The 72,089-nt window shown below is 35.6% G+C and overlaps 1 pseudogene; it reads right to left on the reverse strand.

Annotated features, from left to right (window-relative positions):
* Positions 1-4,122: 4,122 nt before the first annotated feature.
* LOC118837877 lies at positions 4,123-16,255 on the reverse strand (annotated as a pseudogene).
* Between the last annotated feature and the right edge of the window lie 55,834 nt (positions 16,256-72,089).

Consider the following 72,089-nt stretch of genomic DNA (forward strand, 5'->3'; position numbering starts at 1 on the left):
AGGTTATCACTGATTATGCATTTTAAAAAGTGTTTGCCCATGTGCATTTGAAGTGAAATAGATAGAACTCACATGAAAATGAGAGTTAACGGATGATAGAAATGCCAAAAATGAGAATGAAACAAGTAAATAGTAACCCTCTTTGAAGTGATATCGGCAATTACCTCAATTTGGGAAGAAATCTGTAACATTTGGTGTTCATATCTGAGTGTTCATATCTGAACATATGCTATAACAGCTAATAAGGTGACAAATAAGAACAAAAGCATTTGGTAATTATATGCACATTTGTTCTCATGCTAGACATCACGGGCCAAAGAATCCCTTTTTTAAATGAAATAACAATTATTGGATCTGACAGGTAATAGGATAAAACTTCACAGAATTAAAAATGATGTTTTACAACATAAATTCAGAAGACCTTTTGTGTAGGGAAAAAAAAAAACTTTTTTACCTTAATTTTAAAGTTCAAATGGCTCATAGATATACTACTACATTTAGTTATCTTTGGATGTCTCTGTCTTTCCTGGAGGGCACCTGGGGGGCACAAATAATTGCACTAGGCTTGGAGTCAGGAAGACCTGAGTTCAAATCCTTTCTCAGACATTCACTAGCTATGACCCTGGGCAAGTCTCTTAACCTCTGTGTGCCTTAATTTCCTCAATGGAGATAATAATAAAACCCATCTCCCAGGGTTGTTTTGAGGATGAAATGAGATAATATTTGTAAAGCATTTAACAAAATGCCTGGCACATAGTAGGCTTTATAGAACTGCTTATTCCCTTACTTATTCCCTTATTCCCTTCCCTGTCTCATCTCCTAATTGTTCATCAGTTTTCACGATGAGGATTGGTTATAGAAGATATTAAGTTTTACACATCAGAAATCTGAATGGTAAGACTTTTAATATATCAGCATTCTTCAACGAAGAAGATACAGCAAGACAAAACAAAATTATGTTAGATTCACCTCTTCCTATGGGGTCAAGAGACCATCATCAGGGTCATTATTATAATGAATGGCATTTATATAGCACTTTAAACATTACAAAGTGCTTTGAGCAGTTATTTCATACATTAGTAGTGTTATCCCCATTTTCAGATGAGGAAATCAGGGCACAGAGAGGTTAAGAAACTTGCCCATAGGCCCATAGCTATTAAGTGAGAGAGATTGGATTTGAACCTAGGCCTTACTGACTCGAAACTTCAGCATTATCTACTTCCAGTGCTCCTACATTCTATGGAGGCTCAACATTCCTATTTATAAAATAGATGTTTCATTACTAAAATTGAAATTTCCAAAGGTATCCATTTAGAAATCAAACAATACTATGTCATCATGCTGAATTTGCCCAGATAAAGGCTATTATGATTATCAGAGAATTTTCTAAGGAAGGCAGCTTTCTTTACATAGTCTCACAAAATTGTAACATTGTCATGTTGTCTCGTGCATATTTCTATTGGTATTAATGGAACAACAGTTTGTTAGCTCTAATAGCAAAGGTTTCAATAGGAATTACAAATTTATCTCATTTCAGTCATCAAAGTTAGTTACTAAGGATGAAAAAAACAACTTGTCACAATCCATACATTCATTTTTAAACTTAGAAATCCACTCTTCTCTGTCCTATTGAATGCCAGATAAGGGAACCACCAATTTTCACCTATTCATTATTTATTTATTTAATTTTGAAACCTGAAACATTTTATTTAAAAAACTAAGCTTCAGAATTGCTCCAAATCTAATAACTTTCCCCCCAAATACCAAAAGGTGCGGTGTAAAGCACCTTCTCATTAAATACAAACTTTCTTTTCATGATGCATTGCATCAATGTTTTGCATCGATCTTCATGCAAAAAGAATTTTGTGTTGCATCTTGGAACGTAGAAATTGTATACATTGAAAGAGGATGACTAACACCAATTAGCTGCTTAAATTCCTACAGAGGAACTCCTTTCCCCTTAATAAAAATGACCATTTTCTATGTTTGTTTATATTCAAGAATTTCAACTTAGTTGTAGCAAATGTAAATTTGTATTTTTAAAAAGAAAACTTTTTAGGTTGAATAATATTATGGAAGCCTTAAGACAAGAAGCTTATTGTTGAAGTCCTGTTGCTTGTTTTATTTAATGTCAGCATTCAGTAAGGGATTTCAAAATGAAACATCACCTATATTACTTTTGTAGAATCATTTCCAAAACTGATGTAATAGGAAAATAATAATTTTACTTCCCTTTCAATCTTTTCCATAAAAGATTATAGTGGCAAACTTGTGCTCAGGTTTTGGTTATTTCTTTTTTTAAAAAATCATCAATCAAGCTGGACCGCCCTCAGTTTAAATTCCATTATTCTTGGATTGACTATAAGCTTTGTATCTTTGAAAATGATGTAAAATGGGTCCCCAGTCTCTATTATAGAAGCATAAATACCCCAGGAGCAATTTTAATTTTCTTTTGGATTCCATGGCTCACTCCTTATAATTCTTTATCAGTATAAACCGGATACAGACTTGACTTCTTTGGTATATGCACACAGATGGCATTGACAGCTCTCTATCACTAGCTTCTTAAGAGACTAAGGAAAAAAGTCCAGAAGGCAAGAGACGGGAGGGGAGTATAAACTGAGGAAATGGGATGGGGGGAGGGGGGAATTTTTCTTTTTATAGGAAAATAAAGTCAGTACTCTTAATTTGATCTGAAATCCCTATCATGAATTTTTCTAAATGATGTGGCACATCAGGAAAGTCAGATTTAGAAATGACAAGACCTGTAGGTGAAATGTTCCCTCTGTATTTTGGCATCATATTACTTATGGTATACAACTATCTAAGGATCCCTCAAGCACATTCTTGGCACAACAGAACCCTTAAAACACGAATAAAATTATCACTTCTCTCTGCAAGTATCTCAACATCAGTCCATTGACATGAAGTTGGTCATAAGTATTAAACAATGTTACAGCTCCCCACTTTTATTATCTCTTCTTTTTTTCTGTTTAACAAGTTCAAGTTTACAAAGCTGTTTTCTTTTAAAGGGGTCACTTTCAACTTTTTTTTTCCAGTGTGTTTAATGAAAGTAAAATTTAACACTCCGTATGGGAGAGCTCAGTACTTTACAGATTTTAACTTTACTGCTGAGATTTCTAACAAGGCAGATTCACCTTATACCAACTGTTTTAAAAGATGATTCGGACACCTGGTCATGGGTACGGGTCTCAGGCCTATGGCCAGTCTAGACAGTATGTATGACCTAGATGTCAAGTGTCAAGTCCAATCATCTCTCTTTGACTAGCCATTCCTTGAATTATTTCCCTTTTCACTTCCTTCATTTGCTAAAAACTTAAAATTGAGATTTTTATAGCAGATATTCTTCCCCAAGGTCACTCACTATATGTAATTATGCAAACATGTATTTACAACCTTTAAACACATTGAGACTAATGCCTGGAGTCAAATCTCTTGCTAAAATATAATCACTACAGACTTTTCTAGAAAAGTAAGAGGCATACTGGGAAACTTACCTTCTGTTATGGACCCATTGCCTAAAAATATCTTTGATTGAGGAGAAAATAACAAATTTTGGGCATACACAGGCAAACATTGAAATTCTGAATTTCCTGATGGACTTTTTTCTACCCCTGCTAATGAAATCAATTCCATGTCAAATGCCAATCTGAAAAAAAAAATAAAATGATATAGACTCATACCTCTTTAAAATGAGAGTTACGACAGACATGTCTGTGAAATCTGAATGTGTGTAAAGGAAAAAAAAGATACCAAATAGCACTATCACAAAATAATTAGATTCTGCAGGTCTATTGCATGTATATTGCATGAGGAAACAAAGAAGAATGCGACCCCTTTATTACCCAATTAAGTTCATGTAGAATTTTCTGTCAGACCGAAAAAGGACACCTTTAAGAATACATCAGAACTTCCATGATATTCTCTCAGGGGATTACTTCATATGTTAAAAAAAATACTATTCCAAAGTAAAAGCATTAAGAGTTATTTAGATTTGTCAGTATCGAAACGAAGTTCTATGGAATGTCTGGGACACACTTTTCTTCAATAAACTCAAATTTTCAAACAAGTTGTTACTTAAATGTCCCTTTGATGGAGGATCTATCCCACAGTCACAAAGTGGCTTCCTTTGTTCTGAGTGAGAGCAATTCTTTGTTCCTTCTGGATTCCAAATTGCTCATTCAAAGTCATCTCAGTCTGTTTTCCAACACTGTTTATTTCAAATTATAAGAGAACCACTTTAGGAAACTTCCCTTCAAGGTGATCGCTTTTCATCAGAAATCATGGTATAGGAGTACGAGTTCAACAGGGTCTCTGAGCTACTGAAGGATGAATTGCCCCAGGATTGTCAGTGGATGCAGTCAAAATTCCTCCATTTGTGGTAGAAGTTCACCATTCACCAGTTGTCTTTGCTATTGCTTTGTCTAACAGTTGTTCTAGGTACACTTGGATCTGAACCTTTAGGCCTCTTTTGAAAAAAAAAAGTTTCCTGGCATGTCTTTTTTGCTGTTTAATTTTGTCCCATTCCTCATGAAATTGGATGGAACATTTTTCCTTCTGTTTAATCCTGAGAACTGAGATTGTTTCCTCTGCATGTTATTTTGCCTCTGAAGGTTTATTTTCTTTTTTTAACATTGGATAATATCACTGTATGTTCTTTTTACTTAGAGGTCGTGATGGATAAGGCTGATTCCTTTACAAACCCCATTTGCTTTCTGAGCAGCCAGGCCAGTGATAATTTCATACGAACATCTTTTTCCAGGACCCATTGTTCCTCTTCAGTCCAAACCATTTTTACTAAAACCAGTCTGCTGTGGTAGTCCCCATCTGGTTACTCTCATCCTGAATTGCCGGGCACCAGTCTAAGTCTATTCAATTTTGGAAAATTCTGTTTTCTTTTCTTCCTTTTTATTCAATTTGATGAGCTCATCCAGAGACATATCAATCTTATCAAGATTTTCATAGCTGCTGGTCTTCAGTGACAGCAGAGTCACTACTGAGTCTGCCATCCTGACAGCAAACCCATTCTCCAAGTTCTTCACAGATACTTGCCACTGGGGAAGGCCTGTATCTCAACCTGGCCAACTATCATAGATTGATTCCTACTCACTATTTTTTAAAAAATAAATTTATACCTTCAATGAAATAATCAATAACTAGCCTGTTCTGTATTTTATAAAATGGCAGACCCACCAGGAAAAGAAGAGATGGGTCATCTCCATGAACACATCGTTTGTTCTGTCACTGAAACAAAACATGGCTACTTTATTCTGGAAGTAAATTATTATATTTATATTATATTATATTATTTTTCTTATTAATTTTTAAAATTCTGATGGTCTTTTTACTATATATCTACCTAATGCTATGAAATGTGCATTATTCTTATTATAATGAATATTTCATCCCCCCTTATTCTACTTTTTAAGGGTAGCATGTGTAGCAACAAATTCAATACAGTATTTCTTCCTCTGTCACCCTTTGCCCTTTACTCCACTCAGGAAGGGGGAGAATGTTAAAGTAACATTCTTCTATAATAGCCATGTCCAGTGGACATGCATGCAACTCTGCTTTTCTGTCAATGTGGGTACCAGTTATATTCAAAAACATGCATCTAAGTCTTTGAATTGACATTCAAATCTTTGACTTTCGTGACCTTTGGAAGGACAAATAAAGATTCTTGTGTATAGCATATTTCTGATTGTGGTCAAATAGTCTTTCTACCTTCTCACTCACTCACGTTCAGTGTGGTTCCCAGAAAAGGGAAATGAAAACATAGGCTTCTAAATTGTTCCTCTGGTTTATGCAGGAGAGGAATAACACTTCCCTACTTGGCCTTTCCACATATCATAAATGAATTTAAATTTATAGGCCTAATATTCAAGATCCATGAAAGGAACAGTAATGCCTAATAGTGTTCTGAGTCCACTTTTCCAAATATAGATAAGAAAATAGAAGTCAATATTGACAAAAGTCATACTATTAAACATATTGTGGCCTAAATATTCAAACGATTAAAACAAAAGAAGTTTTTTACCTAACTTATCTAGATTCTGGTTGGATTTGTTGAATTAACTTTAGATATCAATGAACTATAGCAGAGTTATACAGGAATGATCCAATGTCCTCCATCACTTTGATCATGGGCATACTGAGTGATTGAAAATGGTCTAACTAATACTTCTACTTTCTTCAAAACTAGCATTGCTGTGCTAATTATGCAGATTAGCTCTAAAAAGTATTTTCATCACAGCAAATTAGGATTCCTATGGAAGCACCTTTGCATGGCTTCATGGGCTATCTATATGTATTGAGGACTGTGTATTAAGGATATAGTAGAAAAATCACTTGAGATACAGATTGAACTACATTACTTCTGAAGTCCTTTTTGAGACTGATATTAGGGTTTTAATGCCTTTTCTGCAGACCTGGTTTTTGTCAAAACATGAGTTTTTGGAGCCAGCCAATGATCTATGATGTCTATACAGTGCAGATAGGGACTAGCTTAAGTAGGGGAGTGACATTCTGAGACCTGTGCTTTAAGAAAATCACTTTGGTAGCCCCAGGAAGGAAAGATTGAAGAGGGGATAAATGTTTTACAAGGAGAACATTTAGGATGCTGTTTCAGGACAGTCAAGACAAGAGATGATGAAGACATGAAGTTGGGTAATTAACACTGAAGTAGAGAGAATGAACAGATGCCAGAGATATAATGGAAGGGGGGAACAAAAACAAGATGTGGCAATTGACGAATCATGTGAGGTGAGAGAGTGAAGAGTCAAGGAAAACAACAAGGTTGCAAACCTAGGTGACTAGAATAATGGTGGTACCCACAACAGAAATAGCCTAATTAATAATCAAGGTCGGTGGGTGGGGTAGATAATGGGCTCAAGTTGGGATGTGCTGCAGTTGAGATGCCAATGGGTCATCCAGTTTGAAATATTCAAAAGACAATTAGAGACAAATGACTCAAGAAACTGAGGTATATGCACACTACATATATATGTACATACAGATACATATACATACGTGTACATGTGCATATATGTGTATATGTGCATATATACATATACACACATATAAAATTATTGTCACAAAAACCTAGAGAGGAGAGAGAGTGTACAGAAGTGATGATGTTAAATGGTGTTAAAGCCTACAGAAAAGTGAGAATGGTGAGGATTTTTTATAGTCCATCAGGTTTTGCAGTTTGAGACCATTTGTAACTGACAAAACTAGAAGGCCAAAATGAACCAAATTAGTAACCCTGAAAACAAAATTGTACATAGCATCACAATTTGTAAATTAGGTAACTACTGATCTAGATTAAAATATATGCCATTTATTTGTCAGGCATACAGTTATTTTGCTAAAGTCCTTTTTATTTTTATTTTTAAAAATATGAGGGCTAGAAAAAAGGAAGGTTATCTGTTATTTTGTGACAGGAATAACCAGACAATGTACATGTTAAACTCCATTGTATCCACAGTGGTATAAGAGATGTATTTTACTTAGAGACAAAAAAAAAGATATCAATGTGATATATATATATATATATATTCTATACACATAGGTATAATTCAGATAGAATCTGCATAGATCTTTGTAGTATATGTGTGTCTTCATACATAAGTGTATGGCGAGATCTGGAGAAAAGCATAGCTATAAGGTAAAAGCTCATCTTTGAGTCAAGTCTTGCCTCTCACAAATATACTGCCTATATGACCAGACATGAATCACATAACTATATAGTATCCACATGCCACTGTCTAAGAGTACAGTGTACAAACAAGTACTGATCTGAATTGATGGAGGAAGTTCCTCACTTGGTATTCCCTATGCCGATGAAATCAGAGGTTTCATTCAAATAAGTGTATACTAACATGCATATGTGTAAATGTGTGTATGTATTTACTATTTGTATATATGCATATATAATCAGTTAATAAACATACTAAGTTCTAGGGATGATGTATATATGTACTATATACGCAAACATGTATTATGTTATATATTATATATTTAAATGCAGTTGTGTATATGTGTGTCAGAATTTATATAATTTTTATTGCCACATAAATTTAGAATGGTGAATAACCACACTTTTCTGAAATGAACTGATTTGTGGCAACAAGAATTTTAAGCTTATTCAGTAAGACAGATTAAAGAAATCCTACAGAGAATACATTGGATTACCTCTCAAAATTAATAAGTATATGGATATATTCTTAGGCATAATTCTTAAAATTAATGATATGCAAATATATTCAACACTTCTACTAAAAACTTTTTAAATGAATAGCACTGCATTTGAGATTACACATATATACATGTTTATATATATACGTATATATATATATATATATGTATGTGTATCATAAATAATCACTGATTTGCCTGATCTGCATTGAGATTATTGTTTCAAATTAGAAATAAAGCATAGGATGTTTATGGGCTATATGTAACTATTTTAATGACAGAGATATCATACCATGGTTTATTGCTATAAGCATTCCAGAAGTTCAGATGCTGAAGGCCAATACTAATTTATCCCTAGAATACCTGAAAAGCAAAGCAGATCACCAATACAAAATGATAGGAAAGTTTTCATCTCTCACATGTAAGAGCTTTACTGAGTGAAATGGGTATCTGATTGACTGGTAGAGAAACGGTCTGCATTAGATATGATGTACTTGTCTTGTCTCATGAATCACTGCTTCCTATTTCAGATATTTACTTTTAGGATATAGGAAAGAAATCATAATTTAGCAATATAGTTTTCTCAGTGTTGTACTTCTTTTTAAAGACTGTCATTTCAGTAATGTGCTTTTACCTGTTTTTCCCCCAGTTCTCATCGTCTTTCTTCACTAAACACACTTTGGAAACTGTAGTGAGATGAGCCCCAAAGTATCCACCGAGACTAGCAGGAAGTAATAGCTTGAATCCATTTCAAACCCATTTTTATGTTATGATCATTTCTTTTTCTCTTATGTCATCTTTGAATTATCTATCATTTTCTCATCCCTCATTGCCCCACCTCTCTGCTATACCCGCAAATAATTTGAAAACAGAAAATATGCTGTGGGGGAAAACGGTATTCACTGAATTTTACTTATAAATTGAATTTTCCTTTAGATGAATTTTTCCTGACTCCCTATATCAAATTGTTTTTAGTTTATTAATCATGTGGATCTGATCAACTGTAATAGTCAAAAGAATTGACAGTATATACTATTGAAAAGTAAAATCAGAATTTTAAATTATAGAAACCCTTATACTCTATTTGCAAGGCAATGTTCTAGGTACTGTTAGAGAGACAGAGATAAATAATTTATTCTCCTTGACATCAGATGTCATAGTTTAGGAAACTTTATCAACATTAAGAGATTAAGGTAGTAAGATCATAAATGTAAATGTTTATAATATAAAAACAAAATACTTCCATAACACCTTGGAAATTATTGACTCCAGTGGCATTATACCAATGAGGAAACTGAGGCCCAAGGAGTTTAGATGATCATACTACACTAGTATTTGAAGTGAGTTTTGCATGCTAGGTTTCTTGATTCTGTGTCCAGTACTCTGTTCTTTATAGGTGTTCTTTCATCTTGCTTGTTGAGGAAACCTAAAGTTCCCATCACTACTTGTCTCCTGATTGCAGGGAAGTGTGAGGAAAGCATATTTTCCTGATAGCCAAAAGAAAATTTTTAGAAGACAAACTTTTTTGGATGTATCTATATAATTTACTACTTCAAAGTTGTCAAATGATTCCAATTATTTTTCAGGACCAATTGAAGAGAGACTTTATACTAGGGTTCTTATCCTGCTTATGTAGACCCCTAAGGGATTTGGGGATATATTTCAGTGTCAATAAACTTGGTTGAGGAAAAACACAATTTTATTCTCACTAATCTGTAGCTGAAATTTAGCATTTTCAATTATGAAGGGAAACAGGAGAAAAACCATCAACATTTTGGTAAGATGGAAAACATGGGCTTTATGAGATTACTAGATTGGAATGGATCTGTAACCAAAAAAAATGTTGAGACTCACTATAGAGAAGAGATGACCAAAATTCCAAGTGTAGAATCATAATGAATAAACTACGGACTAGCTGACACTAGAAAAGCTTCTGTGTTTTGCTAAAAGCAGTGCTAATGAATTCTAACCCTAATAACAGAAGGGGGAGAAGGAGATATTTGAGAAAATTCTGCTGATCCTTTAAGAAGCTGAGTTACTTGAAAGGCCGTGGAAGAGGCTGTGAAATGGGATTCAGTAGATGTATTCACTTCTGCTATAAGTAAGCCTATGAATCCTAAGCCCTTAAGAACATAGGAGACTTGGAAGCCAGGAAATAGTTATTGTTGAATCTCTGAGTTAGGAGGGACTCAGTGTTCTGACCCAGTGTACTATTGTTGTCTCATGGTGAAAAAGTTCATGTCTCTATAAATATTACAATCTGGTTTCCTGTACAATTGGGACTAATTAGCTTGCTTTATCTGAGTGTGGTGCTAATGAGGCCAAGGTCATGACTCAAAGTCTGTTGCCAGAGACTTCATCCCAGACAACTATCTCAATAAAACAATATGATCTTCAAATGAGAGTGTGTGTGTGTGTGTGTGTGTGTGTGTGTGTGTGTGTGCACGTGCGTTTTTGAGAGGGGGGTATAGGGAGGAAAGGGAAAGGTAGAGGGATTGGATTAGAGATAGAAAGCGAGAGTGAGAGAGATACTGAATAAATACATACCTATCAATTCTGGGGGAAAATGAAGCGAAAGAAATCAGCAACAGAAACAACTCAAGGTTCCTGTTGTTTGGAGGATGAACCAATGATATGAGCTCTGTTTGTATGTGACAAGCTATTTTGGTACCTGGCAATAATATCTGAACTGAATTTTGATTAACTACGTATGTGGATATTATATTGAGAATGAAAATAAGATATTCAAATTTTAAAGCCCTTTGTGATGAAAACATAAACTTTTCGATATGAAACCTGCTTAACACATTCCCTGTGAACTTATTTATTTTTTTAGACTAATCTTGCTCAGGCTTTAAGTTTAGGGACCAGTGTTGATCGCACTTTCAGGGAATCATGACCTGCTTTGTTTCCGAGCAAGGACAGTTCATTCCTTAGACAGCACGGTATGCCCACCTCCCTCCCCCCAAGTCCCATCCCTGCCCCTTCCTGGAGCTCACCAATCGGAACTCCCAAGCCCCAGAGAACTTCCAGTCCTGGGCTCCCTAGGAGCATGTGCTGTAGACTTTCACCATCATACGGCCAGTTCCCTGTGAATTTTAACAAAGATCTAATATTACTCAGTGAAAAGTACTCACTGTAGTGAATGGATTTACTTTACATTATAAGATGTGTATGGAATTTGAATATTTAGTAACATTAGAAGTTTAAGCTCTAAATTCCAAACGAAGTTCTTTCTTCTGGTGGCAGCGTGGTGTAAGTAGATGGACTGCTGGACCTGAAGTCAGACTTTGAATTAATTTCTGTTAGGCACTGTTAGCTTCATGATCATCATTGAACTACTTACCTCATCAGAGCTTCAGTTTCCTCATTTTTAAAGTGATGACAATAGTAACAGCATTAATTACTTCAAAGCACAATACTTTGTAAATTTTTAAGTACTATGTAAGTAGGAATTCTTAATTAAAATGAATGTTAATGAGGCAAACACACAAATTAGTATATATATTTATCTACCTATTTACAGACAGAGGGGATATAGACTAGGTGGGATCCTTCTCTGGTGTAGTGAATATTTATATAGTTCAATTCACATCAATAAAACACAAACACATGAATATGTTACTGTCAAAGCAAATGAAATAGTCATTGCATAGGATTTTTTGAGACTTGCAAGACCATTAGGAAATCAACTTTGAACATTTCATATTTTCCACTTTGTTGTTTCACCAGTTCCTGATCTCGGTGCTAGTATACTAACAGGAGTCCCCTAGGATCCCTTTCTACCCAGGTGTTCAGTCCTCTTACCGTCTCTGGGTATTGGCTGCTGGCACCTCTGTTGTGCCATAACTGTCACTGCCACAGCCCACTGCTGCTGTGCTGTACTCCTGGACAACCCCTTCTCAAGTGCCCACAGAACTTTCTGTCTCTCTTCCAAAGCTACGGGGGATGAAAAAGTGACCTTGTGGAGGAAGTTGTGGAAGAGCTAAGGCAAAAATGCTTCCTTTCCCTCTATCTTGCCCCGCCTTCCCCATGCCACAGTCTCACTTTGAAGAGCGATTTGGGAGAATCCTCATAGCCCAGTAGCTACGGTTCATAAATAGGAAAGGTGAAGGCTTAGCTCTATTTCACTTACTGACTTCTTTAGCCAAATCATTTATCTGAGGTCTGGAGGATGGATTAGATTAGCATTTTTCGTTTTCTTTAAATTTTCTGATTTAGTTCCTAAATCTGTGTGACCTATTATATGTGGGTAAACTATCCCACTATATTAATTCACCTGCTATAATATAAAATGAAGCTGCACAATAATATTGGAATAATCCTCCTTCTATTAATAATTTTTCTGAAAGTAATACTCCAAATTGTTTGCTCCCTTTAGGCAGGTGCAATTCAAATGTGAATTATCACAGCTTCAAACTCTTACCTGAATAGAATCAAATGATAGGTATGGGGATGAGGAGCAAGCAGACTTCACTCTGAGTGACTTTTCTCCATGAAAGTGGAATAATTTCATGAATCCAAAATCCTCTTCATTTTCCCTTTTGGCTTTCAGGCTAGATATAAAAGAGGTAAGTATTAGGTACCTCTAATAACAATTATAAGAAAAGAAGTAGAGAACACATCATCAGTGTTCTGGTCCATCTCTTCTACTATTGCTATCGCTTAGGTAAATTAACATTTTATAATTGAATAATAACATGTGTGCCCATATTTATAATTGACTCCAGCACCACTAAGTTGACTCTCTTCAGACTATCAATTATTGTATCTGTTATGATGCATGATTGCTAACTTGTTTAGAAATTATAATGAATGGTTATGAGTCATTAATGAGACTCAGATTTCTGTTCTATCTGGTTAACTTTCAAATGGTCAATCTGTGTGAATCGGGGGTTCCTAAATAACTTGTCAACTTTATTGTAATCCATAAATGCTTCTTTTAAATGTAAATAGCTACAGTTTTCATAGAATGAAAGATGTTAAGTATATATTGAAGAAGAGATTCAAGACATTGTAAAGATTTTTCTAATTGTAAAAATTGCTCGTTAGCAACAAAAATCACTTTTAAAAACATGGGAAATAGCAGTCTTTCTCAGAACACTTAGATAAATTAGTGCGTGTAAGAATTATTCTGGTATGACAAATTTAGTGATAGTTTCATTAATGTAGGACACATAAGAAGCTCCTGATGGGAACAGAAGAGAAAGGATATTATAATGTGAAAATCATTGCTAACACTTTCACACAGGTTTCAATCTTGCTAAAAGCCTAGTTATTAAAATCGTTGAACTGTTAATTAATTGAGTATATTACATATAAGCCTGTTTTCCACTACAGCCTTTTATATTCCTGATTAATAAAAAGTATCACTCTGGGTATATTAATATAAATATATTCTCTAACTGGTGTACCTACAGAGAAACTTTTATTAATTTGTGTCTGAATTCTTCATGTGATGAAACCGTATCAAAATAAGCAATAGCTGTAAATTCAACATAATGTAGTTTTAATGACTACTAATGGGATTGGTTACCTTTCTTTTGAGTATTTCTACATTGAAAAAATGTCCATTTAAATCAAACAACATCTGCTGGCTGGTTGTGTATAGACTTGTAGTTGATCAGGCTCGGAGATTAAGTGTAACATTTGCTGGTTAGCTGTGCAGTAGATACAGTAGAAAATAAGCTATTTCATCCTAATACTTTTCAAATGTTGGTTATGTCATGTTTTCTACACAATGTCCCTTGATTTCCCCCCACAATAAGGACATCCAGCATTTTGGTGTAAACTTAGAAAATACATAAAAAAATTATCCTATGAAATGTCTCATAGTTATCAGTGTGTGCTTGAATAGGTGACAGCAAATTTAAAAATAGAGACTAAACAAAAATTAATTGTATATGTTTAGGAGCCAGGGGTGTTTTGAGGGCAAATGTAACTTCTTGCCAACTCTACTAAATGGCACAAGCAAAATCCAAGTTGATTCTCATCGATTTGACAAATGGCACAGAACGTAAAAATTAAAAACCATGCTATCATTGGCCAGTTTTGGTCCATTGGCTAGATAATACAAGGAAAATCAAGAACTTTAAATTCCAACTCCTCTCCTGCCCTGTGAAAGGCAGTAAAGCTTCCTGTAACTAACACTATCTATAAAAAGATAATGTCTCTTAGAAGATATTGAAGGAAGTAACCTAAATTAATCCGCTGAAACTCAATAATAGTTTTTGAAAAACCTGAGAACATAAGTCAACTGGGAAAGAATTTCCTTTTTGATGAGAATGTTAGGGAAAATTTAAAGCAGTTTGGCAGAAATTAGATTTAGACCAATGTGATACACCCATCCCAAGATAAACGTATATGTAACTTGAATGTTAGAAATTTATCTATAAACAATTGAGGGGAAGGGTGGATCCTTAACTAAATATGGAGGGTAGGGAGTTAAGAAAATATTCTTTTTAATCACATGAAATAGAAAATTTTTGCATGAACAAAATTAATGCATTAAAGATAAAAATGCATGATGGGCAAAAAAAGCAAAACAAAAATTGTATCAAGGATCTCTGTTAAGAGTTTGATATCCAATATACATAGACTTCCTCTAGGATGGCAATAACCTACTGTAACTCATTCATCAATGATCAACAAACTCCTACTTAGCCATATACTCTCTATCCCGTGTTTCTGAAACTTGTCATTATTCAAACCACCACTGCACTCTTCCCCATTCCTACCTCCCCAAACTCCACCTCTGTCCTCATCCTCCTCTAAAACTATTGACCCCTTCCACTCTGCTCTCCAGACTGATTTCTTCATAAGTAACAAACTTGATTTCATGCTAAATCTTTTCCTTTCTTACTTGTTTCATCTTCTGGCTCTCATTGAGACCTGGCTGCCTCCTGATGACCCAGCTTCCTTGGCAACCTTTTCCAGCAATTGTTGTATAATCATTCATTCCCCTTGACTCACTAGTCAAAGTGGAGGAGTTTGAATTCTCCTTCTTCTCCATTGTCACATGCAAGCTCACCTTCCATCACTATCAGTAACCTCTCTTAGGTCACTCAATCCGTATCTACAACCTAATCAAAATGTTGGTAGCTGTTGTCTACTGACCTCCTGGACGTTCCCCTTCTTTCATCAATAGTTTCATTGCCTGGCTCTATATCTTTCTCTCTTTCTCAACTCCAGGCCTAATACTAGGGGACTTCAACATACATATTGATACTCCCTCAAACACCCTTGCCTCCTACTTCTTCAGATTACTCATTTTCTGTAATGTACTTCCCCACGCTTTAACCCTTGATAACTCCCACGATCTGCTTCCTTTCCTCTTATTCACTGACTATTGAACAAAACTGAAGTAAATTATTAAACTGTGATAACTGACTGGATTCCCTAAAAATTTCTTACATACTCTCAAATTGGCCCTTAGTGAAGCAAGTCTTTTTTTTTTTTACCCCTGATTAACTGACACATTAACCCACAAATCCTAGAGGCTTTTCCAAACCTTTTTTATCTCTTGTCAGACCTCCCATAGCACTCCATTCCCTCTCTTAGCTGAGAACCTTACCTCATATTATAGTGAAAAAATAGCACAGGCAAACAGAGTCAAATTACTTGCCCAGGGTCACACAGCTAGTAAGTGTCAGAGGCCAGTTTTGAACTCAAGAAGATGAATTTTCCTGATCCCAGGCCTGACATTCTATCCATTGTACCACCTAGCTACTCTTGCTACCTCATGGATTTAATTGTCTTCTCTGTGCTGATGATTCTCAAATCTCCTTATTTAGCACCAACCTCTCTACTGACCTCCAGTCTCATATTTCCAGCTGCTCATTAGACATCTTGACCTGAATGTTCTATAGACAGCTTAAACTCAACATGTCCTAAAGTGACCTTTTATTTCCCCTAGACTCTCTCTTCTTCCTCACTTCCCTATTCCTATTGCAGGTATTGCTGTAATCATTTAATTGTTCTCCTTGCCACAGGTTTCTCCCCACTTACAGCCCACATTCCACTCAGATGTCAAAGCCATCTTCAGAAAGTTCACACCTGACCATATCACTTTCCTACTCATTAAACACCAGTGACTCCCTATTACCTTCAAGACCCAATATAAAGTTTTCTATTTGGTGTTCAATGTCCTTTGTAACCTGTCTCACCTATGTTTACGATCTTCTGACACCTTATTCATCCACAGATACTCTGCTAAAATCCTACCTTCTATAAGAAGTCTTTATTATTTCTAATTTATCCTCTTTTTAACTCATTTGTACATAGTTGTTTAAGCATGTTGCCTATTAGTTGGACTGTGACTTCCTTGAAAACAGGCACTTCCTTTTGGCTTTCTTTGTATTCTCAGCACTTAGCACAGTGCCTGGCATATAGTAGGCCCTTATTAACTCTTCATTGCCTGACTGACAAGTCACAGAAATAAAAAATCAAAAGCTATTAATCAATACATAATTGGTAAAATATAGGAATAAACATTTCTCAAAAGACATAAACAGTTACTCTACATATGCAAATATATATGGCCAAATTGCTACTAATAATAAATCTAAACCAAAAGAACCATTAGGTTTCACCTCACATGCAAAAAATTAGCAAAAATGACAAATTATAAAAATTGCCAATGTTGGAGAAATTGTGCAAAGACAGACACAGTAATCAGTAATTGGTGGAACTGTGAATTGGTACAATCATTATGGAAAACAATTTTGGATTAATTGAAGTGAAAATAATATCCTTAGCTTTTTGCCCAGAAATTCCCTATTGGGATTATATCTCAAGTAAATCAGTGACAAAAAGAAAATATCCATAGACATGAAATATTTATAGAAACCCTTTTTGTAGTGTTAAAGAACTGGAAATAAAGTAGTTGTGAGGTTAGACTTTTCTAAATTATGTATTTGATCCCAATTCTCCTACTGTATGTAAAACACATGAACAAGTGGGTGTCTCAATTTACCTAATTCTATTGGAAAAATGGCTTAAAAAAGGCAGTATATGAACATAATATAATATCACTATGATATAAGAAATAACAAATGTGACATATAAGAAAGCATCGAAAGTAAGATAAACTCATGAAAAGTAAGTGAGGTAAGCAGAGACAGAAAGACAATATAGAAAAAGATTACAAAATTTATTTGGATATTACTGGAAGCACAAAGCAATCAAAACTGAATATTGTGAAATTACAATGACCGAGTTTGGACCCAAAGAGGTTATGTGAAATAAAACCTCTTCTTGCTTTGAAGAAGGTGGGGAGTCCAAAGGTATGAGACTTTGCATGCAACTCTCCATGTCTTATCCCTGTGCATTTTCATTAACTGTCCCTCATTCCTAGGACTTCCTTCCCCTACATCCCTATCACCTGGCTTTCTTTAGATACCAGCTGAAACCTCATCTTCTATATGTCTTTCCCAGTCTTCTTTAATGCTAGTATATTCGCTTTGTTCATTACCTCCAATTTATCCATCTCCTACTTATATCATATCTTTGCAACTTTGGACAAGTATTGTTTTATCTGACAGTAAGCTATATCAGAACAAAAAATTTTTTTGCCTTCTGTTTTGTTTCCTCAGGACTTATCATAGTACCTGGCACATAGCTACTTAATAAATGTTTGTTGATTTAACTTAATGAGATGCATTTCACATATGACCCCTGAATCTGAGAATTAGGTAAATTGAGTCAGATTCAACCACCTTGTCTACATTAAGCACAAGTAGGCACCTGGGAAAATGATAGAATGGGGTAGTGATTTGTGTGAGGTCATAGAATCTTTGCCCTATATAACTTCACCGACTTGTTCATGTGTTTTACATACAGTAGGAGAATTGGGATCAAATACATAATTTAGAAAAGTCTAACCTCACAAAAATACAACTTGAAAGATATTTATCAAATTTTCTTTAAAATTAATATTCAAAGAGCCTCAATGAATTATTAAGATAGAGGATGATTCAAACATAAAGAAAATATTGTAGTGAAATTCTTCAGGAGTTGGGGTAAAGAAGTAGAAAACATTGAGGAGCTAATGAAGATTGTCGTTTTAATATATGTAATCCCTGCTCGTGGGACTTGGTTTTTTGTTTTTGTTTTTTAGGTGTTTTTTTCCCTTTGTTACTGGAGGAATGGCTTTTGAAATTGAGTGTTTGGTGAGTTTTGTAAGGTTACTTTAGACCTCAATACTTCCTTTTTAAAAAAATCAAACACAGCCCTGGTCTTCAACTAAGTTTTTGAAAACATTATCTAAAACAAAATAAATGTGTCTTATTGTCATTCACATGGCTTGCTAGAATTAGTATGTTAAGGTTTTGAGACTCCTCTTTTATCTTCAAATTTTGCTTTTTTTTTCCCTCAGTGCCCTCCCTTTAGTTGGAATTTCATTTTAGTTTTATTTTGTTTTGTTTTGTTTTGATGTGGCCATCATTTTCTGTGTTTGGAGGCATTTTATTTCATCAAAATACCCATTAATATCTCATGTCTTCCATCATCTCTGTTTTATACACAAATAACCCCAACGTGGATGCATCAAAGACACCTATGTCCAATACTTCAACTATAATGTAACAAAAGGAATAAATTTGTCTGGTGGGGATAGTAGAATTCATGTTCATCATACCTGCATTTCAGCTTTGGATTCTCTTTTGTGTCTAATCTCTACTTTGTGGATAAGCTTTTCAGTGCTACATTAATTTTATTTTGTGTCATGTTGTTAAAACAACATTTTCCCATCAAAGCCATCAAAATGTTAAGTGATTTCCATTTGAAATTTTTCCCATCTGTCTTATTAGTTATATCAAATGTATGTCTTGCTTAGACACACATAAATCCTTATTTAGTTAAGATGTAATATTCCTTAATTTACCACACTGGAAATATTTGAACAGTGAAAAAACATGCTCTGGAACTCCCTTCCCCCAAGCACACACAACCTCAACCTCACCCCCACCCCCACCCACCTATGTATGTTTCCAGAGCATGTGTGTATAAATGTATGCAATATACACTTACATATATGTAGATAGTGTATAACATGCAATATATATGTATATATATGAAAAGAATACAATTTCTTAATTTACCACAATAAACAAATTTGAACAATGAAAACATTTTATCCAAAACCGCCCATATATTTCTGTGTACACAGCTACCCACACAGGGAAGCTTCTGACATATTCATTCCCAAGGCTGTTAAATCACTGAGTGAATCATTCAGAAGAAAGGAAACTAATTAGAAAATAAAATGGTTGATTCTATTTTCAGAGAAATCAAGGTTCAGAAAAGAGTGGGTAGTTATTGACATCTATTATTTAGAGTAGATACATACTTTTTAACTTCAGTAATGAAGAACTGTGGAACACTAATAACAGTTTATGGGTTGTTTCTTAGTTTAACAGTCTATAAAATGGGAACAGTAACACTTAACTGTGTGTAAATAGAATTGGTTTTTGAAACTGGTTTGAAAATTTGAATGTCTGAATATTGCTAAAAAAAAATCCCAACCTCAAATAATCATTAAATAATGCATTTCTTTATAAAGAATTGCATAGTAATTATGCTCGCAGTTCAGTGTTTTCATACACAACAACTATTTCTAAGTCCTGAAAATCGGTTATTAACCAGCAGAACCAAATGGGAGGTTAGGGTTAGAAGGATTATGCCTTCAGGCTTTCGAAGCTATAGAGAAATGACATATCTGAAATGAAGATATCAGAAGATACTGCAGCAATTTCTCTAAGACTAATGGTAAAATCCCAATGGCTTAATGTGTCATTCTACTCAAGAATGTTTCAAGTATGAAAGTCACTGTCTGTAGTTTTGAATAAAACTGTGTTTATGAAACTGCTACTGAGTGCAGCCATATTACTGAATAAAAATATAGTTCAGTTGTTTCTGTTGTTTGTACATATTCTGTAACAGCCTTAATGTAGAAATACATGAACTAATATGTTAGTCTTTAAAGAAAAATAATGTGATATTTATGATTATTTCTAGTGAATGATACAAAAGCATTTGTATCAACCCAGCTTATGCATCAGTTGTTGTTTCAGATACCCTACAGAGATATTGATGCAAATAAATTACACAGGACGTTTACACCTACATTTCAATTTTCTATTTTCACTTCATACCAAAGAAAACAAATTTAAGAGTCTATTTTTAAGTGGCCATCATATCACCGACTGTATTAAAGTTAGGCCACGTGCCTTAATGGCATGTGACTGAACACTGTGATTCTTTTCTGTTAGTAGGTCTAAAGACCACACTAAATGAACGTTCACACCTTTCCAACTGACACTCTTTAGCACTGCTCATTAGTGGAAGGAGAAGGTGACCTTATTAGTTTTCTTTTTTTGGTTGTTGTTGGGGGATTTAGGCAGGTGATAATTGGCATAACTCCTAACTGTCTCCAAAGACCAATTAGCAAAAGGGAGTCATGTACTGCACCAGCCTGTGTTTCAATTAAATGTCTATTTCTGGTAGAGTTAAATGGAGAAATATCTCCCACGTAAGATTTATGTTAGTGCTATATTTGGGTTTTGCTGTGGATGACCGTAGCACTGAGTCTATAAATGCTTTCTTTTCTTTACCCGACAAACTACATCTCTAGAAATCATGATATTTCACAAGTTCTAAATATTTTTGGCCTTCGATTATCTTAGTCATATTTATCAGGATACACTTTAGTAATTAGAATTACAAAGTACTACATTCATCTGTAAGACTTTGAAATTATCCTTCATTTCATGAAAGAATCTGGACTTAAAACTATGAATAACATTTATGTTTAAGCAAACCAATTGTGCTTTTTAAGACCACTTAACATAACTTTAAAGCAGAGTTTCTTAACCTGGGTTCTATGAACTTTTAAATATTTTGACAAATGTATTTCAATATAATTGGTTCCAATAAAATAAAGTTGTTACCATATGTATTTTATTTTATACATTTAAAAACATTATTCTAAGATAGGTGCCACAGGGTCAACCAGACTACCAAAAAGTCCATAAAAATGATTAAGAAACCCTGGCTTTAATGAAGTCAGTGAAAGATTATAGACTAATTCAAAGATACACTCAAATAATACTGGAAGCTTATAATAACATGCAGTCCCCCTAGTTTTCTTGCTCTGCTTTGTTTTCAGAACAAATCTTACATAATTTGTCATTTTCCTATTTGAGGTAAAAATCATTACGATAGAAATGAAAAAATAGGACATGCTGCAAATTATTTCAAATAATATATTTTTAAAAATAACCTTTTTGTCTCTGTGATAGGACATTATAGCACACAGTTCTAATCAATTATCTTCCTCAATGTTGTGTCTGCAAAGACCAGTTACATATATGCAATGTCATTTAGCCAGTCTGAATTTTGAAAACCCAGGTGACTGTTAACTAGGGACTGTTTTATTGTTTCTGGTACCACATCTTTACTCTGCAGATAGTTATCCTCTAAATCTATCTTTGACTATGTTATAAAATTATACTTAAATATATAAGCCTGTATTATGGAAGGAAAGAAAGAAATAAGAAAGAAAGGAAGGAAGAAATAAATATTTATCAACACTTAATATGTGCCAAGCCCTAAAGATGTAAATCATGTGACTAAGAAAGCCGCTTATCTCAAGAGCTTATAGTCTAATGTGGGAAGAATATACTTAAAAGGGAGATGAAAGGCATAGTTGTTCACTCCCTGTAGCATATGGTAGAGATGGCTCCATAGTAACTTCCTGATTCTGGGCAAGATGAAGCTAAAACTGACCTAGTAAGAGTCCAGCACCCCAGGAATGAAATACAAAATTAGAGTTGGAGAGGATGAAAAAGATGATTGTAGTGCAGGTAGCATAGTAGGAGCAAAGGTAGTAGGTTTTAATATCCTTATAACTTCTTCAGTAAATCACAAAAGAATATCATGTATGAATATTAATTGCCTCATTTGGATAACCCATAATTGTACTGATCATTTGTTTCACCTATTCATATGTATACATTAGCTGAAACATAGGCACAGGTGCTCAGTTTCAGGGAAAGCAACAATAACAGCATATCGTTTGTCTTATGCAAATTATTGACAATTCATTTATACTGTAATAGGTGACTTTCATGACTTCTTGTAGCTTTAAAAATAATCAGTAGTCTCCGGTCCACTGCTGAGAATCTCTAGTTTAGGTAATCTTGTTCTTCGAAAATAGATACACATATGGTCCACTGATGTAACCAAACCCAGAGTCTTTCCAACTTGGAAGGATATAAGCAAGCTTTCATTTCACTGGATCAGGTTTGGAGAATCCACGGTCGCTTCAGCACCACAATGAGGCACTGACCAGAGTAGGACTTTAGGGAAGGATTGTAACCAATATGACCTCTTTCATGTTGAAAGTACATGAATTATGAAGGTCTGCATTGTCTCATTGATGTATGACTGGGCAAATCATTCAACTTTTTAGTGCCCTAGGTACTGAAAAGTCTGCAGATCAGATTGTAGCTTTCATTTGTGGAGGAAGTCTCATAATGGGCTCCTTCTCCTCTATCATCATCAACATTATCTTTAAATGATTTTTAAAATATCTTTAATCAATTATCTTTAAACAAAACATATGTAAATGTGACAAAGTATTTCCTTCGGGTCACTCTTTCACAAAATTTGATGTTTGGGTCATTATTCATATAACTTAGTTGACCCGAAGTTGTTTTTGTCTAAAATTCTTGAAATAACTTTGTATGATATTTGTGCTTGCCAAATCACAAGCAGTTTTGTTTGTGATGCATTTTGCCAAATAGTGGTGAGAAGACAGCCACTTAAGCAAATGTGTATTTCAGAAGGGGAAAAACTTAATTTCCTCCCAATAGAACTTAACCTTACTAAGATTTACTCAAGCAAATAGGACAGTACAGTGAATGACTAATAAATAATTGAATTGAATTTGGCAGTAAAGGAGTGGAATTATCTGATACACCATTATTAGACTGTGACAAAGCTCACAGGATACTTTAAAAGTTTTCTAAAGGTTAGCTTCTTCCCTTTCTTAAGGAAAGAATATAAGGAGGGTGTAGAGGGTTGGAGGAAGTTTTTGAAGCTTAGAGAAAACCTCAAGGACAAAGACATGATGACTTTTGATATTAGATTATAAGCTCCTTTATATCCCCAGCACACAGCACAATGCCTGGCACATATAGGTACTTAATAAATGATTATTGATTGATTCCATAAAGACTTCAGCTCTCCTTTAGCTCCAGAAAAATCAAGGTCAGGCTTAAATCTACAGGTGTAGGGATCTCTATAGTTTTTTTTTTCCCTAAGGTTATCTTATTTCTGACAGGCATCTCCAGTTCATATTCTCAGTAGAGAGAGACTATAAATATTTTGAGTAATATAGGCACTGGGAATTCAATTGTTATTTCCTGTTTTTGATGTTATATCTTGCTCCATAAATGGTATTAATACACACTACAGTGATTTCTTTATGCTGCAATGTATATGAAAATACATTTTTCTGACTACTTCTGAGATACAGCCTCTCAAAGCAGCTGTGTATTATAGACAGGACTACCTGACCCTAGCAACTGGAAAGACAAGGGCTTGTTGAAGCATGAACTTTCACAGTACAACTAAATTGGGTTTCATTCAAAATCAAGGAGACCCATTGAGGCTATGTCTATTAAAAAACAAAACCCTGCTTCACTTGCAAAAGGAACCTGTATTAGATTCCAGAATGTACAAAAGTCTGTGTGCTACTTCTATGACACTTTGAAATTTGGCCCAAATATGTCAGTTCAGTAGGGATAAGGATAAGCATGGAGACTAGGATGGGAATAAGGATAGGATAGGGGAAAGGGAAGGGATTGGAGACAGTGATGGGCATGGGGATGAGGATGTAGATAGGGATAGCCATAGAGAAAAGGTGTGGAGCTGCAATTGCATTGCTATGAGGAAATCCCAGGTGAAGAAATTTCCTTCTAACAATTAGGTAAGCACTTTCTCTGTAACATATAGTCTTAGAGTATTGTCTAGGACACTGAGATATTAAGTGACTTGCCCAGAGTCACACAGCCTGTGGGGGGGGGGCAGAAATTGAACCCAAATCGGTCTGATTTTGAAGTTGGCTATCTTTCTACCTCATATGGCCAGATCCATAGATATGTCTAATCATTTATCTGGATTGGCCAATTAACTAAAATTATTTATGTTGAGCGTTGAAACTGTTCATTAAAGACATGGACTTTAAATAGTATATCTTGGCCAAGATAACTGGAAATAAAGGAAATTACTCTAGCCTTTTTGCTGAAAATATCCTACTTTTCTTCCTTTGGGTTTTTACATAATTTTCTACATGCATCTTGTAATCCTTTCTAAATCTGGTCTGGGGATCGTGACTTGCCACTAAAAAAATTACATATATATGTATATATATTATATATGTATATACGTGTATACACACACGTGTGTGTGTGTATATGTATGTGTGTATACACATATACATATACATACACACACACATATCATGCCCAGAACATTTTGGATACCTTATAAATATTAAACAATGATATCAAACAATAGTCATCATAAAAAGAGTGAGAATTCTAAGAAATAACCTCTCAAACCACTTACCCTTAGACATAATTGTGCTGTTCTTATGTATTATGAATATGTAAGTGATGATGGAATGTTCAGCATAAATAAATGATCATTTTTTCTGTAAAACTATAGCTTCCTTATCATGTAAACTTGGAGGTTAATACTGAACAAATTAGTGGAAGAATTCAAGCATTGAAAATCATCTATTTGAAAAGTTGAATAGGAGCCATGTTCTATAAAAGAAATGACTTGGATTTGATGAGGAAAGGAAAGATACCCTAAATGTAATATTAATTTCAAACTGCGTAAAACTACTTTACACTTTGCCACAGTTTAAGTGAGCATGTAGCAAGAAGCCATCAGAGGGGGAAATAAAGGAGGGAGGGGAGGTGATAGAGATGTTTTTGTTCTTGTTTTTGTTTTTGTCTTTTTGTTGTTGTGTTGTCAGAACTTTATTTGGAACCATCACTATGAGCCTTGGCCCAGTGCCACAGCACCACTGGAAATACATGTTCAACATGTTTCCAAATCAATCATACATTTCTTACATATACCAGTGCACCACAACAAGCTTGAATTTCCAAGATTGAATTTTCAGTCTTGAATTTCAAATGATCACATCCAAGGAATTCTAAGCACTTGACATTTAACTCTATAGTACATTAATTCACCTATATATAAGATTAATATATAGCATGGGAAATTGAAAATTCTTGCTCTGTAAATGTTAGGAACATGTAAATATTTATAAACAAACATCCAGTGAAGAGAAAAATGACCATTCTAATTTGTCTTTGTGCACAGAGTACTCACAGCAAATGGGAAGGGAGATTGCATAGCCACCTGGCTAACCCTAGGGGTCCTCAATGCAGGGGCTGTCCAATTCAGGGGGTAGTGACACAAAGAGAAAAGTCACTGAGACATTGTGCATTTATAAGATCTACTACAGACTGAAGAAGTGAACCAAGTGTCAGGCCATTTACTCTGGAGTAAATTGGGAAGGATGGGCAGTTCAAGACAGCTCTTTACATCATACTTGTGAGTGTGGGGATGAGAGTTGAGGGGGCGTCCCTGAGAAGAAGGGAGAAGAAAGGGGTCTGATGTATAGAGAGAAATAGAGGCTTAATCAAGCCATACAGTCCAAGCATCACAGCAAAGATTAGCATCAGGATCATCTGCACAAATAGGGCTGCCGTACTATTCCCTGAACTGCTGCATCACCCCAATGTCAATAGCAAAGCCAGCCACCTGCCCACTCAGGCTTGTGTTGAGGCCTGACCCCAGCTGAAGGAAGCTCTGTCAGGGCAATTCCTGGTGTTGGAGAGTTGATGATGAGAACAGCCACCGCTAGGCCAGAGATAGTGATGATGTCAGCCACAGGGACAGGAATGAACGACTTCATGAATAGTTCAGGTCATACGACTGATATGGCTGCAGTGGTAGCACCACTTGTTGCTGTGCTATGGCACAAGATTGCTAAAGACCATAAGAGCCAAGGCACCTGTGATGATGAAGAAAGATATGTGCGGAACTCTCATGTATGTCCATAAAAGGTGAGAGGTGGAGAGGAGAGAAAGGTAAAGGCAAAGGGCTGGGTAAGCTGGTAGGATGGCATGGACTCTGGATATTCTTCCTCAAAGTAATGAAAACTCAATTACGTTTGTTTCTGTCTTTTTGTGATTTGGTCATTGCCCTCCTAAAACAAGTAGAAGAAGACTGAACAGAGTATTTGCTACCATGGGATGTATGAGGCTTCAAATTGAACTTGATGGAGCTATTGTCTTATCAGTATGAACACTGCAAGTAGTTCAGATTACAGCCAATCCAAACCACTTTGTGTGCTATTGTTCCTGTCTTATAAATGCTCCACAAAGAGTCATCCCCATACTGAAAAGCTTTCTTAAGATTCCTCAATGTTGCATGTATGCTAATTGAGTAGGTAGGCCATCCATAAATTATCCCTAAACTCCATTACACGACCTGTGATTTTCTTTTTTTAAATGTTTTTATTTATTAGTTTTTTATTCACTCATTTTTTTAGTTCATGTCTTCCTTTTTTAAAAAGTCATTTATTTATTTTAAACATTCCTTTCTTTTTAAATTTTTCCAAATTCTCTCTCTCTCCAACCCCTCCTCCACTCGCTGAGAAGGCAAGCAAAATGATATCAATTAATTATGCATGTGAAATCATGCAAAACATTTCCTATTAACCATATCACAAAAAAAAGGAAAAAATAAGGCAAGAAAATAATCCTGCAATTTGCACTCAGAGTTCATTAATTCTTTCTGGAGGTGGATAACGTTTTTTCATCATGAGTCATTTGGAATTATGTCATATCATGCTATTGATCAGAGTAGCCAAGTCTTTCACAGATGATCATCATTACCACATTACTGTTACTGTGCACAACGATCCCCTGGTTCTTCTCATTTCACTCTACAACAGTTCATATAGTTGTCATTTTTTTAAACCACCCCATTCATAATTTCTTATAGCACAATATTATTCCATTACAACAATATGCCACAGATTTGTTAAGCCATTCCCCAATTGATGAACATCTCCTTACTTTCTGATTTTTTGCCACCACAAAAAGAGCTGTATTTTTGTATATATAGTCCTATTCCATTTTTTAAAATCTCTTCAGGGTGCAGACCCAGTAGCACTATTGCTGGGACAAGGGGGTATATAAAATTGTTTTCCAGAGTGGTTGGACTAGTTCACGACTCCACCGATAGTTTTTTAGAGTAACTATTTTTTCCTCATCCCCTCCAGCACTTGTCATATCTGATAGTTGTAAGGTGGTATCTCAGAGTTGTTTTCATTTGCATTTCTCTAATCAATAGTTATTTAGAGCATTTTTGATATGACAATAGGTAGTTTTGATATTTTTTCTGAAAACTGTTCATATCCTTGGATCATTTATCAATTTGGTGATGAGTCTCATTTCCATACATTTCACACCGACACACACATATATGAGAAATGAGGCTTTTGTCAGAGATACTTACTGTAAATTATTTTTGATATTACTCCATTGTCTCTGGTACCTTTTAGCAAAATGCATGTTCCCTGATTATCTCTTTTATAGGTCTACTTTTGCTTTTTCCAGAATCATGATAGTTATCCTTTCCTTTTTTTTTTTTACTTCAGCTGAAGCATAATAGATTCTGCTCCCACCATTTGTTTTAATTATGTGTTTGTTTCTGTTTCAAGTCAGTCTCTTGTAAACAACATATTGTTGGATTCTAATCTGTTCTGCTATCCACTTGTTTTAGGGTGAGCTTATCCCATTCACATTCACAGTAATGATTACTAACTGTATTTCCCTCCATCCTATTTTTTCCTATTTATTCTTCTCTTTCTCTTTTTATTCTGTCCCTCCTCAAAAATCTGTTTTGCTTTTGAACACTGCCTCTCCTTGTATGAACTCACTTTTATCATCCACCATAACTCCATCATCACCATGACTCTTCTCCTCTTATTTCCCTATTATTTAAAGCAAATTTCTATACCCAACTGAGTGTGTGTGTGCATGTATATGTGTGTGCATGTATATATGTATGTTTGTATATACATATATGTATGTGTATATGTGTGTGTATATATACATACATATATATACATATGTATATATATACATATGTGTATATGTGTGTGCGTGTGTGTGTGTGTGTATATTCTTCCCTCTTTGAGCCAATTCCAATGAGGTGAGGTTCAAGCATTGACTACCCCCTCCCATTTTCCCCTTTAACATAAAGCTCTTCTTGCAAGTGCCTTTTATGTGAGAAAAAAATTTCAACTATACCTCTCCCTCTCCCCTTATTCCAGTGTATCCCTCTTTCTCATCCCTTCCTTTTTTTTTTTTTTTTTGGAGATCACCTGAACATTACTGACTCACACTCATGCCCTTTGTTTATGTAGATTCCTTCTAACTGCCCCTAATAATGACAAAGGTCTTAGGGTTTATGTGTAATCTTCCCATGTAGGAATGTAAACAATTTAACTTTGAGTGTCTCATGATTATACTTTCATATTTACTTTTTTATGCAAAATATTCTGTTCAGTTCTGGTCTTATCATCAGGAATGCTTAAAAGTCCTCTATTTCATTAAACATCCATTTTTTTCCCTGAAGAATTAGAGTCAGTTGTGCTGGGTAAATTATTCTTGCTTGTAATCCTAGCTCCTTTTCATTCTGGAATATCCTAATCTAAGCCCCATGTGCCTCTAACGCGAAAGCTGCTAAGTCTTGTGTGATCCGAATTGTAACACCCATGATATTTAAATTGTTTCTGGATGCTTGCAATTTCATTTTGGGATCTCTTTCCGGAGGTGATCAGCGTATTTTTTTTTTATCAATTTCTGTTTTACTCTATGGATCTAGGATGAAGGGGCAGTTTTCCTTGATAATGTCTTGAAATATGAAATCTGGGCTTTTTTTCATGGCTTTCAAGTAGTCCAATAATTTTAATCTCTTCTCAGTCTGTTTTCCAAATTAGCTGTTTTCCTGATGAGGTATTTCAATTTTCTATTTTTTTTCAGTTTTCCATTTTGTTTTGTTGTTTCTTGATATGTTATGAAGGCATTAGCTTCCATTTGTCCAATTCTAATTTTTAAAGCAATATTTTCTTCAATGAGTTTTTGTACCTCTTTTTCCATTAGGGTAATCTTGTTTCTTTAGGATGTTATTTTTTTGTTCCTTTTTTTTTTTTTACCAAGCTGTTAATTCTGTTTTCAGAAATTTCTTGCATCACTCTCATTTCTTTTTTCAATTTTTCCTCTATCACTCTTACTGCTTTCTTTATGTCTTCCAGGAATTCTTTTTGGGCTTGGATCCATTCAGCATTTTTTGTTTCTGGCTTTGTTTTTGCTGTTTTTACATTGTTGTCTTCTTCTGAGTTTGTGTCTTGGTCATCCCTGTCACTATAGTGTCTTTTTGTGGTCATGTTCTTTTTTGTTCTTGATGTTTCCTCATTTATCCAGCCTATTTCTTAACTTTGCACTTTAGATTAAAGTTGGGCTCTGTTCAATTGGTGGTGGGAAGGCACAGACCTAAACTTCAGGCTTTTAATGTTGCTGCTTTCTAGTTAGTTGTGGAGGTCTGCAAGTTTTCTGTGCTTCCAAGGTGGTGTGATCCTATCTGAGGTGTGGTCACTGCTCCCCTGGTCTGCTCTCTGATCTTTACCTGGGAAAGGTCCCTGTCCCCCTGCTGCTCCAAGTGCTAGTTTTCTTGGTCCTGGAACTGTGTCCAGTACCCATACTCCCTTGTGACCTACCATAAGTAGTCCCCGCCTATGTGGAACTGTGACCTAGAACTGAACTGCTTATATTCAACAGAGTTGCCAAACAGTGCAAGTTATAGCCGTGCTGGCAAAGGATCCCCTGTAATCTCCTTATGACCAATTATCTAACCCTCTTACCATCTCTGGACTGAGAGGACCTGAACTGCTGCTGCTGTGCCTGCTATCACACTGGCTCCAAGGTCCACTGCTGGAGCTCCTTCCAGGCTTTCTTCGCACCTCATTGTCAAAGATCTCTCTTTCCAACCTCCTAGGTTGTCTTAGGTTGGAAAACGTGGCTTACTCTGAGCTTTTATTGGCTCTACCGCTCCAAAATTTAAGGAGTGACTTAAAGGTGTTTAGAGGGGAGTGTTGGACGAGTTTAGCTAGGATGCTGCCTGCATTCTACAATCTTTCCCTGTGATACTGAACTCCATGTACCTGGAGTTCCACATACGTGTTTATTTTGCTTGTAATAAATCCAGTTGCAATGCATATCTCATGGACTTGTGATTTTTTTTTTGTTAACACTACCATGGAATATGCTATGGTGGCTCCCTATTACCTTTAGGGTCAAATACATTTGAGCCTCTGATCTTTAAAGACCTTCACAACGTGATCCCTTCCTGCTATTTCATTCTCCTTACACATTGCTTCCTTTTCCCCTTTCTGTTGTCCAGATGTACTAGCCTACTAGTTATTAGAGTTTCTCTATCTCCTACATCATCCATGAAATTACAGCAGCTGTTCCAGAGGCCTAGAATTCTCTCCCTTCTTCATTTCTGCCTCTTAGAATCCCTACTTTTCTTTGAGACTCAAATCAAACAACCCTGCTATATGAGGCCTTTTTTTGGTCTTCCTAGACACTAGTACCTTTCCCTTTAACATTAAGATGGATATGGTTTTTACCCAATTAGAATGTAAACTTCTTGAAGTCATGGACTGTATTACTTGTTTCTTATATGTACAGTGCTTAGTACAGAGCATGGCACATAGTAGGTTGTTGATTGGTCCTTTACATTGCTTCTTCTGCACACTATATTAGTGGTAATATATCATAGTGGTAATATATCTTGTCTGTCATTTCTCTCTCTGTACCTCTTTGGGTGATGTGCAATTTTAATTATATAGTATTTCTTGACTGGCTTATAACCATGCAGCATCACTTAGAAACATGCTGATACTGAAAAGATGAATCTTTGTTTTTCAATGGAAGCCTACATAATTTCCCCAAACCAACAGATCCCATTCTTTTCTTCCTTTTCAATTCTGGGTCATGCTCGTTTCCCATCCATCATGCCACTCAAAGAAAAATGGGCCTTCTAACTGTATACTATTGTTTAGACAATCGACTTCCTTCATCACTTGTTTTTTCTGTGCGTATACTCAGGGTGACCTTTTTTGAGTGATTGTAGATCTCATATAGGGGCCTCTAATATATTTTTACCTGTATGATGGCTAAAATCCTAGCCTATTCTGTGTTGATGAGTGGAAAATATTAAATTATGCAGCCTTCTCAAATTGTAATTTATTCTCTAGGAAAAAAATTTGATATTAAAAGAAAACTTTCATAAAATAAATAAACCAAATGTTGCATAGTAGCTAAGAAGGAATACTAAATATATTGAGAAATGATGTCTAATAAAAACCAATAGTAACAGGAGTATATAGTACCTCTGCAAAATATTCCTGTTTTGGGGGGATTAGTTCCCTCAGTTCCATATACACCAACCCATCTTCCACTCAGCTATTAAAATGATCTTCTTACAATTCAGGTATTACAAGTTCCCTTATTCAATAAACTCAAGTGGCTTTTATTGTGTTCAGGATTAAATATAAAATCTTTTGGTCCTTAAAAGTTCCTCATAACCTGGCCCCTTTCCATCTTATAACTTACTCTGCTCCATGTACTCAATGATCCTGTCACTCAGGCTTCCTTATTGTTTCTCCTATAAGACATTCCTCCTTTCATCTATCAGTGTAGTTCCTTAGGTTTTCCCCAGGGCCTGGAATTCTCTGCCTCCTCACCTCTGCTTCCTAGACTTTCTGGCTTTCTTCAAGTCTCAACTAAAATCTCACCTTCTGCAAGAAACCTTTCTTATTCTTCCTTAATTTTAATGCCTTACCTGTGTATATCTGTTTTTTCTACACAGCTGTTTTCATGTTCTCTGTGACAGAATATGAGATTCTTGACAGTAGAGAATGTTTTTGCATTTCTTTGCCTTGCATCCCTAGTGCTTAGCAAAGAGCTTAGCACATAGTGGCACTTAATAATTCTTGTTGACTTGGCCTGTTCCATGAAGCTTTTTCTAATCTGTAGTCAGAAGTAATTTTTTTCATCTACATTGCCATATTTTTTCCTCTTCTTTGAAATGACATTCTAGTTTAGAATATATGTGTGTATGTGTATAAATGTCTCTTATGTTAGTTGGTAAATCCTTTGAGACCAAAGAGTATTTCATTTATTTTGCTATTGCCCTCAAATACCCCTCAAAGTCTAGCACAGATCTTGCAGGTAGAGAACACTCAAGTGTTAAATTGTCAGTTTGGTTTTCTTTTGCTGTCCAGAGTTGTGTGTCCATTGCTATGTGCTTTCTTTCACTCTAACAGATTAAAACTCAATTAATTATAATATAAATGCTAAAGTTGAATATAATTTTATCAAGATGTAGAAATACATGTCTTTAATTTTAAATATTTGTATTTGAACATAGTCAATAGGCAAGCATTTATTAAGAGCTTACTAGGTACCAGGCATTATGCTAAGTGCTAGAGATACAAAGAAAAGTAAAAACAGTCTTTGTCCTCAGTATCTTACATTTGAATGGAGGAGAAAACATGTCAGCAATCGTGTTCAAACAAGATACACACACACACACACACAGACACACATATACACACAGGCCAAATTGTAATTAATCAACAGAAGGAAAGTTCTTCATTAAGAGGGATCAGGAGATGCTTCCTATAGAAGGTGAGAGTTTATCTAAGATATGAAGGAAGCCAGAGAAGGCAGCTGGCAGATGTGAGGAAAGAAAGAATTTCAGGGATGGCGGACAGCCTGTGAAAAATGTCCAAAACTGGGAGACAGAACGCATGTGTGAGGAACAACAAATAATAACTGTTGTTCAAAAGTATATGGAGGGGAATGAAGTGTAAGAACACTGGACAGATAGAAAGGGACAGATTTGTGAAGGGCATTAAATGCCAAAAGGAACATTACATAGTTAATCCTTGAGGTAACTGGGAGCCACTGGGCTGAGTAAAGAAAATGAGATAATGGAAGAAATGCTTGCAGGGTGGAATGAGGAGGTAAGATGAGAAAATCCTTTGAAAATAGCGTCACATTTTTTTCCAGTTAATATGGGGCAAGGGCATCAGTTGTTAGAGAGGGAGGTTGCCATGGGAAGCTTGAAGAGGGATGGCAAGGTTTTGAATAGTCACTGTAGTGATAGAAAAAGTGAATTGAACGGGGATATGTTAAAAGGATTATGATCGGATAAAAGAAATTCCAGAGTTTGTGAACAGGGAAGTGGAAAATTGATGGCGATGACAAAATCCTAAAGTTATGACTATCACTTTATGATATCACTTTCCCACTGTGGGGAAACTGAGTAGATTGAAGAACCAGGAAATTATGTAGATTTTTTTCTACTCTGAAGATGTGTGTGTGTGTGTGTGTGTGTGTGTGTGTGCGCGTGCGCGTATATGTGTAAAGTCTGTGAGTCAGGCACTGAATTTATTGAGGAAGGAAGCAGAACATCTTGGAAATTGAAAGATAATGCTCACCAGTATCTACATGGGGTTGAAAAACACCATTTTTAATCCCCAGATTAACTTCTCATCACAACTACCACCAAATGGTGTATAAATTTTGTAACACATTTTCTCTTTATATTAAAAGAAATATTAATGGACTAACATGTTATTGAAATGGGAAGGGAAGTGGGGATGGGAAGAGAATAAACATTTATATAGCTACTATGTGTCAGGCACTGTACTAAAGCATTGTACTAATATTGTCTCATTTGATTGTGAGATCAAATGCCCTATCATTCTACTCTGTATTAACCGATTAATGTTTTGAAATGATCAATTCAATTTTTTTAAAGATAGCATCAAAAAATGAGGTTAAATAAAAACTCATATAGCTTTTTCAAATGGCTCATGGATAACCTGCAGTATTATAGAGAGAAATCATGGGAAGTTTTGTCCTCATTCTTACCTTTACAAGTGTCAGATGCTGCTGTTGTTTGTCCTTTGCTCTCTTAGAGGACCATGATATCAGGAAGGTGATGCCATGATTTGAAAGTGAATTGGATTTAAGTGAGGGAGAGCGGTGCAAAGTCACTAGCCTCATTTTCTTCTCTGGAGCCATCTGGGCGCAGTGGCAAGATATAAATCAGGACGACTGGAGATGACCCCAGATGCAGTGGGAGACCTTGGCTTTTTTAAGCTAAGGCCTTTCCCAGGTCTCACTTTGACCAAGGCAGTGCTCATTCAGTAATTAAGGCTAGGAAAGGGGGGAAAATGATGCTAGTAACCAAAGAAGCACCTTATTCTATCTAATTTACTAAGGAATGCAAATATGAATAATATTCTTCTTTTCCTAAAAGGAGTTTAAGTTCTAGGCAGGGAGGCTATATTGCACAAATAACTATACTACAAAATAGATCAAGCAATTGACATTTATTAAACACTACTAGGCAGCTAAATGGCACAGTGGATAGAGCACCAGCTCTGAAGTCGGGAAGACTCATCTTTCTGGGTTCAGAGCTGGCCAGAGACACTTACTGGCTGTGTGATTCTGGGCAAGTCACTTAACTCTGTTTGACTCAGTTTCCTCATCTGTAAAATGAGCTGAAGAAGGAGATGGCAAAGCACTCCAGTATCTTTGCCAAGAAGATCCCAAATGAGGTTATGAAGAACCAGATAAGACTGAAAAGACTGGACAGCAATAAACACCTACTGGCCCAAGCACTTTGTTAGGCACTGTGAAAGACAGTCGCTGTCCTCAAGAATATCATAAATGTGCAGGGGAGATACAGGTCACCAGAAGAGGTAGATTTGGCAAATCCATTCAGAAACTGGGATTGGGCTGCAATGGAACAAGCCCAATTATGGCTGATTAGATGGGATGAGGTACAATGTCATTGGAATAAGTGGCAGTTACAGGCATTGAGAAATAGATTATGATGCAGTAGGTGGTATTTGAAGAAAGGGCTCTGGTTTTAATTCTCTTATCCGCTAATAACTACCTGTGTGACCTCAAGGAAGTCATTTAACCTCTCTATACTTTAGAGAAGTCCTCCTCTATAAAACGAAGGGTTGAACTAGGAGACTTTTGTGGATTTAAATGGGGGAAGTGAGTTCCTAGTAAAAGGGTACTTAGAAGTTTCAAGCTGAGGTCTTCAGACTCTGACTACAAGCCTTTTATAACCCCCCTTTCTGCGTTGTTTCCCCAACATAACTGCAAGATCCAAAATATTTTTACTGATTTCAGTAATATCTTTGTTGTGATTTGATAGATCCATGATCTCAGTGTTCAGATAATTCAGATCATAGTTCTCCAATGCATTTTTACTGAGTTTTTATCCATATTCACTATTATTTATCCATATTCCATTATCCATTCCTCCCCTCCTCTCCACTTCCTAGTTAGCATGTTCTTTTTGTCTTATTGTAATATATTTTTACCTGTTTTATTAAATATTTTCAGATTACACCTATAATATTTTTAGCATTTTAAAAAAATGTTGAGTTCCAAATTCTCTCCCCCTCTTCCTTCCCCCTCCCCCCATTGAGAAAGCAAGCAGTTTGATACAGGTTATACATGTGCAGGCATACAAAGCATATTTCCCTGTCAGCCATGTTGCAAAAGAATACACTGACCAAAAAATAAGGAAAGCAAAGCAGGTAAAACAAAACTATGCTTCAGTCTACATTCAGAGTTCATCAGTTGTCTATCTGGAGGATAGAACATTTTTCTGGACTATTTTTCATCTTGGGTCTTTTGAAGTGATCTTAGGTTATTCTCTTGATCTGAGTAGCCAAGTCTTTCACAGTTGAACATCCTTACTATATTGCTGTTCCTGTGCGCAGTGTTCTTCTGGTTCTGCTTCCTTCAATTTGCATTAGTCACATACGTCTTATGAGATTTTTTTTTTCTCATCTTATTCCTTTAGCTAGCGTTTCTCATATAAAATTGAATAATAGAGGTCATCATTGACATCCTTACTTCCCCACTGATTTATTGGGATGGCTTCAAGTTTATCTCTGTTATAGTTAATGCTTGCTCTTAGTTTCAGATAGCTACTACTTTTCATTTTAAGAAAGGATCCATATATATTCCTATGCTTTCTGGAGTTTTTAATAGGCGTGATTGTTTTATTTTGTCCAAGGCCTTTTCTGCACCTATTGATATAATCACATGAATTTTGTTATTTTTGTTATTGATATATTTATGTTCATATTTTTTAGTATTGAAAGAGGCCTACATTCCTAGTATAAATCCCACCTGGTCATAGCATATGATCTTTGTGATATAATGCTACAATTTCCTTGCTAGTATTTTAGGAAAAAAATCTAACTTAACACTAATAATTCAGAGAAAGGAAACATAACATCATAGACAAAGAATAACCCAAGATTTGGAGTCCAGAGACCTGAGTTTATGGTCATTGGCATCATTGTTTTGTTGTTGTCATTTACATGGTAATCATTATCATCAACATCATCATGACACATTTATCAATTAAGCACTAGGGATACAAAGAAAGGGAAAAACTATGCTCCCTGCACTCACAGAGCTCACATTCTAATGAGGGAGAAAATATTTCAACAACTTTGTGCACATACCATAAATGGGAGTTAATCTTAGAGGGAATGCACTGTGGGAGGTGTTGGTGTTAGTAAGTTAAGCCGAGGAAAGGTAGCACATGAACTCATTCTTGAAGGCATCCAGGGAAGCCAAGAGGCAAAGGTGAGAAGGGACAACATTCTAGGCATTGGGTACAGCCAGTGAGAAGACATAGAGTCAGGATATATGGGAGGAAGAGCAAAAGGACAACTATCAATGGATCATTAAGTTTAAGAACTGGGAGTGTAGGAAAGTGCCATGTGATAAAGGACTTTAAAACCAAACAGAATGTTTTATATTTGATCCTGGAGGAAATAGAGAGCTCCTTGAGTGTGTTTTGAATAAGGTGTAATATTCTAGATATAGAGCACAGGCAAGCCATATTTTGACCTGCATTTTCTAATCTGCAAAAAGGGATGATGATATTTGTATGTCTTTCACAAGGTTGTTATGAGGAAAATACTTTGTAAATTTTGAAATGCTACATAAATGTGAATTGTGATTATCATGAAATACCCACAGAATAACACACATCAGAATGTCTTAAATATTTAATTACTCTGGCTAACACTGTTTCTACTTTCTTTGCCATTAAAATAAAAAAAAATTGATTCTCACTAAGTTGAACTAGATTGGAGAGCGCTGAGCCAAGGTTAGGTGGAAAGAGCTGACTCTGTGAATTCCCATATAATTAAATCTCTTTCAAAATCCTTTCTTCAGCTGTTTCTGAAGGAAATCACAAAATAGGCTAGAGTTTGTTCATGTACTTTAAAAAAAATCTATGTTTCTGAACTATATATTACAGAAAACGACAAGCAAGGAGGGGTAAATGGTTGTGCTGCCTGACATGTTCAACTCTAATTTCAGTCATAAATGGCTGTCTGTGGTTAAAGCCTTATGATGATATCCAAGGCCTGGATTTCAGTCCCTTTCACTGCAAGTTAGCTTTCATGACTACATGTTATCCCCTCAACCCAGTCTAGCATCCTTTAAAATTTGAGCCCTTAGTCACAAAATGAATGAGAGTGTATGGTTGGATCAGTAGAAATAAATCATCATTATCGGGAAAACATATGAAGTGAATGTCTTGCTGACAGTTGTTGAATTAAAACAAAATTTTCAATTGAGCAGCAAGGAAAAAATGGAACTTCTGTTTAAGAAGGATTACAACCTGACTTCTGAAGTGTTTACTTTTACTGACATGCAGCTTAAATAACCCTATTTATTGTACTTCAAGAATACTTAATATTTCCAGAAATTGGTCATTCTAATTTATGAAATCCAATCAAAAGGAGAATAGATATCTTTCAATTATTATTGGAATTTTTACCATAAAAAGGTTGCAGTGATCACAAAAGGTAAAGTAATTAACTTGTAATTATTGTAAGCTTCCTAAGGGCAAAGACTAATGTTTCTTTTTCTTATTTATATTCTCAGATCTTAACATAGTGCCTGGAAAATAGTAAGAACTTAATAAATGTTTATTGAATTAAATAGTGCACTTTTACTTTTGAAATTTTTTTAAAAGGAAGGAAATAAATTTCCTCTTGTAGCACCTCTAAACAGCATTTGTGAGAAAATATGGAGGAACAAATCACAGAGGATGAAAAGACATGGAGAGGTTGTGAGCTGCAGTGGTGAAGGAAATACATACACATGTCACTTTGCCTATACATATGTGTATTTGGGGAAGAAAAGAACATCACTGAATTTGATAGCTAGAACGAACCTCAGCCAATTGTATTTTAAATGACCTTATAGCCTATACAATGTATGGTATATCCATTTAAAACTTAATGTTAATTTAACCATAGTAATTAGACATCAAGTGGATATTTTTCACATTTGTGAAATATGTTTCACAAATAACACTGACTATGCCAATTGTTAAACAGGTAAACACATGAGAGGGCTGCTAGCAGGTGTTCTAGGACTAGCACAGGTTCGCTCTTGATCTGGGTAGGCAGGAAGACAGGAACAGTCTTAATAAGGGGTCAAGTAAGCTAACTTCCTAATAATGGGAGCACCAACCTCTACAGCATTCCCTAATCACCCTTTCCACAGGGGCTGGTGAGAAGGTGGGGCAGCTACCCCTACATCTCGATGGGATCAGTCTAGACAGGCATAGCATTCCAGCTTGTGCATTCCCCTAAATCCCTTAGATTCTCCCCAAGCCTTGATGGGGGCTGATCAGGGCAGGTAAATGCCTGCTGCATGCATTACCCCAATCCCAAATTGCAAATGGGTTCCCCCCTTCCTGACCAGTGCCCACTGTTTATAGGGCAACAGACAAAGAAAGCATCTTGTGAGCAATAGTCTCACAACTTAACTTCAGCAATATCGTCAGTATAGTATCACATTATGTCATCCCGTATCTCACTGCACAGTTGCAGTAGGAATTGTTTTGGCCACTATAATTCTGGGAATTATTATCTAGCACCTGGGAACTAGAGATTGTTATAGCCATGGAGCCCGGGAACTAAACCCTAAAAAGGATAACAAAATCCTCCTTACTTATAATATGAAATACATTTAAATTGGTATAGCAATGTAGAACATTTTAAAACTATTTTTTCTTTATATTTAACAAAATAATTGGCACTAGGGATTGACAGACCTGTTTTTCTCAGTTGTACACACACACACACACACACACACACACACACAATCATGTATAGAATTGATCAAACTGTGGATGAGAGAAACATGAGTAAAAGAGTAGAACAACTTTTTGGGTCAACCCCAAAGATTGGTCACATGAACCAAGAATGTGAGTAAGCTGCTGTACGAAAATGTGTATCATGAGGTATCTTGTATTTTTGTAACTCACTGCTTTCATATTACATGGTGAAAGCAGCGTATGGCAATAGGTCTATCGAAGTGGAACACAATTTAAATGATTCATGACTATTTAAAATGTAGTTTAAAAAAAGGAAATTTAATCACATTTGCTTAGATTAGTCATTAACCTTAAATGAGATAAATCAATGATTTAGGTCACATCAACCTGAATGCGGTACATTCACCTAATTCGTGTTGATTTTTAGGGGTGCTCATATTCTGTGTACCTTTTATGTGATTACTTATCCTGTATAGGATAGGAGCCTAACTGTTGTATCAATGTACCTGAGAAGATATTTGCAGAACTGTTGGCCTTCTACATTAATGATACAACTATACAGCTATAAAAGAGAGGTAACATAGTATATTAGAGAACCAATCTTGGACTCAATTTTGGCCATAAACTTCAGCCTCTGACATATACTGGTTCTGGGCATCTCATTTAAACTCTCTGTTTCTCAGGCAAATTTTGGCAGTTGTGAATTGTAGATGAGTTGCCAATGAATTTAATATTTTCTTTGTAATAGCTATAAAGAAGTGAGATGGTTCAGCCAAAATCAAAGAGTTAGTCCTTCAGATCAAGTCAACAAGCATTCATTAAGAACGTAGTTCATTTTGGACACTGTGCTAAACACTGAGGATACCAGAGCTTACATTCTAGTGGGGGAAGACATCACATAAAAAGGGAGCAGAAAAGAGTACTCATGGGGTCAGGGCACGGTCCTGAGGAGAGTAAGGAGTGCAGCACAAAAAGAAAGGAAGATATGGTTGTCTCAGCCCTCTCCTTACAACAGAACTTCTGGAAGGAACCAGCCAGTCAGAGGCAAAGATTGCAGAGTTAGGGAAAATTTCTAATGTGAGTGGTACAGGAGTGGAATGAGTTTCTAAGGTGTAGAAGTTTCTAATGTTACAGAAGATGAAGTCCTGTAGTGAGTCTGGAGTGTGGTGCGGAATACTTAATTTATGGAATGCTTAATTAATACTTAATGCTTAAACAAGGCTTCATTCTAATATGGCCAGTTTAAATCTGCTTTTAAAAATCCCTTGATCCATCTTATTTAAACTAAAGGCAAAGGTCTGTAATCTTATCTATATTTATTTTTTAAAATTATCTAACTTTTATTTTTTCTCCCTCCTATCTTTCCCCACCCACTAAATAGACAAATATCAAAAGAACTGGACAATTACAGAGCTGAATAAGACTTGGGCCTCTATATTGGGGGTAATATGGTAACTAAGCTGTATGTATACGTATGTATATACACACACACACTTATATATGTATGTATATGTATATATATGTGTGTGTGTATACACACACACACACACACACACACACATATATAACCATTTTAAGGGGGAAGTCTTATGGCAATTGCTGTAATATAGATATATCTTTCAATGACTGTCTTTAATATGAGGTGGGGTGTATGGGGTAAGAAATACTAATCTACTTCACCAAAATTGAAGTGAAGGTTTTTAAAGGCAAAGAATCACACAGAATATAATGGCTCAGTTGTGTAATATAGAGTCCTATTAAAAAAACCTCTAAAACAACTGTGGTCAAGGTTTCTAGGTTGATAGAGACCTCTCAAGTGGGCTTGGATATATTCCTTCACTTTCCATTAGTTTATTCTTTAGAGGAAGATAATTTCATCAGGAATATGTAACACCTATGATCTTATAATACCAAAGCAATTATTATCTATACGATACTAATATGTGTGTATGTAGAAAAATTGAGCTTTCAGTAATCTTTTATACAAATCATTGGGTATTTTTAAAAAAATTAATCCAGATTTAGCTTTGAGTTGGTAGCAAGTGGATTTTTTGCTTTAGAGAAATCTGTGTACATGTTTTCTAGAAATTGTTTACAAATACGTGTGTATATAGAGTTTTATCTATATTCAGTATATATTAAATATTTGTTTCTGTGGAAAGTTTTCTTCTACCCATTATTTTCCATTTCTAATATCACATGTTATTAAGGTAGAAATTTTAGAGGCTATTGTAGTTTTGATACTGTGGACATGCATGTCCTGTGAGTTTTGGAATTGCATTAATTTTTATAAGTTTAATCAGTCAACAAAATAAAGTTCATGACTATGTAATTCCATGTTCCATATTTTTTTTACATTTTGAATGAGATAAAGTCTTATTACATTGTGAGATAATTAGTGTAGAGGTTTAAAATAAACTTCTGTCAATGATGGAAGCCATAAAGTTTTATTTTCTGGAAAAGTTTTGGAAAAAAGTGTGGTCTCATTCACTATGCTGATGAGTTACTGGTCTTCTTGCATTTTCATTATTTCTATCTGGATCTTAACTTCCATTTCAATGTCTCTCTATCTATAACTAATATTAATTCTATTAGCCTCATACCTCTTGGAACTCAAACTGTCTCCTTCTCCCTTATCCATTAGTGAACATTATCATTATTTTATCATGTTTATAACAACAATGTATTGTTTGCAGATTTTATAAACTGTACCTAAAGCACATTAACATAGGTTGGTCATTGATCTCCTAACATGATGTTTACTTGTGGGTGTTGAATCCATGAACCAGACTATTTGTGAGTTTTTCACTTTCTTAGGAATGTAGCATGATATAAAGTCCATCTCTGCTATTTGCTATCTTGGGCAAATGACTTAAGCTCTCTGTTATAAAAACTCTCTGCTGTAATATATTCTCATCTATAATCTCGGAGGATTGGACTAAACAAGCTTTAAGGTCTTTTCATGCTCTAAATTTATGATCCTATGACAGTTGTACCAAAATGTACTAAGCCATGAAGAGCGCCTTGCATCCATACTTGTGCTCAAACCATTCTTAAAACTTGGAATTGCTTCCTAAGTCTATTGCCTAGAGAAATCTCAATCATTAAGCAAATTTTGTTTCCAGCTTTGTGTTCACACAAATAATGCTGCATTGGCATATGCTTATGCATACCCATTTTTTCTTTGTCAACAAATTCTTTGGGATATATAACCCAAGTAGTACAGTCAGTGGGACAAATGGGTTGTACAGCAATTTAGTAACCTACTTTGGGGGAGGAAAGTATTATCCATAATAATCTCCAGAATAATTACACCACAAAATTCCACAATTGAATAAAATTACATAAGAATTGAATTCCAAAAGAATCATCTTTCTCCCCATAATCACTTAAGCAGTATGTAATTTAGCATCTTTGATAGCTTCATGGGTGTTAAGTAATAATGCATGGGTTTTTATTTTGAAAGTTTCTGTTTATTCAAGTCATCAAGCAACAATTCGATTCAAAAAGCATTTATTGAGTACCTACCAATCTTCAAAGCATTTGGGTGGGCGTCGAAAGTATAAAGACAGAATGAAACTATGATATCCCCTGAAGAGTTCATATTCTTCTGAGGTAGGGAACAAGTATTTATGCAAAGAGAAGAAAATGAAAAATGTGCATGCAATAATATCTTTGAAGGAGAAAAATAACAATCAGGGGTCATAAAAGCCCCCTTGTAGGAACAGATTTTGAACTTTTTTCCTGGTTATTGAAAATTTGTATGTCTTCTTTTGAAAACTTCCTGTCAATAATTTATCAATCATTTTAGGGAATGACACAATCTCGTATATTTGTATGAATTCCCTGTAGATTTTTGTGTGCCATATATTTGTCAAAAATACTTTGTTTAAAGATTTTTTAATCATTTTTTCTTGACTATATCTACATTGATTTTATGTGTGTATGTGCAAAACTTTTTTATTTCTTCTCTGTATGATCAAGATTGTTTTATCTTTTATAACTTCTATTCCGTGTTTGGTTACAAAATTTTTCCCCATATATAATTGTCAAATATGTAACCTATCTTCTCTAGTTTTTATAATGGGATTAAAATAAATTAGCTTATCCATTTGGAATTTACTGTGGTATAAGACGTAACATGGGGGTCTGAAATCTGTGTTTCACTTTGTACTTTTTAGTTTTCCTACCTCGTATTTTCAAATAAAGAGACCCTTCCCAAGTAACTTGTGTTCTTGTGTTAATTGAATAATTGAATGCACTTTTTTGTGGGCCTTGAACATATATTTTACTGATACACTTTTCTACTTCTAAATCCAATACCAGTTAGATTTGATAGTTATTATTTCTGGGGAAGGATAAAATCAGAGAACATCAATTTCCCCTGCTTCATTTCATTCAATAACTGATACGTCTTAACCTCTTAACAATCATGATCTTTTATTCCTACAAAACATTTTATTTTTTGCTTCTTCTAACTCTTTTGAGCAATGTTTTGATTATTTGATTAGTATAACAAAAAAGTAATTTAGATAATGTAATTTTAACTATCTCACCTGTGAATATTAAATGTCTCGTTATTTAGGGGCTCTTCCTTTTTCTGTGATACTTGTTTTATAGTTTTATTGAAATTCTAAGTTAATCTGGATGGGAGAATTCCCACATATTTAATTCATTTTTGCTCTTATCATAAATCTAATTTGTTATCTTATTCCTTAGTTCTCTTTGTGATATCAGAAAGACTGATAATGTTGGTAGATTCAATTTGTATTTTGATTCTTTGCCAGAATCTTGACTGTTTTTAATTAATTCTCTAAAGAATCAGATCACCTGAAAACAGAAGATTCTTTTCCTCTATTTTTTGATACTTATGATGTTAATTTGTATCTATCTTTATTTCTGTATTTTATACTTTTAGCTTGATATTTAATAATAGTGAAGATAGTAAGTAGGTTTTCTTACTCAATACTATTAGGAAATCGTTCAATTTTTTTAATTTTTAAAAAATTTTATTTTTGACTCAAACACCAGAATCCAAATAGACTAGAGAAAAGAAACAAAAACATATCATAAGCTTAAATATTGAAACTTAAATAGAAAATAAGAAAGGAAAAAAGGCATGTCATGTGCATAGCAAAACATGAGAGGATTCAAAATAAGTAACAATAAATTTTCATTTCAAGAAAGCCTGTATGATAAATAATACAAATGGTGTTGTGTTGAGAACTGTTCATCTTTGCTTCCTTGTAAGTTTTCTTTCGTTCTCTGCTGTGTACTTTTTTACTTTGTTCTTTTTTTCCCTCCCACCTCCCCCAGGCTACAATTAAATGTGGATATATTTTTCTATAGCCATAAATATATACACACATATACATATATACATATGTAGACATACTTTCCCAAACAAATTCTACTCCTGATCTTTATGCATTGCTCTTGTTTCCTTTCCCTCCTACCTCCTCTACTTTACTTCCACCTATTACCTAGTCCTCTTACTTGCCTACCCCCGCCTCCAAGGTTTCCTCCCCTATCCTCCCAGTCCCATAAATCTAGATGCCCTTCTATAGCTCCTTATAACCTATCGCCTCATCCTCCTCTCTAGAGATCCCTCCCTTATCCTCCCATTCCTATTGATCTAAACACCCTTCTATACCCTTCTTTTTTTACCTATTCCCTCCCCCTCCCATCTAAAGATCTCTCTTATCCTCTCTCTCTGTCCTATCCCTTACCATTTTATTTCTTCTGAATTTAGAAGACTTCTATACTCTTATAAATATGTATGTATTGTTCACTCATAAACCTATTCCCAACAGAAGTAGGTTGCCAGAAGCCCTCCCCCCATCTAATTCCTCTGTATAGATTCTTCCTCTTAGACCTCATTTGTATAGAATAATTAATCTTTTTAGCTGTTCCTAAATGGTTTTACTTTTTAAATTCCTATCGTACTCAGGTTTACCGTAATCTTTCTTATGCGCTACCTAATTATTTATAAGAATCTTAGACATAAGTTTTGCATTTTACATATAAGAAAGTAAGTTGTCTGTCCTTATTGAATCCCTTGTAATCAGTCTTTGGTATGTACTCTTGGCTCTTGTATGTCATATCTTATATTAAGTTCAGGTTTTTTTTTTAAATAGAGTCTTGAAGATCTCAAAGTTGATCAAATATCCATTTTTTTTTCATTCAGGATTATGCTTAACTTTGCTGGATATGATATTATTGTCCAGAGCCCCAGTTGTTTTGTTCTTTGATACATAGTGTTCCAAGACCTGTGGTCCTTTATTGTCTCCGCTGTTAGGTCTTGTGTGATTCTAATTGTGGTACCATCATATTTAAATTGTTTTATTCTTGTAGCTTTTAGTATTTTATCCTTGAGCTGGTGGTTTATGAATTGGAGTATAATATTCCTGTAAGTTGTCCTCAGAGGATCTCTTTTAAGTGGTTATTGATAGTTTTTTCTATTTCTACTTTACCCCCGTCTTCTAATGCTTCAGGACAATTTTCTTTAATTATTTCTTTTATTATTTTATCAAGTTTCTCTTTTTTATCATGGCTTTCAGTTAGTCCAGTTATTTTTATGTTTTCTCTTTTTGATCTATTCTCCAGGTCTATTGCTTTTCTTATAAAATGTTTAACTTTCTCTTCTATTTTTTTCATTATTCATATTTTGTTTAATTATTTCTTGATCCCTTATAACTTTGCTGGCTTTTCCTTGCCCAATTCTCATTTTCAAGGTGTCATTTTCTTCCTTAAGATTCTAGATCTCCTTTTCTAACTTGTTGGCTTTCCTTTCATAATCTTCTTTTTTTTCTTGGATTATTCTTATTTTTTTAAAGTTTCTTCTCCATTTCCATCATTTGATTTTTAAAGTCTTTTTTAAAGATCTTCTATGAATTCATTTTGAGCAGGTGACCATTCGACATTACACTTTGGGATGGGAGGGGGTTTCTTTACTTCAATTTCCTCCTCTGAAGTTGAATCCTATCTTCTCTATTCCCATAGTATATTTCTATGGTTGAATTCTTTCTCCTGTGCTCTGTGCATTTTTTTTTTGGTAATAGCTTAATTTTTTTAATCACCTCTAGCCCTGGGGTATAGGGGATGCCCCAGATCTCAGTTCTCCCCTCCAGCCTGGAACCAAAGCCAAACCTCCAAAGTCCTGTAAGTGCCCACAGCCAGGGCTTTCTGCCCCACCTCTGCTACCTGGTGTGTGCTCTTCACAGCACAGCTGGGTCTGGTGTTCTTGTCAGCAGAGGTTCCCTTGATATTTTGATCTTCAGGCTCACATGGCCAACTCTCTTCACTATCCCAGGGGTAAAAGTCCTTATGGCTGGGGCCAAGGCAGAGTCTCAGATCAACTAACCCCAGGGCTTGCTACTTGTCTTTAAAGTGGACCCTAGCCCTGGAGGTGTTTACTCTTCCCTGAGACAAAGGCTGATCGTGGGATTTTTCTTCTGATCTTTTCAAATTATCCCAGGAAGACCCCTGTTGTGCCCCTATTCTTATTTCTCTTTACCCTCACTGTGTTCTCCCTAAGGTTCTATTTTATCTCTTTTGTGGAGGAAAATCTTGAGGTCATGGAATTTTCTGACTTATTCCACCATGTCCTCAGAATCCTCTCTCAATGTTTCTCAATTACAAATATGAGTTCTTGCGTTGTGTGCTCTTAATTTAAATAAATGTTATATTTTGTGTAAGGTTTTTGCCTTATTTATTTTCTATTGGTAGAATAATGACATTGTACTCATTTATTTCTAATGCTCTTTGGTTGAAAATAAATCTCTCTAAAGTGGTGAAAACACATAAAAATGAGATGAAAGTTTTGGGAAAGAATAAGGAAGGAGGGGGCAGCAGGGTAGAAAAAAGGAGAGCGCACCTTTGATATTATATGATTTATTATGGTTGTAGTTTTTGCTAATTTTGAATTATCCTTGTTTTCCTGGCATAAATGTATCCTTGCTGTAGTGAATATTTTAACAGATACGTACATGGCTGTAACTTCTATACAAATATTATGCTTAATATTTTAATTTATATTCAACAGAGAATGCTCCATAATTTTCATCTGTTGCTTTTTCTCACCAAAGTAATTAGCAGAATGTTAATACAACATTTAATAGGGCAGCATCATTATAAAATTTGAGTACCCTAATGCTGATGAACCTTTTTGTTTGGGTGTAGGAATTCTTTGATGTAAGCTGTCATATTTTTCTTTGGTTTGTCTGCTGTAACTAAACTATCATCATACTTATATTTAAAACTTAATATAGGATTTGACATGTTTGTCTTGAGAGATGGAACCTATATTCATGTGGTTTCTGTAAAGTACTGAGCATAATAAATATTAAATTAGCTCCCGAGTTAATATATGTTAATTAAAAGGATACTTATCATGCCAAAGAGTAAAGAAAAAAAGTCATAAATTCCTTCTCAAAGTAATCTGAGGAGGCTATATTTTGAATCCAAATGCTCAAGTGACTTTCAATAGGAACAATTTGGTCAATTCCAATTTTTGTGGAAGTTCAGCAAAAGAGATGAGTCCCCTGATATAATCTGTAAAAAGAAAATTGATCATAAGTCTCTTTTCTTTCTCCTTTAACAAAAAAGGGCAGTGGACTCCACAAGGGCAATGAGGAAGCCTAGACCCTGTTGCTATTAAAGATGGGGGAAGTAATAACTTTTCCAAGTCCTATTTTCTATATCCTCAAAATGAGGATAATAATACCTGCTTTTTCTTGCAGATATGTTTGATGAGGGTGCATTTCTTTCCTCATTTCTTTTTTTGCACAGTTATCTTAAGATTAGAATCAAAGATACTGATAAAAAGCATGTACCTAATATACACTTATAATATTCTTAGTAAGAATATCAATTTTAGAGGAATAATGCCTCTTTTAATTGGATAGCTACTGTAGAAATTAGGGAATAACAACATAACTTTCCTAATATAGGCAGAAAGCTCCCAGTTGCATTAACACACTATTGGAATAGTAATTCCAGTTTTATAATGACTCCATGTAGGTCAACTCAAGAGGCAACCCATAGGGAATTGATAAATATATGGACTGGTGGCAAACAACAACAACAAGAAACATGGAATAAATTTTTTTTTACTTTAAATGCATGCATGTACACATTATTTAGTGTTTTGATGTCCAGTGATTACTTCTTCCCAAGTTATATTTTTTTAAGAGTTTAGCACAATGACCCGAATGTCTTAGGCACTTAATGAATGATGCTACCGCCCTCTTTCCTTTCATTCCTCCCTCTCAACACAAAGACAGTTGGACTTGAGGGGAATGTTAAATTCTGTTTTGGACATGCTTTGTTCGGGATGCTTGTATTTGGAGCTGTCCAGATGATGATGTGGTACCGGAGCTCAGAAAGTTATCTACATAAAGGTGGAAATTGGACCTATGGAAGCTGGTGATGTTAGCAAAAGAAAGAAAGTAGAGAGACCAGAACAGTTTTTAAGATCAAGGACTGGGATATAGTATATTCATTATAAAATCCTATTTTTATGGGATCTGGGGCACATTTTATCAATTTTACAATATATTTGAAGTTCATCACATTTTCTAATTTGCTTTTGTGTCCCTGAACAGATCCATATTGTTTTTAATGGGCATTCTTTGGTCAGGAACATAACCCCAATAAATATAATGTTATTATGTATGACAATATAATAAATGTATAAATATGATGCATTTTATAACAATCTACTTTAATCATGAGGCTTAGAAACATTATATTGTAGCAAGTGGGATCCATCTTCTATGACACCAAAAAACTTCATCATGTTAAGGAACAACATATTTATTACTGCAACTCCCTCTACCTATATGGCATAATAGCAAAAAAAATACAAAATATTATTATAAGCCAAAAAATTATTTTTAATAAAATAGAACATTACACCTTGATAAGAATTTTAAGCTTGAGAGTAATGAATAAAAGATAAGTGTTTCTTTGAATGATACTGTCACCACTTAAAAAAACAATTCTTCACATTCCATGTGGGAATTGTCTGGCAATCAACTTTGAGTAATCCAAGAAATTCAGTTATTACTGTAGAATTTTTGGCCAAAAGACATATTACCCAGCTTTTATGAACACCTTCTCCAGATACAGCTCTAAATGATTTCAAATTATGAAAATGACTTATACGTTCTGTAGGCCTTTTCAAAGGAAGAGATCCAAAATCCTCTTTTTATAGATGGAAAAAAATATTCTGATTCTCAAATGACAATTTTGAAGGAACAAAATTTGCTTGGATATTGAGTAGTGATGAATTTAGAAGAAATTATTCAACTTATTTTTAGAGCCAGTCAGATCTCTTGTTTCTTAATTTACCAGCATTTGGTTTTAGCTTGAAACTTCCTAAAGAGTTTTGAAGGTAGAAGCATCGACTGTCCAATCTCTTCCTTCATATTCCTCTGTAATTAGCAGAACTTGCTGAAAAGGACACAAGCATTTATTAGGGGCCTACTATGTCCCTGACCCTGGGCTAGCCACCTTACAAATATTATTTCGTTTTATTCTCACAACAGCCCTGCAAAGTAAGTTCTTTGCTGATCCTCCATTTCAGGGTTGAGCACACTGAGGCAAAGAGAGGTTAACTGACTTGTCCACGGTCACATAGCGAGGGTCTAAGGTAAGATTTTAATTTGGGTCTTCCTGAGTACAGGCCCCTCATTCAGTCCACTGAGTCAAAAGAAGTGGACAAGAAATGTACCCCTTTGTTTTTTATTTTTCCTCAGGTTGGTGTCCCAGATTCAGTAATAATATGCTAAAACAAAGTAGTGGCTAGCAGCACAGCTCTATTTACTTACATGTTTTTTCCCTCACAATGTTCATAATGTCACATTTGATTTCTTTTTGCCATTGTACTCCTATTCACTGAAACTACAATAGCTAAACCCTAGAATTTTCAACCTTAAGATGGGCAAAATATTTTATTTAAAAGCTACATCTGTTCGAAGCTTACAGATAGCCTTTTGTGTTATCTTTGAATTCTTTATAATTAGGTTTGACATTGCCTTTCTTTGAGAGGTGGAGTAAGTGCTACAGAAACATTATATTTGAACTTGAATTCAAGCATGTTCACCAGGACTTACCTTAATAGCTATAATCATATTCTCTGCAAAGATGCTGCTAGAGCAAAGATTAAATTTTCTGATGGGGTCCCATACTGTTATTGCAAAAAATGTATAAGAATGGACTATTATGGACTAGTTGGCAGTATCTAACAAGGGACTAAATGTCCTGTGATTTGTGCTAAGCCATGAACTTTAAAGATAATTGTTTTTGTTTTCAGAATTGCCCAGTCATTGGTTAGGACTCAGGGTAAAGAATTCTAGCATTACCAATAATACTTGACCCTCAGATAAGTCATTAATCTCCACGTTGATCCATCCTAAGGGATGACCCATGGCTGAGGTAGGGAGTGATTTACACTTTTATAAATGTAGGAAACATTGATTAATTTGAGAGGGGAAAGGTAAGTAAGCCCTTTAATACTTTGAAATGCAACTTTAGATATTTTTCTTGACATTACTGTTTTGTATTATTGATTTAGTTTTAAATCTCTATTAAACTCCAGATCTGAGCACTATTCCACCTCAGCACAGGCTTTAGTTTAAAAACTGAGTTGGGAAAATATTAAATCAAGGTTTTTTTTTTCTTAATATGTGGGAAAAGGAATAAGAAGAGGAAGGAAATAAACATTTATATCACACCTACTTTGTGCCAGGAATGGTGTATAGTTATTTTTTATTAAATGCATATTATTTCATTTGATCCTGACAACTCTTTAAGAAGGTACTATTATCATTTTAATTTTACAAGAGAGGAATATGAGGCAACTGGAGGTTAAGCGATTTGCCCAGGGTCATGGCGCTAGTCAAGGAGTGAGACCAACTTTGAAGTCTGGTGTTCTGATTCTAGGCCCTGTGCTCTATCAGCTATGGCACCAGCTGCTTCTTAAAGTCAATTATTTACTACAAGTGCGATAAAAAAAAAATCTCATTACTATATTCCAAACAAGTTTATTTTAGAAACAGTCTTGGAGTGTCACCCAAGATTGACCATATTAACTGAACCAAAGTGAAGAAAGGTTAGACAGTGCAAATAGCCTCTAAAATTAAACTCCAGAAGACCTGGATGTTCTTCCTTAAATTTCAGTTATGGCAGACGCTGAGCCTTTCTGCTGGACCCATCATTCTTTTTGATCTTGAATTCACTGTCTAGAGCTCTTTTAGTGGAATCCTTCGATGGAGGTCATAGGGTCAGGTTTCTATTAATATGCTAACTCTACATGTGTGTTCTTAGCAAAGAAAAATAATATTTTAAATTCCTTACATGCAAATTGAGGAAGGAAATACCTGCCATTCATTGCCTCTTTAGGAATAATCCGATTATTAACTCAGTAGTAACTACAAAATGCTTTGAGCACACCGAAGAAAAGAGCCTATAGCTTGTTGAAATAATTTATTCTACTGACAGCTAATACAAGAACAGTTTGCAGGACTCTGAACAGAATGCCAAATATATTATAGCCAAAGCAGAAAATAAATTACCAATTTCCTTTCTTCTAAAATTCAATAATATTGTATTGAAACTAATCTGGTGACTTTCTCTTCAACTTAAGTACTTTCTCTGTTGCAAAACCCTTCTGGAAGTTTAGGGTGATTGTGAAATGCATTGTGAAACAAGAAGTGTGGGCAGAATCCTATGGGTCTCCTTTGAGGCCGTGATGGTTGCCTTAAGTAACTGGAAAGAAGAGTTTCAGACACTTTTTCAATTTTGAAATGATTTTATATAGGAAACATGACATATACTCTCTTATCAAAACACTTGGTAGCACTCCATAATTGATTGGAACTAAGATCAGGTGCTGAATTTTACACCACATGATTTCAAAACGAAAAGGAAAGTCTCCAATTAACTTTATTTCTGTGCTAAAATGAAGAGTGAGAGGCATAGCAATAGTGAAAAAGAGCTGCCCCTGAGGGAAGAACTTGGAATTGTGTGAAATATTGTCTCTGAAATATACTGGCCTTGTGATTATGACCCTGAGCAAGTCATTTTACTTTTTGGTGTCCCAGGCGACCCCCTCTAAGTTCCAGAGCAGGAGCCAATCTGCCTGGGTGGAGAGGATGTCCATACTGGAAGATACCTATAGAGTTAAATCTGAAACCACAAATCTGGTTCCCTGACCAATAAAGAGTTCCAAGATCTTAATGGCCTTGAATTCCAAGAGATAAATGAAAATATTATACTTGTTATCACAAAGAGTTGAGCTTATTATGAAATGAAATTACTTTTTTAAGTATTAGTGATATAGGAACCATTGCCATAAGAGAAGGAAGGAAAGGGAAAAGTTGACTAATTCTGATCTTAATCTTCCAGTGTTCATAAGTACCTCTTTATGGCTTATCAAAGCCTTAAGGTAATTTTCATGGCCTAGACCCAAACTGCCAGGGCATCTAGGTGGTACAATGGATAGACCTTCAAGCCTGGAGTCTGGAAGACTGGAGTTCAAATCCAGCCTCAGACACTTCCTAGCAAGGCTACCCTGGGCAAGTCACTTAACCTTGTTTGCTTCAGGTTCCTCATTCGTAAAATGAGTTGGAGAAGGAAATGACAAACCCAAATGGGTTTGCGAAGAGTCAGACATAACTGAAATGACTGAACAACAGACTCAAGCTGCCATGGAACTGATAGGACTTGAAAGGATTTTGCCTACTCAAATTCTCTTACAAGTTTCCTAAGAGTGAAGTAGGGTGAATGTAAAAAAAACCCAAAACTTTGAATGGCCTGCCTGCCTTCCATTCAGGCAGGCACAATGAACAAACAAGCTGAAAATGTGTAGATTTGCCCCTAGACATGCTTGTTGAAGACAATCTTGCAAAAAAGTACATAGGAGATACTCTCTGTGAGACAGAAACAGCCAAAAATGCAGATGGGTGTAACAGCTTGGCAGAGAATAAGTAGACGTTAGCTTTTGCAAGCATGGAGAAGTAGCAACCAAAGACTGAGAATGAATCAGCAGTGAGAAACAGCCAGTTGTCAGATGAGGAAGCTTTGAGAGGTTTTCCAACCACATTCCAACTCTCCATAACTAGAAGCATAACATATCTAGGGGGTGTTCTCATTGAGAACATGAGAATCTGGGGAGATTGTACTCCTTCATGAATGAGGGAAGAAGGGTATGCAACCTTTTGCTCCTCGATTGTCTCTGGCTATCGACTTTGCTATTCTACCCTGATTACATGGTTGCAAGATCAACTATGGATCTTGCCTGGTCTGTGGTAAAGAACTAGATGGATACTTGAGCTGTATTTATATAATTAAGATTAACTTAACTACTCAAATTGTATCTGAAATAGCAGAGGATTCCATAGTTGAGTGAGCTTGAAAAAAATATTTTATCTTTCTGGGCCTCACTTTCCTAAACTAGAAAATGAAGTGGTTGTACTTGGTGGCCTCCAGGGATTCCTTCTTCTAACACTCTGACCTTGGGACCATTTAACAGAAGGAATTATACCTTTGGAACTTAATGATTTTTTTGATGTGAAATATCAAAAAATATTTTTTGGTTGAATCTAATATTTATGTTTATTACATAAATATATATACACATATTTTTCACATAGGAAACTATCATATATCATTATGTATGATATACATATATTTATATTTATGTATATGCATATATCATATATGCATATACGCATATGCATATATTTATGCATATATGTATATGCACACACATGGAGTATATGTTCTTTGCAAACATAAAGTACTGTAAAGTGTTAGCTATTCTTACCATTAATAATAATATTCTTATTTTGTGCTTATATATATACATATATATATAAATATATATTTGGATATTTGGAAAAATACATTATGATAGCCTTGGGCTTTATATAAGTGTATTTATATTGCATATAAATATAATGTAAATAATAAAGATTAATATTACAGAAATATATTTATTTTCTATTAAAACACAGGCCCACTATAATCATAGTAATAATAGTTAAAATTTCTATAGCACTTTAATGTTTGCAAAACTCAAACCAAGTGAACACTCAATAAATATGATGTCTATCTTAAAGGAACGTATCAATGAAAGGAAAGTCAAATATTAAAACTACATCAACTCTTAATTGGGAGCAAGACTCTGTAACTTTAACCAAGCATGAATTAATCTTTGGGACAAAAAGCTTGGGTTTCAACCAGGTTTATGAAATTTGAAGAAAATTATGTATTCTTGACATTCTCTTGGTGCAAAATGTATAATCTTGTGCAGAATAAATCACAGCTCCAGTTTAATACTTTATGATAGGTCCTAGTGATTATATAACTGAGGAAAAGACAAAAATCTCTTCATTTTTCCTTAGGTAAGTATAGCCTACAGCCTTTAATCAGTCAATCAGGCTATAATCAGATACTATCAGAGGTTCCCACACTTATTTTGCCTACCACCCCCTTTTCAAAAATAATGGAATGAATGAGAGAGGAGTTGAGGATAACACCAATTTTTTCACTCTTATAAACTGAGAGAATGGTGGTACCCTTAGAAATGACAGGGGAGTTTAGAAAAAAAAGAGATTTGTAGGATTAAAGTGGGATAATATTGACTTTAGACATGTCAGATTTGACGTACACACATGGTATCCTGCTCAAAATGTCTGATAAGAAGTTGGTGATGACAAAATATATCTCTGTAAGAAATGGGAGGAGGAGTTTTGTTTCCACAGAACTAAAGGTGTACTTCCCTCCCCTCCCCCACCCCAGGTTTAGCAGAAACCAGGCCTCAAGGTCGGTCAGGTGAGAGGTCAGAGGCTTGTACACATGTGCATGCTTTTTGAGAAGGTAGTCTGGGGAATTAGAGAGGCCAAACCCACTTGAACCAGTTCAAGCTTATCTAGGGTCTGGTCTTGGTCAAGAATCCAGACCTACTGATTTGTATAATTTGCATATGTTAAAGAGGGAAAGTAGGGGAAGTAAAAGAATGTAGTTTAATCCTAAACTAAGACAAGGAAAATCTAATTAACTTTACTTTTGCTTCTGTATCCTTATTGTCTTATCTGTATAAACTGTATAACCTAAGAAAACTATGTAAAAAATAAGGATTGTAAACTAACCATAACTCTAGCAGGAGTGGAGGGAATGGTTACCCCTGCTCCTGCAGCTGTATCAGTGTGTGAGTGTTCCCTTCAGCACTACACCCGCTCTCTTGAGGAGCATAATAAAATGGCTTTCTTTGACTACTCTGGTCTTGAGTTTTTTGAGTGAGAATGGGCAAATCACATGGAGCTTCCTAAGGTCAAGTGAAAGGAAGCAATAAGCAGTGGAAGCTCATCCGGGGCTTACTTCTGAATTTTGCCCAAAACACCACATTTCTCGCATCTCAAAAGAGGGATTACAGCTAGACAATAATTGAGGTAATGCAGTCACCAAGTGAGAAAGTAAAGAAAGAAAAGAGAAGCAATCCTTAGAGTCTTGGGGTGAAAGCAACATTTATTGGGCTTGCTATGAATGAAGATCCAACAAGAGACTAAGAAGAACTAGTCAGATATGTAGGAGGAGCACCAAGAGAGAACACCACAAACATGCCCACGTGAGAGAGTATCCAGGAGAACTAGGACAACACTGCCATAGGCTACAAATAGGTCAAAAAAGATGACTATAAAGAAGCCATTAGATTTGGTAATTAAGAGATCACTGTTAACTTGGGAAATAGCTCCTTGATGAGAAGCCATAAGAAACTTTGCATCAGACAAAAAAAAAATCTTTATCTACATGGTAGTCATGGGAATTTTTAAATTCAAATCTGTAAATTGGTTATGATTTAAAGGACTGTATAAAGTGATAAAAAGATATTGCCATCCTAATATAAGAACAAAATGTGAATTTATTTTAATTACATCTCATAATAGTAATATGCATGCTTAACAACAGAAACCTCTGGGAAAACAAACAATCTTTCTTGGAATTCCTATTCTAGTATACATTTATAGAGATTTTTCTCTGATCATGTCATACAGTATTTCCCTAAGTACAAGTCTTAGATTTTTGTTTTCTCTCTATTCTAATAGGAAAAAACATTCATTTTCCAGTCTAGTTATTCATTCTTTATACTTATTGTGATGGTGCAGAAAATGAATTCAATATATTATTGCAAAGAACTAGCTTGTTATCAAATTCCCAAAATGATTTAAACATTATTCTTTATGATGTTATTGCATACTACAACTTAATTTCATCCCATTCTGCAGATGTGAAAAATGAGGTTTGGAGATGATGAGATTTGTTAATAACTTCAGACACAAAACAGCTAATGAGAACACTCTAACAACTAGAGCTCAGTCAATACAATGGCAGTTCATTTAGTTGCAAAATGAAAATGAGACTGAGTTCAAAACCCTGAATGCTAGCTAGCTATCTGGATGGATACGGGCGAGCTTGCATGAGCGGGGACGCTCACACACACACACACACACACAGATGTATTTGGGCGGGGGGAGGAGCCATGAACTGTGTATCATGAAGCAGAGAAATTAAGGGAATGGTGACATTATTATAGTGATCTCTACCAGTAGGAATTTGTATAAACTCTAAACATCTTGTGTCAAAAATAACATAATGAAAGCTTTCCACTAAACAAGCCTCGAGTGCTTTTTATTTAATTTACAAATTTAACAGATTCTACCTGGGGCAAATACCCGCCTCTTTGTCGGTTTCTTTTAGAATACTATTTCAGGAAAAGCTTCAGCTCTGCTTCATTTCATTCCTGCCTCTTAGGGCCCTTCCTCCATACACACCAAACTACCTTGCCCCTGTATACAACTACCTTCTCCAACTCACCCCTACCCTTCTTATTCTGTAATAATGAACTATAGTCAAATCAATACTACCATTGTTCCTGAGTGGGTTGTGTCAATCTGCTCTCCTGAAGACCCCATTAATCTTCATTACTTGACTGAAATCTACCTCACTAGAAATATTTTCCTTGGCATAGTATGGACTGTATAAATGCTAGCGGTGATGAAGATGATGATGATGATGATGACGCTTTGTCTCCTTCATTAGCATGTAAGGTACAAGAGAGCAGGAACTGTATTTCTTATTTGTGTCCTGAACATTTAGCACCCTTACTGGATCATAGAAAGCCCTTCAAAATACTTTTAAAAAATTTATTCACGGTCATGGAGTGGCAGTGGGGTGGGGAGGGAGGATGAAGCAAATGCTTCAGAGGAGATGATAGTCACACAGCTAGTGTGGCAGCCCTGGGAGGACTGAATACAGCTGTGTTATGAAGCGTATCCTGCAGTCAGTATTTGGGGGAAAGTTGTAGCCTATGCCTTCCCAAGACAAGACATAGGAATGATGGTCTTATTAGGGAAGGAAATACAGCTTTCCCTCATGCCAACACCTGGGGGTGGAGCCAAGCTCTGCCATTCGGCATTCAAGGCCAATTTAGCCCAAGCTGTTTAAGTTTCTGATCTAGTAGGAAGAAAAATTAACTATTAAGGATGGAAATTATAAAGCTATTTAGATGATACTGCTTATATATTTTCGGAAATTTATAATCTGAAATGGATAATATTTCTCGCAGAATAACCTTCTTTTAACCGTAATCCTTTGGAAAAGTACAGGAATTTTTTGTTTTAAAGCTCCAATCTGCCTTTTGTTCCTGGTAATTGAAGCCCTAGAATTTGTCAAGTATTTTTATTTCAAGTAATTTTATAAGGGATTAAAGTCCTAATATCCAAGAGCCCTAACTTAATTTGGGGGAAAAGAAATTGCTGTCTTACTGTTTTTTTCTGAAAGACCTAATTACTAGTTAGCATTAGAATAACCACAAAGGTGTGGTTATTCCTGAGTGAGATGAATGAAAGTCTCCCATTTAAAGAAAGAGGATACTTAATATTTTAGCTTCCATAACTCCTGAACTGTATCTTCAAGTTTAAGAATTAAACCCCCCCTTCCCCCCCAAACCCCCCCCCCCCCCCCCCCGCTTAAACTTGCACATACACTACATATATCCACATCCTGCATATTCATAGGGTGAGCAATACCTGTAGCTGCTGTCTGTTAGTTTGAGGTTAAGGTGTTTAAGAATCTTTCCTTGTTTCAAGAATGTGAGGCCAACAACCCCCATGGATGGGGATGGAGGTCCAGGGGGTGGTTTTGGGGGCTTCTTAGAATTGTTTATGTAAGGGGGGTTTGGGGGGCTTCTTAGAATTTTTTATGTAAGGGGGGGACCTTTAAGGGGTATATAAACTGTCTTCTGCCTGTCTTCTGAAACTTGCCTCCATACCCCAGGCTACTCTGGAGGGGGCGATGCCCAATTCTCAAGTGAGAATTGCAAATAAAGCCTCTGTCTTTACCTTGAGAAACCTTTGATTGTTATTTCATTTTGGGGGATTATTGTCCCAAACATTCCTGTTCCCTTTAGGGAAGGATAGGTAATTCACAAATTGGTGCAATGTTTACAATCCATTGTGAAAGATCGTATTTTTAAAGCTATAATAAGACCTTACAGTATACTTCAAATGGAAGCCTGAAGTCTGGAGGCTTGCTGTGAAATGCAAAACTCTGAAATTAAGACCCACTTGTGAATTAGGAACATATTATAATTTACTAATAAGGTCCCTGACCAAGCTCCACTTAATGAGTGCATTTTGGCCCCTCTAGGCTTAGAGTGAATATCAATGGTAACTTTCTCTTTGGAACAGCAACCTTGAGGGTCTTCCCCTCCCAGTTTGATTTTTTTTTCTATTTTTCTAATTAAAGGGGACATCCCTTGACTCACTTCTTAAAGAAGCCTATTCACTGAATGGGCATTACCTCACTCTAAGGGGGTACATGAAAAGGCCTTAGCCTAAAAGGGCCAAGGTCGCCCACTGCATCCTGGGTCATCTCCAGTCATCCTGATAAATATCAGGCCACTGGATCCAGATGGCTCTGGAGGAGAAAGTGAGGCTGGTGACCTTGTAGTGTCCTCCCTCACTCAAATCAAAGTCAACTGCAAGTCATGTAATCACTTCCCTGATGCCATGGTCCTCTTCGAAAATGAAGGACAAATGTAACAACCATGGGCCTCATACTGAAGCTTATATTTATTCCCATCCTTGAAACAAGTACACAGCTCTTTAAATAGTGATTAAAAAAAATCCAAGGAGGCAGTGAGGTGGCTCAGTAGATAAAACAGTTGTCTGGCCTAGAGTCATGAAGCCCTGAATTTGAATGTGGACTCTAATACTTATTAGCTAAATGGCCCTGGGCCATTCACTTAACTTCTGTTTGCCTTAATCCACTGGAGAAGAAAATGGCAAACCATTCCAGTATCTGCCAAGGAAGCACCCTATGGAATCACAAAGATTTTGACATGACTAAATAAGTGAACCACTACAGGAAGGGAAGAGAAAAGGCTCTTTCATATGTCACTCTCTAACATCAAATATTTTATCTTAATATATATAAATATATTACATATAAAATATAACACATGTACATATATTTAAAATTTAAACCGCATAAAGTTATATCCAAGTGATGAAGGAGGATAAACACATGACCTGTAATTTTATTGATATATGGAACTCCCAGATGAGGAAACTCCTTCCATTAAAGCAGGTCAACACCAACTTTGCTACTTTGAGAACTGGAAAGTTGTGTAGAGCACTAGGAGACTGTGACTTGTCCAGAGTAGCACAGACAATGTGTGTCATGGTTACAACTTAAACCCAAGCCTTTCTGGCTCTGAGGCCAGCTCTCTTATCCATGTCATGCTGTCAAAATTAGCCTATTGGGAAATAAAAAGGAATGAGGTTTCTTGGAATAAGAAGTTTCATAGAATAAGCTGACTTTAAGTTGCCTCAGTGGTTTATCACTGAAGCTGGAGATCGAATGTAAAAACAGGTTTTTAAGGTAAAGAGAAGGAACAAGTGGAGGAACTTGAATGATGAGAGGGGAGCAAACAAAATGGATAGATGAAATATTGAAATGGGGACTAGGGATAATCTAGACAAAGGAAGGATCAATATCACAGTTGTACTCGGAAAGGGAAGAGAAGCAGAGGGTGTAAGGGATTAGAGTCCAGAGAAGTACCCATAGGAGCATCTATTTCTTCCTTGACTTCCTAGACTCACACCTAGAAAGCCACTTGAATCAGCCGTTAGACAAGGTGAAAGAAATAAAGTGAAACGGAGTTCTTTTGGTCAGAGGACCACCTATCTTGGAAGGCTATTCTATAGTAGCTCTTCTTGGATGAGGGAAACATGAAAACATGAGTAAGAGGCTGCCTACACTATGAATATTAATGTCATTGTAATTTTGAAAAAAAAAATCTTCATTTGAATTATAAAAACTTCTTAAATTTGGGTAAATTATTTCATTCTGGGCCTCAGTTTCCTCATTTTGCAAAAGAGGAGATTTTGACTGGATTATTTCTTAGGTCCCTTCCAACTCTAAGAAAGCTGCTAGACCCCTTTTTTTCATTCAACTCATTGAATTTGAGTGACTAAAAAAAAAATGAGAGTTGGTGGTTCTTCACCAAAAAAAAAAAGACTTTTTTTTATTTGGCTCAATGAAAATTGGACAAGGAACAATACCCACAATTATATCTGTTAATAAATTTGATAAACTGTGAAAAGAAAACAGAATTGCAAATGCTTTTGCTTAGAATTGGAGGACAGTTTGGGTAAAGTATATCCTGGCTTTTTGTCAGAAAGATATTTGAAAATATGTTGTTGAAGTCAGATTTTCATATCTCTGAATTAAAACTGTAATATCTATGTTAATATTTCCACTAAAAACTGTTACATTTATCCTAATCAAATGAGTAAACTAACAAGATTACCATCAGAGAATTATGATGGTTATCAGATGATATGCTATGTTAGAGTATTTTAGGTTCAACTTAGAATAGCGTCCGCCACTACTTGTAGAAATCTGTTTTTCTCTAGGAGAAGGTTAGATGCAGAGGGTCACTGCCCAAATAAAGCTCATTCAGGGACTTCATATTCAAGGTAAAAAACACATGTGCCTTCAAGATTACAAGTATGGTAGATTGTCTCTGTCTTAGTCAACACCTCCTCAAAACTCAGTCCCTCCATGTGTAGGAATTCAACTTTTGCATGACATACCTCATATTCTTGAATTTGATTTATCAATGAAAACCACTTAATACTTCATTTAGATTAGATTAATCTTTGTATCTAAAACAGCAAAACCTAATAAGAAATTTCATCAACTTAATTATTTGTTTTCTATGGTTACCACCTAGTTCAATTTATATGGGGGAGGGGGAGACAAGGGGGGAGTGGTAATTGACAGTTGACTAATTGTGATGGAGGGAAATTGTCAACTAATCTTTAAATTAGACTTAAATGGATAACAAATGCATAGCATGGAACAAGCATTCACAACCACCTGTACTCAGTTGCCTAATGAAAGTTCAATATTCCTACCCTCAGAGACAATCATTATTATGAACATAATGACTTTTTCATAGGCATTTAATAAATGTTGAATTGAATGAGATTTCATAAATCACTCTGACATTGATCTTTAAGTATGTGTTCAGTAAACATGTTTCTTTTTTTAATTTCCCCTTCATATTGTTGCAGGGTAAATTTTGTGTGAACACTGAGATATGACACATTGAATGTTTGTGTGTGTGTGTGTGTGTGTGTATGAATGTGCTCATTGTGCACACATGCACCCATACTGTTTTTCTATAAAATATCATTTTACAGTCTTAGGTTTCCAAGATACAAAGAGTTGATAGACTCAGAGCACAAATATTTTCTACACACAACTTTTTCTGTGGTTAGTGTCTTCATATTTTCTCCTTTATATTTACTACTCTTTTTTTTCTCAGCCATGGAATTTGTGTATCACATGCTAGCCTATGTGAGCTATGAGTCCTAGGGGAGGAGTCACATTAATGGGCCAAAGCCCTCTTGGATATATACTATTTTCCCCACTGCCATATTCCAGGAGCTTTTAGGAGTGATGTTTTTTCTTTCTCATAAAAACACTTTTGTGGTTTTATTCTCTTTTTTTACTTTGGTTTGATTTGTATGTTATTTTAGTTCTTTTCTTTTTTTAACACACTTATCAAACACAGTATAAAAATAATAGCTCACATTTTTATGACTCCTTACGTTTTAGGAATTGTTTCTTTTTTTGTACTTGTACTTCTATAACCTATTACAGTTCCTGGAACAGAGAAGGTAATTAATAACTGCTCATTGTTTGATTGACAGATTGTACTTCAAGATTTACAAAATGATTATGTACATGAAAAAAATGACATTTAAATAGTGCTTTAAAATTTACAAAGCACTTCCATCACAAGCCTGTGAGTTATAGGTAGCCCATGTTATGGAGAAAACTGTAGTTTCAAGAAGCTTTAACCCGCCCTCTGTCAGACAGCTAGTGATAGGCCATGGACCTGAACCTAGGTTCTCTGAGCTTCCAAATCTAGTGGTCTCCCTGCTACAGTAGATAACAAATTACAAAGTAATGCCTTGAGATGACTATCTAAGAAAATAAACTATTGTTCTGTTTCTCCAGAAGTTTACAATCTAGTTGACTTTAAAACACATGTATGAACGTGAAATAGTCAAATGCCAGCCTCTGCCATTTTAAGATGCTTTGATTTAGGATGATATCCCCTGTCTTCCTGCATCATCTGTGAATAGTCTCTCTATTCAGTGAGATATTTGGACCCACTTGCATCTAATTTAAAAATAACATTATTTTATTGTGTAGGTCAGAGGCAACCATTATAATCCTCAGGGACTAAAAATGGTGTTATGTTCGAGCAGCAACTCTGCAAAACCAGCTCATTTGTCCCAGCCCAACTAGACTATTTTGAATGTCAGTCTGCAGCTCCAGTGTCAGCCTGTCATTACATTCATATCTACCTGCTGACAGTGACTTCTGCATTGGAAATGAATGCTTTAAACTTGAACTGCACTCCAGTGGCAGGACATTTGAAACTGCAATAAATAAAAATACTATAAAATGGCTTTGAAAATTCGACACTATAAGCAGAGGAATGCATGACTTACCTTGAATAACTCCTAAAAACATCTTTTTTTAACCCTCCCCAGTCAAAAGTACAGACATTTTAGAGAAACATCTAAGCATGAAGAATGGTATACTTATTCTAAAAATTGCACAGAATCATACTCTTAACCTGAGGTGACTGTTCTCCCCATTTTATATTTTTAAGTGGATTTAGAGCCCTAAAGCACAAACTACTGGCTCTGTGCAGGAAGGACATGCGAATGAGATTCTGTCCTCCCTATTCCCCTTAGGTAAAACTTCTAGTTGCTTTCTGCTCCAGGATCTCCAGGACCTCCTAAGTGATCTCCCTGACTCAGTTCTCTCTCATCTATACTGCATCTTCCACACAGTTGCCTAAGTGATATATATACCAAAAGCACAAGTCTAACACTGTCACTCCTCTGCTCAAATAGTTTCTGTAGCTCCTACTTAGCTCTAGAATAATATATGAACTTATCCATTTAGCATTTAGGGTACTTCACAATCTGCTTATGGTCTGCCTTTCAAGGAATGTTGTATTCTATGTTTCAACCAAGCTGTCCTCCTTGATAATGCTTGTGTACAACGTTAAATCTTCTGTGTCTATGCCAGTTCAAAGGCTATTGCCCATCCTACAATGCATTCCGTTCCTCTAGAGCAGGGCTTCTTAAACTTTGTCCACTCACAACCCCTTTTTGCCTCAGAAATTTTTACAGGGCAGCTAGGTGGTGCAGTGAGTAGAACATTGGCCCTGGAGTCAGGAGGACCTGAGTTCAAATCCAGTCTCAGACACTTGACAAACTTACTAGCTGTGACCTTGGGCAAGTCACTTAACCTCAATTGCCCTGCCTTCCCCCCTTAAAAAAAAGGAAATTTTTATGGGACCCTGGATGAATAGATATGTAAAATAGGTTACAAATCAAATATTTGCTGATAGTAAATCATAAAGAAATTCATTTTAAAACAATTCTTTGGTATACATATAATTTTACCGTTTATTAAAGATGAAAGCAAATTTGCATACTAATGAGTTGGGTATGGTTGTTCATTTTTACATAAGGAATTAAATCTTGGTAGAATATTTGATACTGCAGGATGTAGAGCATCCTCAAAATTTTTCAGAGTTGATAGATATTTTTATTTTATAATCATCAATGCTGAGAATGCTGCTTCACATAAATACATAGTAACAGAATGGTAAAAGTATGTTTAGGACCATTTCAGAAATTGTTGGAAATTCTGTCCTAATCCCAAGCCAAAATTCATTTAACAATTTTGTATGTACAGTAAAAACACTGCAGTTCATAACATAAAATAGTGTTGAATCTGAGCTGAGGTGTTTCTGGCAGCGTTCGTTGGCGTGACGGTATACACAGTGCAAAGTGTGCACGTTGTGTGCTCTGAACCAAGACTGCAGTGAAGTTGTGTGATGCAACACGGGCAAGTGATTCCAGAAACACCTTGGATTTACTACACATTTGATTTTGAATTATTTTTGGTCGTTGAGCGTTCAGAAATCTTTTACCGTTGCCAAATTTATCTCAACCCTCACATTCAGCTATGCGACCCCAAAAGAAGTGCTGCTCTAGAGGCAGTAGCTGGTAGTAAAATGGATAGAGTTGTGACCCTGGAGTCAGGAAGACTTGAGATGAAATTTGGCTTCAGATATTTGTTAGTTGCATGACTGGGCAAATCTTTTAACCTCTGTTTAACTCAGTTTCCTCAACTATAAAATAAGATAGTAGCACCTGACTATCAGGGCTTTTCTGAGGGTCAAATGAGATATTTGTTCAAATAAATAATGAGTGAATCTTACCAATGTGCCTATCACATAGTAGGTGCTTTATAAATGCTTATTTCTTCTCCTCCTTCACTCTCCTTACCGCCACCTTTTAGAATCTCTTTCTCCTTTCAGAATTCAACTACAGTGGCTCCTCTTGCACAAAGCTTTTCTTGAATCCCCAAGCTTCTAGTTCCCCAAGAAGTTACTTTAAATTTACTTATGTATTTAGGAGATACAGGATGTAGGTATGGGTGTACTGGTAAATGTTTAACAGCTGGCTCTAAAAAAATGTTCACATGATATAATTTTAAATTTAATCTGAAGCATTAAAATTTTTCCGAGTCTGAACAAAGCAATCAATCAAGCCCTATTTTGTGTCATTTGTAAATATCCAAGATAAGAACACTAACATTGAAAATTTAACAATTGGCTCTCAGGCTTCAGCCCATCTGTAAGAGAAGACAGAAAACCAACCTCAGAGTGCAGACCTAGATTCATGTCTTTGCTCTCTCATTTTTTACCTGTGTAACTTTAGTCAAATCACTTAAACTTTCAGAATCTCAGTTTTCTCATCTGTCAAAGGAAAGGCTTCGACCAGATGGCCTCTAAGGTCCCATCTAGCTCTAAAGCTAAGATCCTGTGAATCAATATATCACCTGCATGATGCTAGGCATATCATTAACCTCTCAGTGCCCCAGGAAGTTCTCTAAGACCATAACTTGTAGAGAAGGAGCATTTCTTCGTCACAGATTCCATAAACTGATGAAATCAATGACTATTCTATATAACAAAATATATATTCTTTGTTTTGATTTTGTCTTTTTTTTCCAGGACCTAGCACAGTGTCGGGCACATAGTAAATGTTTACTAAGGTTGGGCTGATCAGTTAACAGCAGAACATCTTTCCCAAGTCTGGATAACCAGCTCTACTTTACTTCTAGTTACTCTATTCCCCTCATATGTTTCTAGCCCAGGTTTCACATGTCTCGTTCTTTGACTGTGGGGATCTAATAGCATACTCATTATGTGCTCCACTTACATAAAACTCTTGACAGGGTACCACAATATCATGGAGACTATTTGACAGTCGGTGAACTAAATGCCAAATTAGCCAAGATGATGGCCTGGGCCTTGCTACTTTTTAAATTTTGAATGCAGAGGATTTGCAGAGAAAGGGACATGTTCATTTGCAAGGCTGCTTACTGATGGAGCCAACATTTTTAGCTCAGAACACGGAAAATTGCTGAACTCCTTCAGCAGAAATCAGTCTGACATTGAGGCCCCTTGAGTGGGTGGGTACTTTGGCATATTGTGTCAATAGTGTAAAGTCTACCCAGATGATATTCTGGCTTTCCTTTTTCTACCTTTTCCATGTTCTGACAAGAAAAATATTCATTTTCATCTGGCCATTATTTTTAACCCACCCCCCTCTTTTGTACCAAAATGATGGATCTCAAAAATAAACTCATGACTAATTTCAATGCTGAAAAGTGCCAAGCTCATTCCATCTGCAGCTAACATGCGTGCAGAGGAGTGCTGTGGAAACCATGCAAGCCATCCCTCTGTCATTTTAAGGACACTAAGCAAGTAATAAAATGAATCCGGCACCCATTAAGTGGTTCCTTTCCAGTTCCTTCACAATTGGGGAAGGAGAGCAAAGGTACCCTGTGTTACCTGAGAGGATTTTAAAAGTGATTGAATTGGTAAAGCAGAGAACCTATTGATTTTATTGCTCTTAAATGAGTCTTTGCTAGAGAAATGAAAACAAAATCATATCTCCTGAGGCACACCAAAGTAGGACTCTGTTTCTGCCCATTTAATATTACATTCAATTAAATGGCAAAGAGAACATGTTAGCACTGCATAAACACTTAGGGAGAGTTTAGGTGGGGGCTTAACAGCTGCTTTCTGCATTGAAAGTGAGTACAAGCTAATTTCCCTCTGGTGGTACTGGGGTCTTTTATAGGCTCAGGCATAACACTGAGTTTAACTTGCCCATTGCTTTTTTGCTCTTTGGATTCCAGTACATATGCAAGGTGGAGACAGTGGTGAGTGATTGTAATGTCCTTAGGAAAAAAGATATTAAAGGTGAAGACATTGATGTACATTGCAAAGGAGACATGAACAATGCAGCTGAATGGTGATGAACTTCTCTCTACAGCAAATTCCCCTGGCTGAAGCAGATGAATAAAGAGATTCCTCTGTAGAAGCTATCACTCTATTGCACTGATTAATTTAGGAGGGATTTTTTGGGAGTAACTTTTGCTCTGTTCAGATTTTAAAACTGATTTTGATGACTGACTTTCAGGTAAATGCATTTGATTGCTCGGGGAAGTAGTTGATTGACAGGTAGGGATGGGAAATCCAAGAATGGCCCTGGGGGGCATCATTATTGTGGCAGTCATTTCTATAAAGTGCCCATCAAATCCATTTACACTGAAGGCAGTTATCCTAAACTGTTTACAAAGCTAAAGATTGTAGATATTACTCATCTATTTTCCTGCTTCCACAAATCTCACCTTGATTAAACTTTCCCATTGTGATGATGGGGCTAGAGCTGTATCCTCTATCTTCTGTTGAAGAAACACAAAATGAATATAGGTTTATGTAAATATGCCCTCACACTTAGACAGTTATCCATAAATAATTGGTCTTTTCCTCTTCTATAACTAGAATACGTATTCTATTAAATTTCCAAATAAAGTCTCAACTGTTACTTAAAAAAAAATAACAAATTGAGTATTTCATAGGAGGAAACACAAGGTTGGGAAACACAAAGATCCTGGGACTTGTGTACATAAATATGCCTCATTTTATGAATATATGTATAGGATTTTAGGTAAGAAATATTTAAAACAGATTGTCTACATTTTCATATGATGGAGCATAGTAATTCACTCTGTTGGAGGATAAAAATCAGTATTGATGGAAGAGAATCTTACTTGTTACTTTTACCTGGTAGTAGTCTGCCCTCCTGGTAGCGACTACTGCTAATTTAATAGAAGACATGTAATCTGCAGCAATAATAGTCTGCCCTCCTTGTTTTCAGAATTTTGTAATTATGGAAAGGGCTCTACATTTTCAGTGCTCAACTAGTGAAGTCAATTTGCAATAGCAATCTTGTAAAGTTATGTCTTGTAGCTTTCTGTGGTCTGTTTGCGTTATTAAATGGTGTAAATAAGGAAGGTCAGATCAGGTTTTTGAACTCTTTATTATTCATGATACCTGGCATATGGTAGTTTCTTAATACATGTGAGTTGAACAGAAATGAACTTTTTGTATATTTCACTACTAAACCAGGATTGGAGGCATATTCTCATTATTCAGAGATAAATATAAATGATGTACTTAGCATCTTCATCACTGAACTTTGTAGACCTTAAGATATTTTCCTGAAAGGCATTCACCACATACATTGGGAGAAATATGAATTCTATCAAAAACATCCTTTTTTTGCAACCATGTTTATTAACATAGAAAATTAATGATTAAATATCTCCCTTTAAAAAAAAGTAGGAACATACCATATCTCTTTATGTATATAAAAAGAAAGAAAAGTAATTATCTTCTCCCTTGGTGGTATTCATATTCTGTATTTCAGCCATGTCTTTTATTGAATTTAAGAAAAAGCTTCTCTCTACCCTCCCCTCCCAAAGAAGTTTTGGTATTCTCTTGTAGAGTTGAAAGAAATTAAATAGGTTCCATTTCAGAGTTGGGTAATATAATTTGAAAATGGCATATAGTGGGAATTATACTTTTTTCCAAATGAAATTGAACATCTTTTTTCCTTAAACACTTTTATTTTGAGACTGTATTGAAAAATGGAAGCCGGGGAGCTTATATTATTAGAAATGTTATGTGAAACCCAGAGTGAGAGCTAGAGCCTTCAATCTGCAGACTAAAAATTCCATTCCCTACAGCATACTCCATTGAAAGATGGTAGAACCTGACATTCCCTAATAATTTCAGAAATACATGCCTTCTAGTATCCATATAAATCCAAGACAGATAATGAATTTTAATTTATTATTCTGTTTCTGTTCTTTTCTTCTTTTGTTTTAGCTATTCAAAGACCTGATTGAATTTCCCAGATGATTAGCAGAACTATATCTATATACATCAAAACCAGAACATGAAGATATTATTATACACTATACATATGTGTATATGTTTGTGTATATAAACACATCTAGACAAATATGTGCAATAGTTGAAATGAAGAAAATTCCATGTTTGGGAAAAAAAAGGACAATATGGAGTGTAATTAGGATATACCTCCAATTCTAGTTCACTAGTGAAATAGAGAAAAATGCCTATTTCTGTTCAACTCACATTTATTAAGAAACTTATCATATGCCAGGTACCATGCCATGTGCTATGTTTACAAACCTCCCCCCCAAAAAAAAAAAACAGAAACACAGTACCTGTCCTCAAAGAGGTCTACCAGGTGAGTGTGAATGTGTGTATGTGTGTACACATAGGTTTATATTCTTATAAACAAATTAGTATAATCCTTGACTCAAAGGGTCAGTAGTATAGAACTCTTTCCTCACTGGTGAAGACTAGTTACTCAATGTCCACAACTGTGTAGGGGCAGAGATGGTAAAAGTAGGAGAGAAGAGACATCCAGATTCTTCTGTCTTATAGATTCAGGAGAGAAATTTTACATTTCCAACTCCTTCAGGTAACTGAAAGGAGAGAAAGATATTGCAAAGAAGCCTACTTGAGAGGACTAGCAATATCCATCCTGTGTACTTGGATAAATGAGTTTATTTGCTATTTGCTTTAGATGTTCATTGTGGAACTGGCATTTGGTGCTAAGGGTATCAAGCTTTGGATATATAGCTCTGAAGACTTATTTCCTATTTAAGAATAGCAACCAGAAGCTTAGCTTGAACATGAAAACTGCCTTCTCTAGACTAATAATATCTCAAATATTATTGAGTACCTTCTATCTCTGAGGAGAACAGAGTGGCCAGACTCTTGCCCCAACCTCCTGTTTCCTCTCCTGGTAGGAATTAGTCTCCTTTGGGAAAGGTTAGGCAGAAAGAGACATCTTTAAATAGAAAAAACAAAAGAAAAAATAGGTATTTGTAGTTTGTCCTAGAGGCAATAAAGAATCCCTAAGGATTATTGCACAGAGGAGTGACGTATGTTTTAGGAATACCAATTTGGTAACTCTGTGGAAGTTGGTTTGGAAAAGGGGGAAGCTGGATAAAAATGAACCAATATGTTTATTGTAATAGTCCAAGCAGAAGGTTATGAGATCCACAGTTATGAGTGTAGCCATGAGAATAGAGAAAAGTGAATGGATAAACAGATGATGTGGAGGTAAAATTACCAAGAGTTGGCAACTGATTGGATGTGGGAAGTGAATGAGAGTGAGGGGCAGTTTGGTACAATGGAAAGTGTATTACATTTAGAGTTAGGAGACCTGGGTTTGAATTTTGGCTTTGTTATTTATTAGCTGTATGATCTTGGTTGAGCAAGTTATTTAACTTCTCTGGGCCTCATTTTCCTTATCCGTAAAATAAAGGAGTTTTACTCAACCTGTAACACTCCTTATGGTTACAAAACAATGACTCTAAGAACCTGAGAATCTTGCAGTTAAGAATGATGTGCTTGACAAAAGTGGAAAGTTGGGAAGAGGGAGGAATAGGCTTTGAGGATGTTTCATTTAGTTAACTATGGGACATCCAGGTAGGGATGTCTGATAGATGACAAGCTATGTGGAGTGCTCAAGAGGGAGATGAGGGATGAATTTGTTGTATAGGCAATCATCAACATAGAAATGATAATTGAACCCATGGGAACTAGTGAGATCATCAGAGACAACAAAGAGAAGAGAAAAGACCTTTAGTGTAGAGTATTTAGATATTACTTATACCCAAGGACCAAGTATACCCACACATGGGAACAGTTAGGAGTAAGGGAGCAAAAAAAGGAATTAAGCAAATGTAAAACCATAGAAAATTTCACAGTTGGACAGGAGCTGAGTGATGTTAGCCTCATGAATCTAGAGCTGGAAGGTACCCTAATGGTCATCTAGAGGCATTGCCTTCTGCTTTACTTCTGCATGAACATGAGTCCTTTCCATCTGACTTGCAGCTGAATTCTTCCATATATATTGTCTCATCCATTAGAATATAAGCTCCTTGAGAGCAAGGATTGTCTTACTTTTCTATTTCTATCCCTAGCACTTAACACATAGAAGCGCTTAATAAATGCTTTCTTCCCAATCATTCATTCATTTAGTGCAGTACTCTAATTTTACAGATGAGAAAACTGAAGTCCAACAAAACTTAGTGACTTTCCCAAGATATGAGAGGTGGGTTCTCAGACTTCAAATTCAGCCCATACATAATGAGAAATCTCCCTATACAGTTAGCATCCCTGATGGGTGGTCTTCTTAAATAACTCCAGTGTAAGAGAATGTAAACCACTGCAGACTATTTTATTTTTATCCAGCTCTAATCATTGGGAAGTTTTTCCTTACATAGAGGTAAATATTTGTCTTCCTGTCATTTACTTCATTCCGTCTATCCTACTTCTGCCCTCCAGGGCTGAGCAGAACAGGAAATATTTCCTTCTCATAGGACACCCTTCAAGTATTTGAAGATAGCTACTGTGTCCTGCTAAATCTTTTCTTGTT

This window comes from Trichosurus vulpecula, chromosome 1 (assembly GCF_011100635.1).
Source record: "Trichosurus vulpecula isolate mTriVul1 chromosome 1, mTriVul1.pri, whole genome shotgun sequence".
NCBI classification, from domain to species: domain Eukaryota; kingdom Metazoa; phylum Chordata; class Mammalia; order Diprotodontia; family Phalangeridae; genus Trichosurus; species Trichosurus vulpecula.